This window comes from Staurois parvus, unplaced genomic scaffold, assembly GCF_062004578.1.
Source record: "Staurois parvus isolate SC_StPar_1 unplaced genomic scaffold, SC_StPar_1.0 ptg000673l, whole genome shotgun sequence".
NCBI classification, from domain to species: domain Eukaryota; kingdom Metazoa; phylum Chordata; class Amphibia; order Anura; family Ranidae; genus Staurois; species Staurois parvus.
In genome coordinates this window covers 911,429-973,394 of record NW_028318469.1, presented here as the reverse complement: position 1 = coordinate 973,394, position 61,966 = coordinate 911,429, and the positions used below count along the sequence as shown (strand labels likewise).

The following is a 61,966-nucleotide window of genomic DNA, read 5'->3' as shown; positions in this document are numbered from 1 at the left end:
TTATTTTGAACACAACTGTATATACACACACATACATATATACATACATATATAAATACACAAACAATGGTGCTCAAAAGTTGCATACCCTGGCAGAAATTGTGAAATGTTGACATTTATAGTGAAAATATGACTGATCGTGCCAGTGTAAGAGGTGTAGATAATAGGCAGCCCCATAAAATTTAAATCCAAAGCCTAATACCTAATATAACAGTAATCTATCTTTGTCAATAGAAGATACTAGTGATTGCATTTTTATTGTACCATCACAAGAGGGCAGAACTACTTCCTGTGATAATAGGAAGACACAGAAGTAGGAACTAAAAAGTCTAACACTTTGTTTCCTACAGGACAGTGATTACAGTGAACATATCCAGTCACATGTAATTAAGAGTTTTCTGTGTTTGTTACAGGTAAGCAGGAGGCTGTTTAACATGATAAATAGGACAAAATGACTTAACATGTGCCCTGGTGATCAGTGAATGCTGCTGTTACTATTATGCAATCAGATTACTTGTAGCATAAATGTGAATATAGATTGCAGCAATGTGATTTGGCGCTAAGATACAGGGAATGTGATTTCTCTATTGTAATACGCTATTGTTATGCAGAATAGGTCACTAGCATATCTGCAGAGGTCTAGATATTCAGTATTGCAATTAAAGATGTTTATTAATGTATATGAAAATACTTATTAATGTATATGGAAATATTTAGTAAGGTATACAGGACAGTGATTACAGTGAACATATCCAGTCACATATAATTAAGGGTTTTCTGTGTTTGTTACAGCCATTCCTAATAAAACACTTCTGGTTTCACCCGACCCATCCTTCGCACAGTTGAATTATTTACCGTATGTGCAACAAAATTGGCGCCCAACGTGGGGCCGGGTGAAAGGAACGCCAAAAGGTCCGGAAGTGAAAAGGAGTGACTACACTGTCCGTGGTGAAGTTAAAGAAAAACATTAGGAGTATGGATATCGAAAAGTTGCAAGATGAAATCAGTGAACACCTGATTCACATGACAGTCGATGATCTCATGGAGACTTGCCAGTTTATAAAGGCCTCTGAAGCAAGTATGGCAAAAGGAAAAACCCGGCGCCATTACATGCGGATAGTGAATGAGGTGTTAGATGAACTGGTAGAGACTGAAAGTGAAGAAGTGGTGACACAATTTCTGCAGGCAACTAAGAAATTCATTGGTGAGTTAGAGAAGAGAGATAACATGGAAGCACCAAGCGATAGTGTCAAAGACCCTCAAGCAGAACAACAGTTAAAGGATTTAAAACAGCAATACTACAGCATACAGGAAAAACTTCAAGAAACAGCCAAGATGATAGAGGGACAGATGAAAGAACTTAGCACTAAAGACAAAGACTCAAAAGAAAGTCCTGCAAATCAAGACCCTAATCTAGTTGCTCAGAGACTTTCCCATACTAACTTGCCAGAAGTTACAATCAGAATGGACTTTTGCTGGTCAGATAGGTGAAAAGGAACAGAAAGATAAGCTGTCCTATACTAACCTCATGCACCAGATTGACATGGAACTGCTGGGACCAGGGGTACTACAAGGGAAAGCAGCCAATGAGACAGAGATTCCGTTCTCAGGTTGGATTGAGGTAACCTTTCAGCTTACATCAAGCAGTAATACTACCAAACAGTTATTAGTACCACTAGTAGTCTCTGAGGATGAGAAAGTGGCTGAGAAGCCAATTATCGGCTATAATATAATTGAAGAAACATTCAAAGAGACAGTTGCTGATGGGAAGAAAGTTATCCCAGGTTTTGTGGACATATTAAGAACAGCTTTGGAACTGCCAACCCCCGAAGCAGAAGTCCTTGTAAGCTTACTACAAGCCAACTGTAGGGAAACCAGTGGTGCTATCGTAAAGACTGGTACTAAGAACCAAAGAATCCCTGCAAATACTGTAACATACATCCGGTGTAGTGCTCACACCAAACCGTCCTTGCAGGCTCAGACAGTTTTGTTTACACCGAGTGAGGCTAATCACCTGCCGGATGGACTGCATATTGGTGAGACACTAGTCTCATTTCAAAGAGGACAATTCTCCAAACTGACCATTCCAGTTTGGAATACAACTAAACGGGACATTGTGTTACCAGGTCAAACAAAGATTGGAGGTGTAGAGCCCATAAAAACAACATATCCGGCTCAAGTACAATTGAAACAATCAGCAAATGTGTTTACTAATTTGGTGACCTCTGAACCACAGACACTCAAGGTAGGACCAAAAGGGAAAATTGGAAATCCAAATGAGACTTATCCGCGGGTGGGGGATGACAATCAGGAGTGCTGGAACCCGCCAGTGCCTTTGAAACACCTCCCTCCTGAAGATCAACAAATCGTCAAAGAAATGCTAAGGGAAGAATGCAATGCTTTTGCCAAAGATGACTCTGATGTAGGATGTATTCCTTCTTTACAGTTACAGATTCGTCTCAAAGACAGTACACCAGTCACGAGAACTTACATGTCTGTGCCAAAACCACTGCACCAAGAAGTTAAGGAATATCTGCAGGATCTGATAAATCGAGGATGGATTGCAAAATCAAAATCATCATATTCCTCACCCATTGTGTGCATAAGAAAGAAAGATGGCAGTTTAAGACTGTGTTGCGATTATAGAGAGTTGAACCAGAAGTCCATTCCTGACCGTCATCCAATTCCTAGAATCCAAGACATGCTGGACAGTCTAGGAGGAAGTTCATGGTTTTCTGTGCTAGACCAGGGGAAAGCATACCATCAAGGATTTGTGGAAGACGCAAGTCGACCATTGACAGCATTCATTACACCTTGGGGTTTGTATGAATGGATCCGAATACCCTTTGGTCTGAGCTCTGCACCAGCCAAATTCCAACGCAGTATGGAGACTTGTTTAATAGGACTGAGAGATGAGGTTTGCCTGCCATATTTAGATGACAACCTTGTCCATAGTAAATCATTCCAGGAGCATGTGGAGCATGTCCGGTCAGTACTCCAACGTTACCAACAACACGGAATCAAGTTAACAGCCAGGAAGTGTGAACTTTTTCAAAATAAAGTCAGATTCCTGGGCAAGATTGTGTCAAAAGAAGGCCACTCTATGGACCCGGCCGACACGGCACCTGTTCTTGCCTTAAGAAACAACCAACCAAAGACTGTCGGAGAACTCAGGAAACTATTAGGATTTATTTTCTACTATCGCCCTTACGTTCAAAACTTCTCCAGAATTGCCAAACCTCTCTATGAACTATTGTCAGCAGGTTTGACACCTACCACAACCTCAACACCAGATAACCAGATAAAGAAGAGGAGGAAACCAATCCCAAAGTCAAAAGGTCAACTTCCATCCTATCAGTCTATAGCCTGGACTGACCATCATCAGATAGTACTGAACCAGCTCATTGAAGTGTTAACTCATCCACCAGTTATGGGTTACCCCGATTATTCCAAACCCTTTGTTCTTCTCTGTGATGCCTCACAAGAAGGACTAGGAGCCGTATTATACCAAGAGCAAGAGGAGAAACTAAAGGTGATTGCTTATGGGTCTAGAACTCTCACACCTGCTGAGAAAAACTACCACATGCATTCAGGGAAGCTCGAGTTTCTAGCAATGAAGTGGGCAATATGTGATAGATTCCGAGATTACCTATATTACTGTCCATCATTTGTTGTATATACTGACAACAATCCACTAACCTATGTCCTCACAACAGCAAAATTGAATGCTACAGGACATCGATGGGTTGCAGAACTAGCTGACTTCAACTTCACTATTAAATATCGTCCTGGGAGAAGGAATGCTGATGCAGATGTCTTTTCTCGTATGCCATTGAGTCCTGAACAATACATGCAACAATGTTCACAAGCAGTAGACCCCAAAGTCATCACTTCCATAACCCAAGCAATTCAAGCACATCAAAAAGAAAGGATACCTTGGCTATGTCCAATGACGATTGCCAATACAACCGATGCAGCACCAAAGAAGGTAACTCAAATACCAAAAGAGACAATAAGAACCGCACAGAAGGAAGACTCTGTGATTGGAAAAGTATGGAAGTATAAAAGCCAAAACAAGTTTCCATCCAAACAGGAACGACAAGGTGAACCTGTTGATCTTTTCATACTTATGAAACAGTGGACCAAACTCTATCTCGACGACAATAAAATTTTGAGATGGAAAACATTATCTGGTTCTCAACTAGTGTTGCCCAAGTTGTACCATCACTTAGTATGGAAGGAGTTACATGAAGAGATGGGACACTTAGGAGTAGAAAGGACTGTAAATTTAATCAGAGAAAGATTCTTTTGGCCACATATGCAAAGGGACACTGAGCATTATATCACACGTCAATGTACTTGTCTGAAAGACAAACGGCCAAATAAGCTTGTTCGGGCCCCGTTGAACAATATTGTGACAACTTATCCTTTTGAGATGGTCTCCATTGACTTTCTTCATCTCGAGAAATGTAAAGGTGGATTTGAGTATATCTTAGTGGTAATAGATCATTTTACAAGATTTGCTCAGGCATATGCAACCAAGAACAAGTCCGCAAAAACTGTTGCTGACAAAATATTCAATGATTTTGTCTTGAAATTCGGATTTCCTACCAGAATTCACCATGATATGGGTAGAGAGTTTGAAAATCACTTGTTTTTGACATTAGGGAAGCACTGCCACATCCAAAATTCTCATACAACGCCATATCACCCAGAAGGTAATGGGCAAGTTGAAAGATTTAATCGTACCCTGCTATCAATGCTTCATACCCTGTCACCAGATTCCAAAAAGGACTGGAAAAATTCACTAGCAAAGGTAGTCCATGCATATAATTGTACTCGAAGTGAAGCTACAGGGCAATCTCCATTCTTTCTACTGTTTGGAAGGTCTCCAAGACTACCCATTGATAGTATGTTTGACACTCCAGTAACTGAAAAATACAAGACCTACTCTGAATATGTGAACATATGGACAGATAGAATGTCTGGGGCCTATAAGGTTGCTTCAAAAATAGCTACTCAAGCTGCACAGAGAGGAAAAGAACACTATGACAAGAAAATTCATGGAGCTGAACTTCTACCAGGTAGCAAAGTTCTAGTCAGAAATCTTACCGAAAGAGGAGGTCCAGGAAAATTGAGATCATTTTGGGAAGATACCATACATGTTGTTCTTAAAAAGAAGTGTGCAGACAGTCCAGTGTATGAAATCAAACCAGAAACTGGAAAAGGCCGAACAAGGATTTTACATCGCAACTTACTATTGCCATGTGATTATCTACCTAGTGACCAAGGTCAACAGATACCCAAAAGAACCAATGCAAGAAAGCAAGTGAAGGATCGAAATACAACTCAACAACCTACACAGATATCTGAGGGAGAATCAGAAAATGAATCAGATCACGAACAAAGAAACTGGAGATCTTTCATCCCAGTCACCCAGCATTACCACTCAGAGGAAAGTACTGAGCTAAATCCAGAAGCTATTGAGTTCTACCCACGTCAGCTGGAAGTAAGTGAGTATGATTTACAAGGAGTCAGAGAGACTAAGCCTATAGATCAAATTGAACAAACTGAGTATGCATTCGGAGGTATAGAAGAAGAATGCTCAGCAACAGAGAACACAGAACAACTTGTTGAAAGTGATGTAGAGGAGAATGAGGACCTTTCATATTCACTTCCTCAATGTAGAATACAACCCTACAGGAACAGGAGACAACCAAAGATTTTGACATATGACACTTTAGGTCAACCCAGTAGTGTTACCAGAGTTTCATCTATACAGGTTATAGACAGTATTCCTACATTACCTGTTGACTCTAGCTGGTATTTTAGTTCAGAATGTTTTGCTGAAGACTATAGAAGTTGGTAGAAGTGATTATGTTTATTGATCCACTGTTTACTATTTGGGACACTATACCAAAGTTAATTAACAAAACCAGAATAATTATATGTTACTTTTCTGTTGGTTCAAGTAAGGAAAAATATAATTGCATTTGTACTGCAGATATTGTAGCTCAGGCAGAAACAGTTTTAGGTGAGGGAACTAGATGTTACAAAGAGACAGAGTCGGTCGATAAAAGTACAGAGCAGTTGATGGCAACGTTGTGCTGCATTGTTGATGTACAATGGGTATTCTGCCATTATGATAAAAAGGTATAAAAGTAATAAGATGTTCCCTAGTTTCTCATCACCTTTGTCTAAACTTAGTAACCTATACAAATATGTATAGAAAGGGGTTTTACTAAATAGTTGGTTACACGCAACTATATCTTGCCAGGTACTATAGCGCTGTGGGCCTGGTGGGAAGCTGTGATGTAATAGGGAGTAGATGTCACAGGGAGGATGTTTCCTCAAGTAACTTGGTTACTACTTACCATTGGCTTTCTATGGTTACTACTAGACAAGTAAAAGAATGTTTTCTTAAAAAAATTCTGCGTATGTCAGGGACGACATAACAAATTTGTGGGGGAGAGTGTAAGAGGTGTAGAAAATAGGCAGCCCCATAAAATTTAAATCCAAAGCCTAATACCTAATATAACAGTAATCTATCTTTGTCAATAGAAGATAATAGTGATTGCATTTTTATTGTACCATCACAAGAGGGCAGAACTACTTCCTGTGATAATAGGAAGACACAGAAGTAGGAACTAAAAAGTCTAACACTTTGTTTCCTACAGGACAGTGATTACAGTGAACATATCCAGTCACATGTAATTAAGAGTTTTCTGTGTTTGTTACAGGTAAGCAGGAGGCTGTTTAACATGATAAATAGGACAAAATGACTTAACATGTAACCTGGTGATCAGTGAATGCCGCTGTTACTATTATGCAATCAGATTACTTGTAGCATAAATGTGAATATAGATTGCAGCTGTGTGATTTGGCGCTAAGATACAGGGAATGTGATTTCTCTATTGTAATACGCTATTGTTATGCAGAATAGGTCACTAGCATATCTGCAGAGGTCTAGATATTCAGTATTGCAATTAAAGATGTTTATTAATGTATATGAAAATACTTATTAATGTATATGGAAATATTTAGTAAGGTATACAGGACAGTGATTACAGTGAACATATCCAGTCACATGTAATTAAGGGTTTTCTGTGTTTGTTACAGCCATTCCTAATAAAACACTTCTGGTTTCACCCGACCCATCCTTCGCACAGTTGAATTATTTACCGTATGTGCAACACCAAAAACTGTCTTTTATTTCAAGTTGAGAGAAATGCGCCAATGCCACAACAAAGCCCGGTTACAGTTTGCCCTACAACACCTTGACACGACTCACATGGCTTTTTTGTGGCATTGGCACAGTAAAGGCTTCTCTCTGGCAACTTGACCATGCAGCTCATTTTTGTTCAAGTATGGTTGTATTGTGCTCCTTCAACACAACAATGCCATCTTTTTCCAGAGCAGCCTGAACTTCTGACGGTACCTGTCAGTTTTTCTTTGTATCATGAACCATTATTCTGGCTGTTGTGGCTGTATCTTTCTTGGTCTACTTGTACTTGGCTTGGTATCAAGAGATCCCTGAATTTTCCACTTCCTAATAATCTTAATAAGTGATTTATCAGTACTGACTGGCATATCTTTTTCTATCCTTTCCTATCAATTATAAAGTTCCATTTTATCAGTTCTTTTCTGATCCTCATGGCTCTGAATCTAATCTGCGCAAGGCATCCATGTAAGAGCTAATAAACTCATTGACTATTTATACACAGACACTAATTGCAATGTGAAAAGCCACAGATATAGGAAATGAACATTTAATTGCCATTTTAACCTGTGTGTGTTTCCTTGTGTGTGTCTGTACCAAGGCCAAACATTCCAGGATATGTCAACTTTTGATCAGGGCAATGTGGGTGATTTCTGTTATTATGATTTAAAAATGAACCAAACAACTGTTTGATGACAATAGGCTTCATAAGATCACTATCCTTAAATAATAGACAGTTTTTTTACATGATCAGTCATTTTCCATATAAATGCCAAAATTTCACAATTTTTGCCAGGGTATGCAAACGTTTGAGCACAACTGTATATATATATACTGTATATATATATATATACTTTATTAATACACTCTTACTAAAAAAGAAGTATGGGTTCACAAATAAAAAGCAAACATGCATACTCACCTAGATTCCTGCAGCATAGATCAGATGATGCATCTGTCCCCCACTGGCTCTGTACGATGAACCAAGTGATCAAAGGCCACTGCTCGGCCAGATTTCAGTCTTCAGTCAGCAGAGAGCAGATGACTGTCAGTCACCAGCTCTTTGCTCAGCCCCTCCAGCGCTCACTGGAGCTCTTGGGCTGTGGAGGGAGCAGGAGCAGCTAACTCAGGCTCTCAACAGCCACTGACAAGCTGAGCCTGCTGCTGATCAGGTATCTGGGCAGATTCCAACATTATTTTTGAGAATCCGGCAGAGCCTTGTGGACAGGCTGTGTGATGTTAGCCCACTGTTGCCCGAAGCAGGGACACAGGAGTGCAGAACTAAGTGCAATCCTGTGATCCCCAGGAGAAGAATGGCCAAAAAAACTTGGGCAATTCTTCTTCTTTAATGGTTCCCTTTAAATCAGAAAAGATAAAGTTTGTCAAGAGCAAAGTATTTCTTGAGTGGCTTATGTTGAAGAGTTTCAAATAGAGTTTATATATTAAATTTGTCTGTAGTCCCACATACTGTATGTTTGTATGGATATATTGTGTTTTTATATCTTCCTGAAATTCAGCTTAAAAGTTTGCTATAGTTTTTAATTCTGTAATTCTAACTATTTTATGAGTTTGCTGGCTGCAAAAAAAAAAAAAAAAACAACAGGGGAGATAAGAAGGATAGAATATTTTAAATTGACTGCAGTTGTGTATTCTTCAGTTGTGTATTCTTCAAAAATGTATTTTACATACAAACGGTATAAGTATATACATTTGTATTACCCTGGCAGAGGCAGCAGTAGGAGCTCTGCTATATGTAAATCTGAGTTCTGTCTCCAGTGATTGAACGAGCTTAGAAAATATATGATTTACCATGTTACAGAACCCTCAGTTTTGTTATTCTGCTCCCCTCAAATCCATATGCATTGCTCACATCAATCACTTCACTTCCGCTCCCCGAGCCTGACCCAGAAAAATGGTGTCTCTTCCCAGACAGGGGTGACATCTGATGGCAGGGGAAGAATTCAGCTGGGTGTGTGAATACCAAAGCCAAAGCAACAGTTTCAGCAAAGAATGACTTGGCTTTGTAGGAGAGGGGAATGAGAGGTGGAGCAACAGCAACAGAGAGTTTCAGCTTCAGAACTAATCATGATGGAGGTGTTTTTTAGTGATGCTCCAAACTATTGACAAGTACAGGGAGGAGTAAAAACAGTTGCTTTTTTTTATTTCAAATGGTCTGTAAAAATACTGAAGGTTGGCAACACTGATCCTATTAACCTCTGAATGAACCGTTTATCATATGGCCCGTTTGTACATTGATATCTTTGACAGTCTGAATTTAGAATTCCTAATTCTACTGAAGTGGCTTTTCAGATTCAGTAACCAGTATTATGCTGAAGGTTAGGACAGTTTTTCTGAGCCTTTTTTCAGTCAAGCCACCTTTTTAAAATTATGGAAAATCTCGAGGCACCCCATTCTAAAACATAAAAGAAAACTAAACTAATAGTTTTACATAGCACAGCAACATCCACACACATAGTACACCCAATGTTAAAAGTGATTTATTCTTCCAAAGTAAATATACCTTTGCACACAATAGTACTGAGAAGTATTGCGGTATTTCTCCCTCAGTTTCTTGCCATCTCTCTTCTAATGTGACCCCAGTGCTGACAGAGAAGGGCAGGGAGAGGAAAACAAGAATGTTGTGCAGGCACCTGATGTCCTCCTTATAAACTGATGATATCGTTGGTTGTTAGGAAGTCGGCACCCAGAAGGTCATAAAATTGCACAATAAAAACCTGTGGCTTTGTGAACTGAAAGGCAGGCTTGTATAAAAATGTTTGCCAATTTTTTAGGCATTTTGCCAAGGCACCCTGGTTGAAAAAGGCTGGGTTAGGATATCAAAGATCTTTCATGGAATATAGAAAAATACATACCATGGTTTGACATCTTTCCCGACCTCACAATTTAATATGCCATGATTCTTTGTTCTTGACCAGACTGATCTTCACCAAGTTACTCCTTATGTTCCCCAAGGTTCAGTTATCACTTAGCTTTGCTGCTAGCCTCAATTCACTGTATTCCATGAAGATAATGTGGTTCTCAGTAGAGTATTCCTGTTTTTTTGCCCAAGGTAGTGGTTTTAGTCAAAAATTGTTCCTTTCAGTACTTCTGTCCCAAATGTAGTACATTAAGGAATCAGCAGCTGGATCTGATTTTTGTCAACTCCATATCTGAGATGAACTAAAGAAATCTCACTACTGCCTTTTTTTTTGTTTTTTAGGGGTCCCAAAAAAAATGACCTTTTGCATTCTGTCTAAAATTTCTAAGGCTTACACATTTAAGGAAAACCAGCCCCTTCTTTTCTTAGAGCTCAACCAACCTGTGCTGGCCAGCTGTGTCCTGTTGAGGACACTAGTGATCAAACAAGTTAGAGATCCTGCCCCAACTGCTAATGCTCTCCCTCTATGCCACTCTCCTAGCCATAGAAGCTACTTGTAAACTCACAAAAGCTTTGTGATGCTCTGGGGAGAGCTTGCCCAGTGAGTATTTGCATTCAGCCTGCAAAACCATACTCCTAAGTCTTTGGGCAGCTTGTGATAGAAAGACCTTTACATAGATTCCTATGATTATTAAAAATACATTTGGATGAGTTTTTACAAAACTCATAGTCTCTCAAGAAAATGGAACTACTAATAGCAAGGTTACTGCTACATTTTGCCAATTATAAAAGAAAACGCCACAAGTAAATAATTATTACTGTTTTTATTTAATATTCAGATGCTGTATTAGTAACAATTGCACTAATCCAGATAAATATCTTCCCACAGACAACACAGGTATCCACAATTATCTCAAAGTTCACAAATGTCAAAGTACAATGCAATCTTTGCCTAAAACGCTACCAAAAGCAACACATCACTCTTAATTTGGACATGATATCAAAGGTTTAGAATTACACTATTGGTACTGTTGCATTTATAGAAAGGTTCATTCTATAACCTTAAGTACACCATTTGCCATTATGGCCAGCAATGTAATTTATGGTTCAGAGATGCTCCTCTGTATGTACAGTGGGGCAAAAAAGTATTTAGTCAGTCACCAATTGTGCAAGTTCTCCCACTTACAAAGATGAGAGAGGCCTGTAATTGGCATCATATGTAGACCTCAACTATGAGAGACAAAATGAGAAAACAAATCCAGACAATCACATTGGCTGATTTGGAAATAATTTATTTGCAAATTATGGTGGAAAATAAGTAATTGGACAATATTAAAAGTTCATCTCAATACTATGTTATATATCGTTTGTTGGCAATGACAGAGGTCAAACGTTTCCTGTAAGTCTTCACAAGGTTGGCACACACTGTTGCTGGTATGTTGGCCCATTCTTCCATGCAGATCTCCTCTAGAGCAGTGATGTTTTGAGACTGTCGCTGGGCAACACGGACTTTCAACTCCCTCCAAAGGTTTTCCATGGGTTTGAGATCTGGAGACTGGCTAGGCCACTCCAGGACCTTTAAATGCTTCTTACGAAGCCACTCCTTCATTGCCCGGGCGGTATTTTTGGGATTACTGTCATGTTGGAAGACCTAGCCACGTTTCATCTTCAATGCCTTTGCTGATGGAAGGAGGTTTGCACTCAAAATCGCACGATACATGGCCCCATTCATTCTGTCCTGTACATGGATCAGTCATCCTGGTCCCTTTGCGGAGAAACAGCCCCAAAGCATGATGTTTCCACCCCCATGCTTCACAGTAGGTATGGTGTTCTTTGGATGCAACTCAGCATTCTCTCTCTTCCAAACACGACGAGTTGTGTTTCTACCAAACAGTTCTATTTTGGTTTCATCTGACCATATGACATTCTCCCAAATCTCTTCTGGATCATCCAAATGCTCTCTAGCAAACTTCAGACGGGCCCGGACATGTACTGGCTTAAGCAGGGGGATACGTCTGGCACTGCAGGATCTGAGTCCCTGGTGGCGTAGTGTGTTACTGATGGTAGCCTTTGTTACGTTGGTCCCAGCTCTCTGCAGGTCATTCACTAGGTCCCCCCGTGTTTTCCTGGGATTTTTGCTCACCGTTCTTGTGATCATTTTGACCCCACGGGGTGAGAACTTGCGTGGAGCCCCAGATCGAGGGAGATTATCAGTGGTCTTGTATGTCTTCCATTTTCTAATTATTGCTTCCACAGTTGATTTGTTCACACCAAGCTGCTTGCCTATTGCAGATTCAGTCTTCCCAGCCTGGTTCAGGTCTACAACTTTGTTTCTGGTGTCCTTCGACAGCTCTTTGGTCTTCACCATAGTGGAGTTTGGAGTGTGACTGTTTGAGGTTGTGGACAGGTGTCTTTTATACTGATAACAAGTTCAAACAGGTGCCATTGATACAGGTAATGAGTGCAGGACAGAGGAGCCTCTTAAAGAAGAAGGTACAGGTCTGTGAGAGCCAGAAATCTTGCTTGTTTGTAGGTGACCAAATACTTATTTTCCACCATAATTTGCAAATAAATTCTTTCCAAATCAACCAATGTGATTGTCTGGATTTGTTTTCTCATTTTGTCTCTAATAGTTGAGGTCTACCTATGATGCCAATTACAGGCCTCTCTCATCTTTTTAAGTGGGATAACTTGCACAATTGGTGGCTGACTAAATACTTTTTTGCCCCACTGTAACTACTACTGGGAAACCAAGGACACCGGTACCGATGTCCTAACATGTGCAGTGTACGCCGATTAAAAAAAAAAAAACATTCAGAAATGAAAAAATAATTTCTTTATAATCCCATTGTGCAATATTAAAGGCATGTAACTATATGACAGCTTTACTAAGCTGTAGTTGACCCTTGCATTCATAATAATAATAACTTCTCATGAGTCACACTGGGCTGATTTACAAACATGGGGAAAATAAAAACTAGAGCTAAAGTGAAGCAGTTGCACTCCGCAACCAATAACAATTCTTGTTTCATTTTCAAACAGAATGAAAGGTAAATCCTGATTGGTTGCTCTACTTGCCTTCCCTGTAGCTTAAGCAAATCAGCCCCATTGTGAGCAAATTACACAAGTGTCAAACTCTGCTTCTGTTCAGGTGTATAAGAAATCCAGCACTCCAGAAAAGCTTTTAGACTTAAATACAGATCTGCTTTTAAATGTTTTATTTATCTTGAAACAAATAATCCAGTGATGAAAATACAGCCTAAAGGATTGCCTTTTAAGAAAGGCCCTTAACCCCTCTCAATGGTAGGTCCATTTGAAGCGCTTTCACTGGCATGACCATTTATTCTCCCATTTAGAAGATTTCATATTTTCCATAGGCTGATCACTTCAGCATGTCTCTGTGTTATGATGTACCTAGTTCAGTCCAAAACTGTATTTTGAATAATTTTACTTTTGGTCAATGTTTACAATCCAAACGTCATGTTGAATCTAAAGAAACATAGCATGTATTCACAGTTTAACGACATCTATAATTTATAACTTTGCATGGAAGTTCATTATAGGCACTCTAAAACCACAAGGAATCCTATAATTGATTTAAAAACACATCTCGGCACTTACAAGCAAAAAGAAAGGAGGAAGGGGAGGGCAGTGAGCAAATAAGGAGGTAATGGAGGTAAATCTGAGACTACAAAGTCCGATCCTTATAATAATTATTGTGAAATCTTGTTATCTACTAAGAGATCATTACTCTTCACTTCCCTGCTCATGGATCCCCAGAGAGACATGGAGTCCAGTACTTAACAAAGAACAAAGTAGAAGCAGAGTACATAAACGGCTACTTGGTATAATATTATAAAAATTAGGGATTGAAGCCAGGGAACTGCAAATGACCAAGATTACAAAAGAACGTAAAAGGAAAAACACAGGTTACAATTAGAATGAGAACCCCAGGTAGTATGTAAGCAAATGTATCAAATGCAGATAAAAATAAATAAAAAAGGAGCAAATGTTAAAGTATTCTTTAAGCAAAAAAAAGATACATAGACACCGCAGAAGACATTTATTGGGGTGATGTTTGTGATGACAATACCATGTCATCACAAATCACTTAGATGCTTGCTTTAATTGTTTTATCCTGCACTAGAAAAATAACAATTAGAATGTCAAGCTGCTAAGGATGGGACAGACCTACATTTTAAAATCATCCCTTCTGTACAATAGGCTATTGGTGTGGAGTTAGAAGAGAATTGTTTGAAAAAGAGAAATACGAACGGTCATCTGCTCTCATTAATGCTGGTGGTCCATTTTTAAGTGCACTATTACTACTGTCTCTCAGTCCAGAGGTTTACAATATTCTTTCTCACTCATCTCAGTGCTCCTTCACTCCTATATCCAGCCCCCAATACTTGTAAAATAGTTCATTTTCTCACCTGTTGTATGCCTCCCTCTTCTATCTAAGATTTATGAAGCCTCTTCAGACTCTCCAGCCTTTTGATGGACTTTATATAGCTCTGGTCTTTTTTCCAAAAAGCTTGCATTTTCCTGAGTTTCATGTAAATGTTTTCCAGTAAAACATTTTGGCCAACAGTTCCAGAGGCAATAGAGGGACTTTGTGTGAAATATCAGCTCCCAGGTGCAGACTCTGTCCTCTCACTCCATGCCTGTTGTCGTCCACTTTCCTGAGTCTTGGTTTCAACTCTTGGGCTGCTGTCTTTGTATGGAGGGTCATGATTGGTACAGAGAGATTCAGAAGTGGCTGGAGAGTCTTGCGGGGAGCTGGCTGTAGTAACTGTTGCAGTATGGGTCTCCTCCAGTTTCCAGACCTGCAGTATAATGAAGATGTGAATGCTGGGTCTGTGTGAGCATTACATTGATAATTGTTGTTAACTGTAACCCAAAAAGTTGCCATTCAGCGCGAAGAATCCTTCAAAAGCAAGTATAGACATAAATATACAAGATAAATACATTACATTTACAAAACTGATAAATTCATTGTCTTACTTTACAGTTTTACACTTGACAATAGAAGACCTGGTTTGGAAATCCACAAATTCTGGCAACTGCCAAAAAGGTTGGAGAGCAGTACGCAAAGGCTCATGCAGATTGCATGGTTTGTCCACACTCCACAGTGAATAAAGCTGATATTTCCATAACAGTCTCTCCATGTTATAAACTAGCTTCAGTACTGTATTATGGTGCCATGGCATGAACATAATTATTGCCATAAATGTAACAGAGTTTGGCCATATTAACAGTAGATTATTGTGCTTTATATGCTATAGCTACTGTGCTAATACCTAAAATAGTAGAGGTATACATTAAGACTTATTTCCTTAATGTCTTGAAAGCACAGTCATGGTCAAATGTATTGGCAAGTTTCTCTTTCGTCCAGAAAGATTAGCTGCAGTGCTATGGGCTGTAAACTTCTTGACAATGCTGCGCACAGTGGACACGGGAACATTAGGATCTGTTAACTGATACAGATCAGTTTAATTACTAATTACAGAAGCATCACAAACTTGGAATGCAATTTCTTACAATTTTGAGAAGGTGCCAATAATTTTGATCAGTCCATTTTTAGAGTTTTGCATGGAATGTGTCAGATTTGGTTTTTTCTCCATCTTTTTTCTCCACCTTGTTTCATACCAATACAAACAAAAGAAATAAACATGAGAATACATAAACATTTTCAACAATTTTCTGGGCGAAGTGGTGCTTTATCTGAGAGAAATGCAGGGTTGCCAATATTTAGTCATGACTGTATATTTAAATCCAAACAATGAAACCCAAAATGTTGTTCCACAGTTTTCACAGTGCTCTGCAAAATGAAGCGTTTCATCTGGAAGTTTAGTTCTACTTTAAAGGCAAAAGGGGATGCCATCATTTTTAAGATTATAAGTTGACAAACTGATGTTTTATATCATTTTTGTACTGTTCATATTTAAAAAAAAAAACGTATTTATTTCTTGTCCATTCAGGGACACAGGAAGTTTTGTACTGTCAGGTTATACAGTGGTAATTGGAGTGAGCCCCCTGGGGTGTACACTGAAATTTACATAACATTGGCAAACAAAAAATGGTAGGCCAGCCTTGGATACCCTCTCCTAATCCCAGCATTCTTCAGTTTTTTGCTAGTGTCCTAGGAGGACAGATGTCTTTTGTTAGAAAAGTCAACCTAATTCTTGCAATATAGTTTCTTGAGCTGGTCTCTATATGCAGCTATTCAGATCGACCTTTCATCAGCCTGACTGGAGTACTGTACCACTTCTGTCAAGGCACATTCCACTAGATCTGTAAATGGCTCTTGGGCTCTTCAGCATCAGGTCGCTGTTTCTCAGATTTGCAAGGCTGTTACCTCTTAATGTTTTACCAGGTGAATTACCAGTACAAAAAATGGCCACTGCCCCAGTCTACAACTGGCCTTCACAGCAAGGAGCATATGAAAGGGCGACGCATGTCAAATAACAAAAGAGAAAAATTCCCAGCTCAACTTGCCAACCAGCCCGCAAACAAACCAAAATAACCTGTCTAACAGTATGCGATAAAAACAGGGGTTTAGTTAGCACACATTTGCAAATACATGCGTAAGCTACAGAGCCTCATTACGGCACCCCGATATTCTGTAGTTCCTAACTTTACAAATGTTTGAGAGCCCCCATAGTAGACCATAATGAATAGCCCAATGGCAGGTGGACCTGAGGGCGCCCACCTCTCCTTAAAGGTACAGGAGTGCACTGGACGCCCAGCATATAGCACAATGGCAGCTAAGGTGTCCAGTGCACCCCCCCTCCACACCAACAATTCAACAGTACAAAAAATGGTCACTGCCCCAGTCTATAACTGGCCTTCACAGCAAGAAGTGCATGAAAGGGCGACTCCTCTGTTACCAGCCTCAGGTGCAAGTTCCTTCAAGTATCTCTTTGATCTGCAGGGAGTCCCCAGTTATGTTGTTTTTAGTGGGTTTGCTAGCATTTTGCCAGGAGCAGACTGACAATTCTTGGGACCCCTGGACAATAGGAGATCATGGGTCCCCCTGTGTCCCTGCCCACACTCTAGACACACCCACACAAAGCTCCACCTACAGGAGGCATTTAAATATCAACTGCAGCATAGCCTACTGGAAGTTCCTGGCTTATTTCTGTAGAAGATCATGGGCACTTCCATGTTTAAATATGGCCGCTACGCGGCAGCCATCTTTATGATGCAACCAGGGGAGTTGTCAGTGTAAGGAAGCTTCGCGTCGGTGCACATCTCTGCACCAACACCAGGTATCTGTCAGCCATGCCGGTGCCCATGCGCACGTGAGTGCATGTGCCGGCATACACAGGTGGGCTATTTAAACCCCTGCTGCACTTAGAATGGTCCCTTCTGGTCTACTATGTTCTGTGCTTGTATCCTGATTCCTGTTATCTACCTGATTTGACCTGACTATGATTGAACTCCGCCTGCACCGATCTGGCTCATCCCTTGACTATCTTCTTGCCTGCTCCTCTGTACCTGATCTGCCCGACTGATCCTGACCCGGCTTGTCGAACACTTCTACCTCTCCTGCCTGTGACTATCTCTGGCTGCCAGCTGCCACGGTTTTCCGTACCTCTGCTATACCTTCCTGCTGCTGCACCTGCTCACCTGCATCCACAACCTACCTGCATCCTGGTCTTCTGGGTCATCACCTGCCAGTTGTCACTGCAGATCCGTCTGCCTGTCACTGCAGACTGGTGCCCTTCCCAGCTCGATACCTTCTGTCTACCCTATCAGGGGTCCCGAACGGGAGTGGTAAGAGGATGCCGTCTCTCCACGTCAGGTTCCCCAACCAGGTACGTTACAGGAGTTTTATGAAAGCAGTGGGTCTGTATGCAAGATCATAAGTTGAGCTCTAAAGCTAGAGAAAGAAGTGTGGCATGTGCAACGCACTGTAGAGTTTGGAGGCTGTAGGTAGCGCCTTCTGGTTACACAGTACAGTAAAGATGCCTGATGATTGAGGGGTTGCCTTGCATGGCCGTTCAGCCCCTTCCTTTTTTTTTAACACTGAGAAAACATGGAAAATCCACTGATCTACTAAAGACCTGAAATATGACAGAAACTCCTATTAGAAACTAAGAGGAGAGAGAGAGGTGGTGTCACCAGCTGCTGTTCACTGGAATATCTCCTAAACATTTACCTTCAGGTAGGCTTCATTATAAGCTTACTTGTAGGTAAAAATGGCACAAAAGAGTTGACTACCACTTTAATAGTAATACACAATATGCTGATGGTTTTAGGTTGCTTAATAATATTAATAATGATGCAGTCACTCCTTAAAGGATAAGTTTTTAGGGTGGAAAACGTAACATGCTCCCAATGCTACAGCCTTTGCCCGATCCCTCACCCTGTGACAGAAGTAGTTCTCCGTACTAGCTGTCACTTTTTAAAAACAGCACAGCCATGCAGGGCTCCGCCCATACGGCTGTGTCATTCATTCAGTGTTCTGTGCACAATTGAACTACAAGTCCCAACAGCCTTAGCGGCTGTCGTCTTCTAGTTCTCAACAAACTACCATGGTGCTGTGGAGTGCCGTGGTAGTTAAATTGATTCTTCCCATCAGTATATCTGCTTGCCCATACATCCACTGCTGAAAAAAGGTCAATCTGGACAGCTGCATATAGAGACCAGCTCAAGCAATGATATTGCAAGAATCTTGATACTGACAGATATGCAAGAGACCTGCATGGCATCAGCAATCTGTTTAACACTGGTGCAATGCTTTGCAGGCTCCTGTAACCAAAAATAATAAATGCACATTTTTTTTACCTGTAAAAAAATGTGCATTTAATATTTTTGGTCAAAAGGTGAACTTATCATTTAATCATTAATACCAACATTTCAACACTTTCATTGAACTAAAGATACATACGACTTTAGAACCTAAGCAATAAGGAGCCTACTGAACTTTATATTAATCTGGTGGCAAGCCATCGATTGTGGGGTTCCAACTTATACAATGCTATCTACTCACCTTATCATATTTTCGCAAGCTGTACATGTGATCTTTGTTCATGAAAGTCAGCAGTATCCAGTCACAGAAAACAGACCCCTAATGGAGATTGAGAAAGGAAAATCTACTAAATATTGATTCACATTGGGATGATAGACTAAAGGTAATATTGGCCATCAATGCTCACCACTAAAATTTATATCATGTCTCACAGGACATCCACAGTACAATAGATGGGGTCATAATAAAAATTAATACTTCAAGAATAGATCGTGTGTGGATATAAATAGCGCAGAGATTCTAATACATGGACAAGTTCTAACGTAAAAGCAGAATAGACTGAAGTGAACCAATAAATATAAAAAATTAAGAGTAGGCAGACTTAAAGACCTTTTAATGTAGTTACCTATTCAATAAACGACTTAAATTGATTTTTAAATATTGCCCTAGTTTACTGTAATCACCTGCACATCTTTATTTAGACTAGAAGAGGTATGGCCAGAACTGTAAGCCATTTAGGCTTGATTGCCTTTTGCAATGCTGTGAAACTAGTACATGAAGCTGTCTGGTCAGAGGAGAGATTACACCATTTACCTTATCAGTAAGCTGCTGTCCCTTCACTATACAGTCAAAATCTTAACCAAGCTTTACTGATTTTACTACAGTAAAACATACATTGTAAGAAATTTTGTAAAGTGTCTGGAAGTGTATGACTAACAGAGCAACAATTTGTTTGGCAGATATGATGGTTCACAAAAATCTATTTCAGCTGTATATTTAGCTTTGCACCTTAAAGTTTTAAAGCATTATTAACCACTTGTCTATCGGGCACTTTTACCCCCTTCCTGCCCAGGCCAATTTTCATCTTTCAGTGCTCTCTCACTTTGAATGACAATTGCGCGATCATGCAACATAGTACCCATATGACATTTTTATAATTTTTTCACACCAATAGAGCTTTCTTTTGGTGGTATTTAATCGCCATTGGGTGTTTTATTTTTTGCACTATATATAAAAAAAAGAGCAAAAAAAATTTGAAAAAAAAAGTTTTGTTTCTATTATAAAATTTTTAAAACTGGTAATTTTTTCTCTTTCACTGATGTGCGTTGATGAGGCTGCACTGCTAGGCAGCACTGATGGTCACTGATGAGGTGGCATGGATAAGCAGCACTGATGGGCACGGATGAGGTGGCACGGGTAGGCAGCACTCATGGGCACTGATGAGGTGGCACAGGTAGGTGGCACTGATGAGGTGGCACGGATAGGCAGCACTGATGGGCACTTCTCCCTATTTCTTTGGCAGCAGCTGTTCATCTGCATAGCTTGCTGATGATCCATGGCAATATGGCGGCGATCGGGCGGCGCATGCGCAGTTTGATACTGCACGGCCGCGATCCACGGCAAAATGGTGGCTATCCGCGCATTCGCAGTACCACTTTTCGGACTCCGGACGATAGAGCGGGATTTTCGCGCATGCGCGAACCGCATTCAAAAGGAAGTCTTGCTGTCACACTGCTAGTGGCGTCCATCCTCTGATGAAGTGCATTTAGCACGAAAGGCCTCAGGAGGAGCCATTAGCAAGTGTGACTTCCTGACCACTGAGACCACGAGGAGGTCCAGTGGTCTCTAATCTTTACCACTGCCGGGTTAGTACAATTTTTTCTCATACTTACCTGTCCGCTTATTGACTAATAGTGTATGTATGTATATGTGACCCTGGCTTTATGAGTGTTGCTACAATAAAGTTCTGAACCTACCACACTATTGGCGTTCCCCTTTTTTTCCTTGACTCTCCTGTTGGAGGGTTGCAGATCTACACCTTCCATTTTTGGGGTACCTGGAACCAGGAGGGGGATCCCTGTCTACCTATCATTTGGGGCGAGAGGGTCTCTGGATCTGGAGGTATTACTACACCCAAGGTTGATGTCAGTGCTTAAGAGGGAGGATCCATTTGTGTTCTGGAGCTGCATGCCTGGCTGGTCTTCTGGATAAGATTACACACAGGCGCATTTAAAATGTGTGGTCGGTGAGTGCGCATTTTTACTATTTGATTCCAGTCACCTAATGAGGAGAAGGCCTGCACATATTTGATTTTATTGTGACTAAAGACTTGATGAACCATTTTAAATTATGTTATTTAAACCACATCACAGCGCTGAACTATATATATACCACAGCACTGATGGGCACTGATGAGGTGGCACGGGTAGGCAGCACTGATAGGCTGTACTGATGAGGTGGCACTGATGATGCTGCACTGATATGCAGCAATGATGAGCACTGATAGGCGGCACTGATCATCAGAGGAAAGTGCAGCAGATAACCGGCAACTGTATTTATTCAGTGATCTGTTTTGTCATTGGACACAGCTGAGCACGTGGTAAAAGGCTGCTGTGATTGGCCTTTTACCTCATCACGTGATCAGCTATGTCCGTACGACACAGCTATCACAGAGATTGCCGGGTGTGCGTAGGCAGAACTAGACAACCACGCTGTAGCCGTCATTCAGCTATAGCGCGGTTGGCAAGTGGCTAAACCCCAAAAGCAAGCATTTAATATATTGCAATGCTTAGATGTGGTGGTTACATTAGTTTTCTTCTTTTGGCTTTCTGTATTTTATTTTCACCGGATTGGAAAGTCTGTTTTTCAACAGAACAAGCTGTTCTGCAGATGTAACAGTTAGAGGGATGACACAAATCATTAAACACTGTCAAGAGTGCTTACAATGTTCAGCTTTTATTCATGTATGTAAAACCTTTATTCCCAAATGGAAAAAAAACTAAAAAAAAACTGCTGCTATAAGTGCTTATAAAGTCTTAACTGGAGTTTGGCTTCAGTTTGTTAGTGTATCCAAATCTGCTAGTACATCTAACTTTCACCTCCCCCAGACTGACTAAGCTGCTGTCCAATTGTCTCTGTGCTCCTTCATCCATAGTGTAGGCACTCTAATACACAATGATACAAATGGTGTCACAGTCCAATAATCTCTAATAAGGAGCATGCTAGTACTGACTATGTGTTTCACGCTTATAAAATATGTACAAGAATAAAAATATAACTAGTGCAAGGCTCAAATCATATGCAGAAAAATAACTGAACATGTGACCCTTTAATCCTAAATGTGGATTATCTTCATACAATATTATCTAAATATCCAAAAACAGTGCCCAATGATGAAGAAAAGTAAAAATTAATCACACCATCCGCCGCAATCGCCAATGTGAAAAAAAGTCACTTTTCGGTGCAAACAAGGATTGTGAAGCAAAGTTCGTTCTCCCACTCTTTCTACCCCCACACTGCATTCTTATGATACAGTATGCTCACCAGAAAAATGGACCTGCCCAATACAATGACTTAATAACGGCCTTTGTCTGTTACCAAGACCTGCTAGCTCCCTCTCCATTACTGGTCTGATTGTACCACTCCATTACTGTTGAGTAACGTTGGGTCTCCAACACCTACTGGGGTTTATTTACTAAAGCTGGTTCACTCAGAATCTCGTGCACCTGTGTATGGTAGCCAGCTTCTAACCTCAGCTTGTTCACTTACACCCTGGTGACATCAAACCGACTTTGAAATCATGCGACTTACAGTGAAGGGTGACATGCTGATTTCAGGTGTGATTTGCAAGACATCTGGCACAGATGTCTATGCAAATCGCACCAAAAGCAGTGCATGTACTACTTTAGATACCAAACAAGTTGGATTTGCACCGATATGACCGTTCTAATAGCGGACAATAGGGTGCGACCTGGCATTCGATTTGTAAGTCACATGGCATGCAAATCACATGCCAATTCGCATCCAGTGTGACCAGGGACTTAAGCTTTAGCAATAAAACCTGGAAGTTGATTGATTTCTATGCAGAAGTGCACAAGACTGAGCAAACCAGCTTTAGTAAAAAAAAAAAAAATAAAACAAAAAAAACACTGTGTTTTCAAAATGTTCTTGGGAAACTCTCATTATACTGCCTGGTTAAAATTTTCCTGATCATAATAATTATCTAAAGAGCCAGCATCAGGCCCAGGCATTTTAGACTGAGCGACCCATTTTTTTTAAACCAATTTACAATAAGTGACAACTACCTGTTTACTGTGCACTTTATTAATATAACATGAGACTGAGAAGAAAAAGTGATTGTCATTGGTTGGCAGAGGTTACAGCATATCATTACCACTCGCTGACTGGTTGCCAGAGGTTACAGCTAGAGATGAGCGAATCGAACTTGGCGAAGTGGAATTCGTTTCGAAGATTAGGAAAAATTTGATTCGCGCCGAATCCGAAAATTAGCAGACTTCGGATGCGCAAATCGAATTTTTCCAAAAATGGCGGCGACATGTGTGGCGACGGAGCGGGGATCTCTGGGAAGGCGCGCAGACAAGGCGCGCTGACCCATAATGCATTCATTCATGACATGTGATCGCATTAGCCAATCAGCAGCCAGCCAGCACTGTGTAATGGTCGAGCTATAAATTGCGGCCATCTTAGAATTCTCCATTAGCCTCCGGTCATTCAAGAGAGACAGACCTCTCTGTATTAGGGACAGAGTTAGGGCCAAAGAGACTTTAGGGCCACAGAATCGTTACTTAGGGACACAGAATTGTTACTCAAGGACACAGAATTGTTACTCAGGGACAGACACAGAATTGTTACTCAGGGACACAGAATTGTTACTCAGGGACAGACACAGAATTGTTACTCAGGGACACAGAATTGTTACTCTGGGACACAGAATTGTTACTGAGGGACACAGAATTGTTACTCAGGGACAGACACAGAATTGTTACTCAGGGACACAGAATTGTTACTCAGGGACACAGAATTGTTACTCAGGGACACAGAATCGTTACTTAGGGACACAGAATTGTTACTCAGGGACACAGAATTGTTACTCAGGGACAGACACAGAATTGTTACTCAGGGACAGACACAGAATTGTTACTCAGGGACACAGAATTGTTACTCAGGGACACAGAATTGTTACTCAGGGACACAGAATTGTTACTGAGGGACACAGAATTGTTACTCAGGGACAGACACAGAATTGTTACTCAGGGACACAGAATTGTTACTCAGGGACACAGAATTGTTACTCAGGGACACAGAATTGTTACTGGGGGACACAGAATTGTTACTCAGGGACAGACACAGAATTGTTACTCAGGGACACAGAATTGTTACTCAGGGACAGACACAGAATTGTTACTCAGGGACACAGAATTGTTACTGAGGGACACAGAATTGTTACTCAGGGACAGACACAGAATTGTTACTCAGGGACACAGAATTGTTACTCAGGGACAGACACAGAATTGTTACTCAGGGACACAGAATTGTTACTCAGGGACACAGAATTGTTACTCAGGGACAGACACAGAATTGTTACTCAGGGACACAGAATTGTTACTCAGGGACACAGAATTGTTACTCAGGGACACAGAATTGTTACTCAGGGACACAGAATTGTTACTGAGGGACACAGAATTGTTACTCAGGGACAGACACAGAATTGTTACTCAGGGACACAGAATTGTTACTCAGGAACAGACACAGAATTGTTACTCAGGGACACAGAATTGTTACTCAGGGACACAGAATTGTTACTGAGGGACACAGAATTGTTACTCAGGGACAGACACAGAATTGTTACTCAGGGACACAGAATTGTTACTCAGGGACAGACACAGAATTGTTACTCAGGGACAGACACAGAATTGTTACTCAGGGACACAGAATTGTTACTCAGGGACAGACACAGAGTTGTTACTGAGGGACACAGAATTGTTACTCAGGGACAGACACAGAATTGTTACTCAGGGACACAGAATTGTTACTCAGGGACACAGAATTGTTACTCAGGGACAGACACAGAATTGTTACTCAGGGACACAGAATTGTTACTCAGGGACACAGAATTGTTACTGAGGGACACAGAATTGTTACTCAGGGACAGACACAGAATTGTTACTCAGGGACACAGAATTGTTACTCAGGGACACAGAATTGTTACTCAGGGACACAGAATTGTTACTGAGGGACACAGAATCGTTACGTTATTTTTGGGGTGCTTATAGAATTAAAGAGTATGTCAGACAACACGCAGAGGAGTGGCAGAGGAGGCAATGTTTCAGGAGCGAGCAGACGTGGCAGCAGAGGAAGGGGTCGAGGCAGCACTAGTCGCAGCCAGAGGCCAGTGCTCCCGGTGTCATCCAGCGGTCGTGTCTCCACCGACAACCCTGCAGTCATCGATTGGTTGGCTCGGTCGTCTTCCTCTTCCCAGGTCACCTCTGACACCTACAGCCAACGGTCGGTGGGTACGTCAGACACAACCGTTAGTTGGCATGGCCCGGGAGCAAGCCCACTGAAATCACGTGTTCTCTACCTGCCCCTGTCCTTTGGTGTTCCCTCACCAAGCAAAGTATCGCATGCTGTGGGCTCAGCCCCACTGTACAGTGAGGAAGAGCTAACAGAGGACGGTCAGGAACGGGGGGAGACATCCGCCTCTTCAGCAGCCAGGCGAAGAAGTACTGGCGAGGAGAGTGGCTCGGTAGCCGGTCTAGAGACAGGTCTGTCTCCTGACCCACATGCAGCCGAGGGGGCTAGTAGTGAGGCGGAGACCCTAATTGATGATGATGAGGCTGATCGCACTTGGCAGCCTCGTCGTCATCAGGCTATTGCTTCCGCATCATCAGGAGAAGAGGGTGCCAGCTTGGCAGCGAGCAAAACAGTCGGTGGGTTGCCCAGGAGGCAGCAGGGTCGCAGCAGTGTCAGTGGAGGCAAACGGCCACGGAGTAGAGCACCAGCTCCACTGCAGCCTACCACCACGGCCAGTAGTGGTGCCGGTGTGCATGGAGGAAGTAGCAGTCAGCCAGTGAGGAGTAGTGGGGGCAAAGTTTCCTACTCGGCGGTGTGGCAATTTTTCGTCAAGCCACCCGAGGAAGTAAACGTAGCCGTATGTCGACTATGTGGCCAGAAAGTCAAGCGTGGCCAGGGGGCCCATGTTGGGACTACAGCGTTGCGTCAGCATATGCAGCGTCGCCATTCGGTGGCCTGGGAAAACCGTGATAAAGATACGGCGGTTCTGCCTGCCCCAGCCCCCGCTCCATCACCCGCTCCGTTACTTGCTCCGTCACCCGACGTCAATCGCCCTCTATCAGCCAGTCAAGGCTCCAACACCTCTGCTGAGGGGAGTTGTCGCTCGTTGGCATCTTCCGCTCGTTCAGATGCTCCTTCTCCTGCTACTCCTCTTCACGGATTCCGTCAGCAGTCTTTCTTGGAATCCGTTTCCAAGAGACAACAGTTTGCGAGCACGCACCCGACGGTGCAGAAGCTGAACATCCTCCTATCCAACTTGCTGGTGCTGCAGTCCCTCCCTTTCCAAGTGGTGGACTCAGCACCTTTCCGAGAAATGATGGCTTGTGCCGCGCCGCGGTGGAGAGTGCCAAGCCGGCATTTCTTCGCCAAAAAGGCAGTGCCAGCCCTTCATTCACATGTAGAAGAGATGGTGGGCCAGTCTTTGAGCATGTCGGTCTCTGCCAAAGTGCACGGCAGCGCCGACGTGTGGAGTTGTAACTACGGTCAGGGACAGTACATGTCATTTACGGCCCACTGGGTGAATGTGGTGCCGGCACAGACGCACCAGCAACTTGGACAGGTCACGCCGCTTTTGCCTCCACGTTTGCACGTCCTTGGTCCAGCAAAGATGTCCGCCTCTACCACCTCTTCTTCCGCCGTGTCCTCAGCCGCCACCCCCGTGCCAAGTCCCATTACCCGACCGGCATATCACATGTGCAGGGCGCAACGGTGTCACGCTGTGCTGCACCTGGTATGCCTTGGCGAACGTAGTCACACAGGGGAGGAACTTCTGAGTGTAATGAACAGAGAAATCGACAGATGGCTGTCTCCGCGCAAACTGAAAATCGGAACCATGTTGACCGACAACGGAAAGAACATGGTGTCTGCTCTGCGTCAAGGAAGGTTGTGCCATGCGCCATGCATGGCTCACGTGTTCAATCTGGTTGTCAAGCGGTTCCTAAAATCCACCATCCCACTGCAAGACATCCTTAAAATGTCACGTAAACTTTGCATGCATTTCAGCCATTCCTACACCGCAAAGCACACCCTCCTTGAGCTGCAGCGGCAGAACGGAATTCCACAGCATCGCCTGATCTGCGACGTTGCAACAAGGTGGAATTCAACCCTACATATGTTAGACCGCCTTTACGAACAGCGAAAGGCCATCACCGATTTCCTGATGTTACAAGCGGATAAAGGTACTCCCCTGTGTAACTTAGATGTCAGCCATTGGCAGCTCATGCGTGACACCTGCCGCTTGCTCAGGCCCTTTGAGGAGGCCACGCTATTCGTGAGTCGGCAGGACTATGGGATGAACGACGTCATTCCTCTGTTGCACGTCCTGGAACAAATGCTGTTAACAATGGCTGGTCAGGGTGCGGTAGACGTGGCGCACAGATCTCAACGCCACATGACCCCTGTGGGGGCAGGACAGGAAGAAGAGGAGGAGGTAGAGGAGGACATTGGTGCTCAGGAATTATTGAGTGAAATGGGTGGTTTTTCCACTCAGCGGACAGGAGTGGAGGAGCAGGAGCATCTGGTAGAGGAGGAGGAGGAGACAGAGGACCCAGACGCACCGTGGCAGTATGCTGTGGAGATGGAGGCAGGGAGTCCCTCGCATTCCTTGGCACAAATGGCCCATAGCATACTCGGTTGCTTGCGTAGCTACAGCCGAATAATAACCATCAGACAGAGGGATGACTTTTGGCTGTCCACCTTGTTGGACCCTCGCTACCGTTCAAAAATGGTGGCCTTTTTCACACCTGCTGAGAGGGAGGCCAAAATAACGTACTATAAAAACCACCTATGTAGTCAGTTGGTCTCTGCCTTTCTGCGGCAACGTCCATCCTCAGACACTGTGGGCCCTGTGCGCTCGCGTTCCGCTGCCATGGCAGCAGGGGAGGGGTGGGGTGGTAGGAGCAGTGGCAGCTCCACCAGTAGCGGCTGCCTCAGTCTGCAGTCGATGATGAGTAGCTTTCTTCACCAGCGCAGTGAGGAAACTACTAACCAGCCGCAGCAGCAGCAGCATCAGGTGGACCTGGAGCAGGACCTCAAACAACAGGCTTGGGCCTACTTGGACAGCACCCTGCCAACCGAGGTAGACAATCCCCTTGACTACTGGGCAACGAAACTTGACCTTTGGCCCCAACTAGCTGAATTTGCCCTTGAAAGGCTGTCATGCCCGGCCAGTAGCGTGGCATCGGAGCGCGTGTTTAGTGCGGCAGGAGGTATTGTAACTCCGCGGAGGACACGACTGTCCACCCAAAGTGTGGAGAGACTCACGTTTGTGAAAATGAATCAGGCGTGGATTAGTCTGGATTTCAAACCACCAGTTCCTGACACAACAGACTAAATCCGCCATGAATCATGCCCCAAACATGTTATTATTTTTAACATAGGCCTCTGTATGGCCTTCAATTTAAGCTGCTTACGCTTCGCCACTCTGCCATGGGCCCCTGTACCGCCTCCTTTTGCTGCTGCCAGGTCCAGAGTGTGTCATGGGTCCCTGTACGGCCTCCCATTGCTGCTGTCTCCATCGCCACACTCTGCCATGTGCCACTTTCAGGTCTCCTCACACTGCTGGTGGGTTCCATTTTGTCATAGGGTGCTGGCAGATTACGGGCCTCCCATTGCTGCTGCCAGGCCCGTAATCTGCCATGGGCCCCCGTACCGACTCCTCATGCTGCTGCCAGGTCCAGAGTGTGTCATGGGTCCCTGTACGGCCTCCCATTGCTGCTGTCTCAATCGCCACACTCTGCCATGTGCCACTTTCAGGTCTCCTCACACTGCTGGTGGGTTCCATTTTGTCATAGGGTGCTGGCAGATTACGGGCCTCCCATTGCTGCTGCCAGGCCCGTAATCTGCCATGGGCCCCTGTACCGCCTCCTCATGCTGCTGCCAGGTCCAGAGTGTGTCATGGGTCCCTGTACGGCCTCCCATTGCTGCTGTCTCCATCGCCACACTCTGCCATGTGCCACTTTCAGGTCTCCTCACACTGCTGGTGGGTTCCATTTTGTCATAGGGTGCTGGCAGATTACGGGCCTCCCATTGCTGCTGCCAGGCCCGTAATCTGCCATGGGCCCCTGTACCGCCTCCTCATGCTGCTGCCAGGTCCAGAGTGTGTCATGGGTCCCTGTACGGCCTCCCATTGCTGCTGTCTCCATCGCCACACTCTGCCATGTGCCACTTTCAGGTCTCCTCACACTGCTGGTGGGTTCCATTTTGTCATAGGGTGCTGGCAGATTACGGGCCTCCCATTGCTGCTGCCAGGCCCGTAATCTGCCATGGGTCCCCGTACCGACTCCTCATGCTGCTGCCAGGCACGTAATCTGTCATGGGCCCCTGTACCGCCTCCTCATGCTGCTGCCAGGTCCAGAGTGTGTCATGGGTCCCTGTACGGCCTCCCATTGCTGCTGTCTCCATCGCCACACTCTGCCATGTGCCACTTTCAGGTCTCCTCACACTGCTGGTGGGTTCCATTTTGTCATAGGGTGCTGTATGGCCTCCCATTGCTGCTGCCTCCACCGCCACACTGTGGCTCCACACTCTGGTTTTGGCCCCGTGACTGCCCAAATGAGTGAAGTGTGCGGTGATTCTAAGATCGACGGCACTCATCTGCATGTCATACTGACTGACAGTATTATTTCTCTTCCCCAGCAGACTCCAAGGGCATTTAAATTAAAGGTACAGTGTTCTGCACTAATATAAAGGCTCTCTGAAGCCTAGAAACACCCTTTTTATAAGTTAAATTCGCAGCGAATATATTCGCCTCGAATCGAATTTATTCCTCGAATTCGCCGAATCAGCCGAATCGAATTTTTGAATACTTCGCTCATCTCTAGTTACAGCACACATTACATCTTACTGATTAGTTGCTAGAGGTTACAGCACGTTGTTTCTGCTTGCTGATTGGTTGCTAGAGGTTACTGTACATAATTACTGCTCACTGATTAGTTGCTAGAGGTTACTATACATCCTTACTGCTCACTGACTGGTTGCTAGATATTACTGTACATCCTTACTGCTCACTAATTGGTTGGTAGAGGTTACTGTGCATCATTAAGTTACTGCACATCATTACCGCTCACCCATTACTTGGGTACATAACCCCAACCAGCTTTCCATAGCGGTCCCCATTACCACTCTGTAGTCTTCATAGTCCCACCCACATCCCCGTACTATTTATAGCCCCGCCAAAAGTGCCCTTCTCTACACTCAATGGCCCTGCTCACAAAGCTCCCTCTCCATAGCCCCTCTCCAAAATGCCACTTAGCTCTCCGTAGGGATACCATCCAAAGCCCTCTAATTCCAATAGCCCTGCCTACAGCCCCCCTCTGATAACCAGGATCCCTCTGGCCTCTCTCTGTGCCCAGTGGATTCTCATAGATGAGGCCTGTCACTGATTACCCCAGCCGCTGACAGGGTTTAGGAACAGTCATAGACAATCAATATGGGGAGTTGGACCTACCTAGTCCTGGCCAGCCCGGCTCTCAGTCAGTGCTGCTGGCTTCTACTCCAACCTCATCTCCTACCCTGTGGTCTTCCAAATGCTGAGCATACAGGCTGCATGGCATGGGGTGGGGTCAGAGAGTCAGTGGAGCTCTCGACCCCACCCACTCCTTGCTCGCTGAGAATAGTACAGAACTGCCTGTCTTCCATGTACCCCATCGCTCCGCAGAGCCAATTGGGCCCTGCTTGTTTGGACATGCAGTCTGGTGGCCTTGGCCCACCAGACAAATGCCCGGTGTGCCATATGGCCAGTCTGGGCCTGGCCAGCATGCATTCTTTATGTATTCTAGTTACTGGGGATATCTGTTTTTGGATATACTGTAACTCCTACAGTAACAATTTAGGGTTGTTTTTCCAGCTTCAGCAAGTAAATTAAATTTCCATGGAGTCAAGTGTCTGTTGGGTGAAAAAACAATGCTTGAACAGATTTTTAAAAATATGGTTTATACTTACAACACCAATAGATGTCAAGGCAGTGGCCAGGTTAATGATGGTTGGAATGAGACTAAACTTTCCAGCCTGCAGGATAAAATATGTTAACATTTGTTATGTTACGTTCAATTTTTTATTCTCTCCAGAGTTTAGGACATACTTTCAGGGGTCTACTATTCCTCCTCAGTTTTTAAAGCACAAACTACAGGGATATCCTGTATGGCATAACTTCTCATTAAAGATAGGCTAAAATGCATATTTTCATCATGTCATTTTAATACTTGATTTTCATGTGTAATTTATTTATTATTGCTTAAATGTAAAAATTAATTAGGAACACAAAATAAAGTTCTCTTTTATCCAAGAGCACTATTCACTAGTCAAAGACTGAATGGCAACTTTAAGTCGGCTTAATACAGATCCCGGTGTAGGTGAAGATGCTGATACTTGACCATTGTGCATTCTACCAGGTGTGTTCAGACCCTTAGGCAATTTTTCTATTTACTGTCCAGTGCATGCTGGATGAACTTTTATAAAGGAATATACTGTCTGCAATCCCAGGTTGGAAAATGTTCATGCACACTATCAAAATGAAAACGTCTAGTGCCAGATATTGAAATATAATATAAACTGTAGGCATAGTTACCTGCCCATGAACAATGACATCAATGCGAATCCCATATACTTTAATTAGCGTTCGGGTTTCTGTACCATTCTTGATGTAATACTTGGCAAACCTGAGTTTTGCAACAAGGTGGCAGAAACAAAGGTTGTAAACAGGATGTATCAAAGGCAAGAGAAAAGCAGAATTTAGAACAAAAAAAAGTATATTATTTTATGGTTTGTGGAGATACACATATATTATGTTATGGTGCAAACTTCTAGATGTTAAATGCTGGAAAATAAGATTGCATTCAAATATATGTATTTTAATTATTTATTTTTACAATTTATGCAAAGTGAGCAAACAGAAGAAAAATCTATACCAAATCAATATTTGGTGTGACTACCCTTTTGCTTCAAACCAGCATCAGTTCATACACTTGTATACATTGTACACCTGCACAAAGTCAGAGAATGTGCAGAATTAGTGTCAGTTGTATGATTTCCCATTTGTAACAAACAGGTGCTAATGATCATCAATTTCACAGTAAGGATGAAACACAGTCATTAACTGAAACAGCTGTGTAGGATGCTTAAAACTGGGTGAAGAACAGCCAAACTCTGCTACGAAGGTGAGGTTGTGGAAGACACTTTCATGTCACAGGTCATACATCATGGCAACACTGAGCACAGCAACAAGACACAAGCTCAGGGCCACTGATAAGGGGGTTCCACCGTCGTCCTGTACAGGAATTAATGTTGGGGGGGGGGGCGCAATTACAAAATGATGTCCTGTGTGTCTCTCCCTGCAGCAGCTAAAAGCCAATTTCTCCCCCTCTCCCTTCCGCCGGCTTTCAGCTGCTGCAGGGAGAGACACACAGGGCATCATTTTGTAATTGAGCCCTCCCCCCACAAACACACACGCACACACTGCACTGATCCCCCTTTGTCCTGCCCATATCTGATTTTTCCTGCTGTGCCCATCCTCTTGTGCCTGGGCCCCCACCCGCAGCACTCCTGGCTTCGCTCTCCTGCCAGCTACTGTGGGTATGTACAGGGATGTTCAGTATGGAGAGCAGGGGAAGGGAACGATAAATATGTCATTTACTGACCCCTTCCTTTAGTGAATGAGCACAGTGAGGTCTCACTGTGTTTATTCCAAAATGAACCATAGTAAACTGTTTACTATGCTTCAGTTTTTGAATGAACAGACACCTCTGTCTCCTGTTCATTTATTTACAGTTCACTGAGGTTGCAGAGAAGGGAATTGAACAATCTATTTCTTCAATTCTTTTCTCTGTTCTTTCTTTGATGAGATGTCAGGGATATGTTTAGATTCCTGGTATTTCAACCAAGCCCCCAAAAGCGTTGTAAAAAAAAAAAAAAAAAAATTTTGTAAAAATTTAAAACAAACAAAAAAAAAACAAAACCAAATTGTAAAAATTTTAAAAAGTAATGTCTCCTGCACATGAGTTCTCTGGTCCATACAGTGTGAATGAGCAGTTTGTGTGGCTGGAGCCACCTGTTACCTTATGAGGATGCAGCAGCTATATGAACACAGCTGTAGGTCCTAATTTGATCGATGTGCAGGTAAGTGGCTCCAAATGCACACTGTCAGTGTTCAGGGGAGACACACCTGCATCCACACACCTGTCAAATTAGGACCTGTGGCTTTGTTCATACAGCTGCTATATCCCTATAGCATAACATAGACTGCCTGCACACAGCTTCAACCACAAAAGAAAAATCTGGTTCACACTGTTCAAACCACAGCACCCATGTGAATTAGCCCCAAGACCTCATTTAGACACATAAATATTATTTATTACCTCAGTACAGTTTTATCTTTTAAATTCAGCAGGAATTGTGTTAGTTATGTTAGATTTGTGTCCACTAATAATGATTTTAGTGTATTTTTAGTAAAAATATTGTTTTATTATTTTCATGGGGGGGGGGGGCTTGTCAGGTAGGCTGTACGAGGCCCTGTGATTTCTAACAGCAACCCTGCAAAAATTTCAAAGCAGACTGGGCTTTCAAGATGGCTGTTATAGCGAAACGGGCAACATTGAGGACCGTAGTCACAGTGGTTGGCCAAGGAAACTCAGTGCAGCAGATGAGACACGTGCTTACTTCCCTTTCTAGCAAGTGTATGGCTGCATTTCTGCAAATGGAGTTGAATATTTGTTCAGGATCAATGTTGTCCTCAGTGCTGAGAAATACAGGAAGATACTTATCCATAATGCCTTAGGGAGGTATGTGATTGGCCTCAAACCTATTCTGCAGTAGGACTATGACTGCAAACATACAGCCAAAGGCATTAAGAATTATCTTCAGTTTAAAGAAGAACATGGGGTACTGGAATTGATGGTTTGGTCCCCACAGAGCCCTAATCCGAACATAGAGTCTGTCTGGGTTTACATGAAGACACATAAGGATCTGAGGCAAACTACATCCACAGAAGATCTGTGGTTAGTTATCCAAGATGTTTGGAACAACCTACCTGCCGAGTTCCTTCAAAAACTGTGTGCTAGTGTACCTAGAAGAATTGATGCTGTTTTGAAGGCAAAGGGTGGTCACACCAAATATTTGTTTGGTTTTCTCTTGTGTTCATTTGCTTTCTATTTTGTTAATTGATAAAATTAAACTATTAAACACTTTTATTTCTGAAAACATTCATAATTTTCAGCATTTTTTAAAACCTGCCTAAAACTTTTGCACAGTAGTGCATATATACTTTATATTATACTTTATATCTTGAAAATCCTTTGGAAATATCAGCTTTTGCATTTGAATTGGACTAGACACTCCATTTCACAGAACAGTACTCAGGTACTAATGATAGGTTGTTCAGGCAATGCATTATGGCCAACTGGGGTGGCAGGAGAGCACAATCAAAGAGCATGCTTCTTATGGTGGCTCTGTAAAATGTTAAGGTAGTTTGGAATCTTTGGATGTTTCATAGAGAATAAAGTAAATAATTTGTTCCAATGTAAAGAAATAACATGAATTAATAAAAAACAGTTTCTGCTGTATTTACTGTAGATTGACATTGAAATGAATGCCTACACACAGAAAATGCATGAAGCTGACTATAGAATTAAAGTGATATTAAAAGAAGATGTATTTTGTTTAAAAATAACAAACATGTCATACTTACCTGCTCTGTGCAGTGGTTTTGCACAGAACAGCCCTGATCATCCTCTTCTCGGGTTCCCCGCTGGCACTCCTGGACTCTCCCTCCTCCCTAGTGCCCTCATTGCAAGCAGCTTGCTATGGGGGCACCTGAGGAGGCTCACTCCCGAGCCGCTGTTCCCCATGTCCATTTACAAACGGAGTGCAGCTCGGCCCCACTCTCTCCTCATTGGTTCACTTGCTGTGATTGACAGTAGCGGGCTACTCTCCACTTACTCATTCTGTAGGGGACCCCCAACACTCTGTTCTTGGACCCTGTCTCTTCTCTATCTACACTTATCCTCTTGGTCACCTGATAACCTCCCACAGCCTCCAATAGCATCTCTACGCTGATGAAACCCAAGTCTATCTTTCTACTCCTCACCTCTTCTTGCACTACTAACTTACTAACTGACATAAGCATGGCTGTCATACCACATCCTCAAACTAAATGTTTCTAAACATGAGCTTGCAATCAGGGGTGGACTGACAACTCATGGGGCCCCCGGGCAATAGAGAATCATGGGGCCCCTGTGTCCTCGCCCACACTCAAACCACACCCAAAAAAACCTATAAAAGGTACCAGGAGCATCTCATGGGGCCCCCTACTGACCCCGGGCCCTCGGGCAGTGGCCAAGTTCCCAAATGGTCAGTCCGCCCCTGCTTGCAATATTCCCTTTGTCCATGCCCTCCTCCCTGACTTTTGTATCAAGATCAATAATACAACTATCAGTTGTTCCCCTTATGTCAGGGTACTAGGTTAATTCTAGACCTTTTAGCCCCAAATCCAATCACTGTCAAAAGCTTGTCAAAAGCTTGTAGACTTCACCCCCAACACATCTCTAATATTCAATGCTTTTAAGCTACTAAAACCACCAAGCTACTCATTCACTCCCTTATCTCTCACCTTGACTATTCCAACTCCCTTCTCATAAGCCTATCCTTGCACAGGTTATTACCCCTTCAGTCTATCATGAATGTTGCTGCCAGACTCATCTACTTTATCAACCACCTTATCAGTTTCTGCCAATCCCTCCACTGGCTTCCGATTGCTCAGCTAATTAAATTCAAAATACTGACAACATAGAAAGCCATTCAAAACTCTGCACCAAGCTATATCACAATTCTGGTCTCAAAATATCACCCAAACCATCCTCTCCCTCCACCCAAGACCTCCTGCTCTCTCCTTTTGTCTCCTCCTCCTATGCTCATCTCCAAAACTTATCCAAAGCTTCTGCTATCCTCTGGAACTCTCTACCTCAATCTGTCCAGCTATCTCCTACTCTGGTCACCTTTAGGTGATCCCTGAAAACTTACCTCTTCAGGGAAGCCTATCCTGCCTCCATCTAAAAACTGAACTTTTAATTCTTCCACCAGCTGATCCTTCACACTTATTACCCTTTTCTACTACTTGCCCCACCCAATTAGATTGTAAGCTCTTAGGAGCAGGGCCCTCTTAACCAGGGGTGGACTGACCATTTGAGCACTCGGGCACTGCCCGAGGGCCCAGGGTCATTAGGTGGCCCCATGAAATGCCTCTGGTACCTTTTATAGGCTTTTTTGGGTTTGCTTTCAGTGTGGGCAAGGACACAGGGGCCCCATGATCCTTATTGCCCGGGGGCCCCATGAGTTGTCAGTCCGCCCCTGCTCTAAACCCTCTTGTATTGTAACTGTTCTGTCTCACTTTGTATTGTAAAGAGCTGCACAAACTGTTGGCTAAACATGTGTTGTTTATTTTGTTCCAAATCGAAATTCAGATGAATTTTTCATTATTCAGAGATTTGGATGTATCCGAAGTTCCAAATTACAATAGTAACAAACTTAAAAAAATCTGAAATAATGAAACGAAATTATGTCTGAAATTTTGCAGCATTGCATGACCACGCAATTGTCAGTTAAAGTAAAGCAGCGCCGTATTGCAAAAAAATGGCCTGATCAGGAAGGGGGTTAAATCCTCCAGAGGGCAATGGGTTAATCTCTCACCAAAAAAACAGGCACACTGTCCCTATAAGATCCATCTGCTTTCATCCACTTACTTCAGAAGCAGTAAGAGGTGAGCCCAGGCAGCCCTTCCAAAGGCAGACAGGAGACACAGACAGACTTAAAATAAAGCCAGGAGAGCAGTGCAGCATGCTGCCTATACAAGACAGGATAACCCCAAGGAAGAGGCAAATGGTGACATCGCAGGACTACTAATACCAATCTGTACAACAGTGCTGTTTAACCGCTTCCCGTCCGCCCTATAGCAGAAGTACTGCTACAGGGCGGTACAGGGTGTGCAAAATCACATATATATATATGTGATTTTGTATCTCCAGATAGGGGGCGTGCACGTGGCACACCCACGCAGCAATTCGCCTCTGCTGCAGTCAATCACCGGGTCCCAGCCGGTGATTACACGCTGGCATCCGGGGATTGCCGAGCATCTCCGACAGGGTGGAGAACTGTTTGTAAACAAAACAGTTCTCTTCCCTGTCAGCTCCTGCACACTGCTTTGCATGACTCTGCATAGCACAGCCATACAAAGCTTACAGTGAAGCACAAACCCAGCACACAGTTATAAATGGCACACAGTTAACCCTTTGATCTCAAAATTCCATTTTCTTTTTGCTGCTGTCATTCAACTTTCAGTTGTAGGTAAATATTTCATGAAAAATAGATTACAGGGCCATGAGGTAGCGGATATGTATGGGCTATTTTTGGTATCTTTTAGTGTTACTTTTACTCTGATTCTAAACTGTCTTAGAGCTCACCCTTACTCTCCCATTTTTGAGTATATGTTTATCACTTGTCATCATTAACCCTGTATATCTAACACAGTCTTCCCGAGGCTAAAAAATCCCAGAAGGTCATTTCCAATTAAATATATTTTTTGAGGTTTGTAATTCTGAAAAAATCCTCCAGTTAAAGACGTTTGTATTAAGCTTATAGAGCAATTATGCATATGAGCACAGACAATTCTGTAATAATATATTAATATAAAATAAAAATAATAATATACAATTTAAATTTTTTTCTTGACTACTAAACCAAAATGTTCAGCCCTTGGTGGCTGGGAGGGTAGAACGGCATAGAATTTGAAGATCTTGTACTGGAAATGCTGGAGAGCTACTAAATAAATATAAAGTGAATTCCCTGCCATTCTTCTTTTACAATTTAGGCATATGTTACAGTACACTACTATGTAAATACACCAATGTCTCACTTGACACTGCCAGGCATCCCAGAAAGAGGCCACTATGGGGCCCCGTGAATTGTAGCTATGCCCTGCTCCTATCCCAGTGTGCTGAATAGGAGGTTGCCCTCTCTTATGCTGTGACTTCATAAAAGGGACTCTGTGATTTCTCACTCAGTATCAGCCTCGCCCACCAACCTGTAGTTGTAGCCAGTGGACACATTATTCTGCAGATCAAGGCGTCGGAAAGAATACTGTGGACGGCACTTTGATTGATGTAAATCTAAGTTGCAGTTCCAGTTAATGATCACTCCAATAATGCCTCCCTGCAATAGTAGACATGTCTTAACATTTAAGGATAATAAAAGCAGTAATAAAAGCAACAACAGTAATCTCTGCAGGGGAAGACAGTTGCTGGAAGCATGGAGAAAGTTATATACCTCATTAACCTCCCATTCTAAGCATCGACTAAATGTTCAAGGTTTGAACAACTCTGTTTTATGCTGGACATATACATATGGCAATTTTGGGGCAATTTAAACTGTATTTCGCCCTTTCTGAATTATCAGTCTTCAGCTAAGAAGTGAAGGGCATTCCAGTAGCACAGTGGTTTTAGAGGAGCAGGAAACTGGGTAGAAGTTCTCCTGTGGACAGGTGTCTTTTATACAGGTAACAAAATTTGATTAGCAGCACTCACTTTAAGAGACTGCTTCTAATCTCAGCTTGTTACCTGTATGAAAGACACCTGGTAACCAGAAATCCTGCTGAATGATAGGGGATAAAATACTTATTTCCCTCATGAACATGCAAATCAGGGCATAATTTGTTAGACATGCATTTCTTTTGAATTTTTTGTTGCTATTCTGTGTTACAATACACCTACCATTCGATTTTTAGACTGATCATTTCTTTGTGAGTGGGCAAACATTCAAAATCAGCAGGGGATCAAATACTTATTTCTTTCACTGTAGAGCAGGCCTAAATGTCTGTGAAAGTTCTCATTTATCCAGGTCATGGTATGGTTAGTAGAAGTTATTCACATTCAGCTGGGATTGTTCTGTAATGTTGAAGTTGTTTCGTAGCTGTAGCATTTTGTAGTCCCTGCATTTATATAGCTGTAGTCCCTGCATTTATATCCACAAAGGTAGCACAGACACCTTAATCCATCTACCACGAAAAAGGCAGATACCTAAGAACAGAATGGGAGGTGTGAAGATTGTGGGAATTGCTCTAGTTACTGTACATAATCCCATCCTGGGCATCAGGAATATGTTTTCATCCTTCATAGGCAGGGGCGGACTGACAACTCATGGGGCCCCCGGGTAATAGGGGATCATGGGGACCCTGTGTCCTTGCCCAAACTCAAAAAAGCCTATGAAAAAGGTACCAGGGGCATCTCATGTGGCCCCCTACTGACCCGGGGCCCTCGGGCAATGCCGAGTTTCCAAATGGTCAGTCCGCCCCTGTTCATAGGTATTGATATATATGGCCAAAGGTATGAGTTGTTGAACACTGGAGTATAAATATTAAACAGGAGTTTATGTGAAAGACAATTGTTGTAGAAGGCCCCCACCCTGCTTAAGGATGGTTGCTCCAATTTGATGTAGATGGCCTTTTCAACTCCTCCTGTGAACCAGTTGTCCTCTTTGTGTTAAATGCACACCTTAATGTCCTCAAAAGTATTTCCCTTTTCCTTAAGGTGCAGGCAAACTCCTGAGTCTTCTCCTCCTACTGTATGTTAGGACATTTGTTTATTAAGAGGTTGTTTCATCTCCCCAATGTACAGTTCTTTGCATTCCTCACTTCCCTGCACTGTTATCCTGTCTATGATTGAATGTTGGGTCTTTCAGATGTACGAGCTTTTGTCTCAGTGTATTGCTAGGCTTGATAGACAAAGGGATGTGATGTTTGTTAAAGATCCTTCTGAACTTTTCTGACGCTTCAGCTACATACACGATTACTATATTACTCTGTGTGTTCCGATTCTCCCCTCTGTTCAATGGTCCTGGGTTTTGCTTAACCTTGTGGATGTTGAACTGAAGTCCAGTCTGGGTAGCCACAAACTTTCAAAGCGCTCTTGAGAGGTCTGTGTTCCTTGTCTTAGATTTTGTTTATTGTTACCATCTCATGTTGCAGAGTTCCAATAATCCCCAGGTTGGGTGGTGGGAGTCAAAAAGCAGATACTGTTATGTATTAGTAGATGTCCTATAGACTTCAATGTTTATGTCACCCCCCCCCTTGACAGGTAACACACAGTCTTAAATTTCTAATTTGTTATTCTTTCGTATTCTGTGCCTCTTCCAGATTGTTTTTGTTCACCGAGTTTATGTGTTCACTGAAAGCGTGTATTTCTGATGTTCTTATCTGCTGTACATACTTAAATCAATAACTTGCTGTTATTCCCATGAAAGAGTTCAAAGCTTTCTTCTCTACCTCCCCCATGTACAAGTTAGCAGCATTGGGAGATACAGGTGATTCCATAGCACAGCCAATACTAAAGCTGGCAATACACTAGTTGAATTTCATTAAAAAATCTTCTTATTAACTGCTTCCCTTCCACCCTATAGCAGAAATACTGCTACAGGGTGGCACGTAAAACTACGTATATATACGTGATTTTGCATTTCCGGGTAGGGGGTGCACGTCCTACCCGTGCTGCCATTCGCGGCGGCGATGGCCAATCACTGGGTCCTGGCCGGTGATTGCCAAGCTTCTCCAACAGGGAGAACTGTTTGTAAACAAAACAGTTCTCCCTGTCAGCTCGTGCACACTGCCTTGGATGGCTGTGCAGAGCACAGCCATACAAAGCAGTGTGCATACAGTGAAGCACACAGTTAACCCCTTGATCACCCCTTAAGTTAACCCTTTCCTGCCCAGTGCTAATAGTACAGTGTCAGTGCTTTTTATTAGCACTGATCACTCTATTGGTGTCACTGGGGATGTCAGTGACACCAAGTCAGTTCCCCCCAGTGTCAGAATGCCCGCCGCAGTCCCACAGTCCCTCTATAAGTTGCTGATTGCTGCCATTACTAGTAAAAATTTAAAATAAATCCCAGTATATATACCACCATTTGTAGACGGTATAACTTTCACGTAAACCAAATAATTTACACGTATTGGGATTTTTTTTAGCAAAGACATGTAGCAGAATACGTTTTGGCCTAAATTTTTTTTACTGGACATGTTTAATAGAAAAAAAGTCCAAAATATTCTTTTTTTCTCAAAATTGTCGGATTTGTTTTTTATAGTGCAAAAAATTAAAAGCACACAGGCGATCAAATACCACCGAAATAAAGCTCAATTCGTGGGAAAAGAAAGGAGACAAATTTCATATGGGTATAGCATTGCATGTCTGCGCAATTGTCAGTTAAAGTAACGCAGCGCTGTAACACACAAAATGGCCAGGTCAGGAAGGGGGGTAAATCCTCAGGAGGACAATTTGATTTTCTAATTGTTAGTGTAGTCAAACTGATGTTTGTTTTTGACCATGGTGACAAGAAAATTTGATAGAACAGTATGGAATTTTTTTCTTAATCAATTTCCTAACAGTAAATGTTGCTTTTGTTTGAGAAAGTTCATTCACTCCAAAATAATATGTTAAAAGCAAAATTACTTTCAAACTACATTTGTCAATTCATTGAATGTACTGCTATGAATTTTCATACAAAATTCTACTACTGTATGACCAAGTTTGGTTTCATGGATAAGAAAATTTACCACAGATGACCAGCCAGTCTTCATCTAAACAACATGATATTTGGAAATTATTATACATTAAGGTGAAAAACAATAATTTTAATATATATGCAAAAAAAAATCTTTGCCACTATATTTGGGTTTAGAATATATTATAAATACAGGAAGTGGTCATCAATTACACTTTTATTAATTATGATGTGGTACAGAAGTGTTCTGTAAAATGTTATCTGACCTTATATGCTATTTCTGTGAAATTGACACCGGCTTCCCCCACAATAAAACCCATGGTGAATATTGGGCAAGAAGGAGATTGTGTAGGGTGGTAAGTGCAGTTCTTTAGAGCATTGTCACCTTCAATGTTTCCCCTGTAGGGAAGAAGAGAACACAGCATGAGTGACAGACTGAATAGCCTGACTAATAACACAACAAAATTGGACCAGATATCAAAGTGCTTATTAGTATCCATGCTGTATGCCTCAGTTCATGTCTCCATTGTCCATCAAATTCCTACATTATCAAGAGCGTTTCAGTTTGTGTTTCCAGTTCATAAACTACTACATTTAAGGAAAACCCCAATGAGCACTGCAATCTAAAATGGGCATATGACATAGTAAGCCAATTAACATGAATTAAGTAGAATTGTTGTTCATATTCTGGCATTGAAAAACAAAAGAACAGAGTACCAGCTACTGCAAGACCATGAATTTCATCTCTATTGACATAGTAAGCCAATTAACATATTAGAAAGTCTTTTACTGAATACAGATTCGCTTTTTCTGGTTTCCCTATACTGCTGATAGATGCATATACAAGGATTAAAACCCGTAAAGCCTAACTCTGAACATACATAAACTACCAATGTCTCCCCTCTCTGAATAATATAATGCTCATTGTATTACATTAATCCGGGGTCCCACAGTCTTCCTTCCCACTTGTTATACATGTGACAACCAGTACCATGTAGCTGATTTTCTTCTCTGACCCATCTTGTTACTGCCCTTCTAGCTGATGTCATAATGCACATTGTAGGACCAATGGCAACTGCTTGTCCTACACTGTATTTGATGAAGTAGGATTGTTGTTCATATTCTGGCATTGAGAAGAAAAAGAACAGAGTACCAGCTACTGCAAGACCATGAATTTCATATGTATTGACATAGTAAGCCAATTAACATATTAGAAATTCTTTTACTGAATACAGATTTGCTTCTTATGGTTTCCTTATACCGCTGATAGATGCATATACAAGGATTAAAACAGTAAAGCCTACCTCTGAACATATATAAACTACCAATGTCTCCCCTCTCTGAATAACACAATGCTCATTGTATTACGTTAGTCTGGGGTCCCACAGTCTTCCTTCCCACTTCTTATTCATGTGACAACCAGTACCATGTAGCTGTTCTTCTTCTCCAACCCATCTTGTTACTGCCCTTCTAGCTGACGTCATAATGCACATTGTAGGACCAATGGCAACTGCTTGTCCTACACTGTATGTGATGAAGTAGGATTGTTGTTCATATTCTGGCATTGAGAAGCAAAAGAACAGAGTACCAGCTACTGCAAGACCATGAATTTCAACTGTATTAGAGCACTGTTATATTGTTTATCAGCTAGGGGGCATTTTTCTTTACATTATTTACGCCTACTTTCCAGTGTGATTCCAGTCAAAACTTTTTTTGGTACCTTAAATGTAGTGTAATCATCCTATTAATGTCCCTACTAGGAGAATTACAATGCACCTCCTGTCCTTTAAGACACAAAGAATGTAAGTGACTCTTTAAAATAAGGGGAAATCCCATCTGTGACAGTTGTCACCAAAACAAGGTTTCCCCTCTACCCCGACAAAGGTTTTAATCCTTTCCCCTTTACCCAAAGCTAGAAAAAAAACATTTTTGGCTGAAGTTATACTGCTTTTATGTTGTAATGGTAACTATTATTGTCATGGTAACCTTATTGTGCTGCGTAAGATTTGCTGCCACTGTAATTTACTGGTGAGTATGGACAACAATGCAAAATGAATTTAATTGATAGGTAAGAAGTTAAGATGTTAACAAGCATGTTTGCAACTTTTTTTTTAAGTAACACAGGCAGGCCACTTGTACTACTTTTAACTTGAAGACTTTGGTGGCCATGGCATGCACTTCCAGATAAATCTAGCACCCTGTCTTCTCTGTTCTAAGCTTTTGCCTTGGGAGCATGATGAAGCATCCATCTAATATAAATGGATTGCTAATCATTTGACTTGTACTTTTGAAATTTGGCAGCTATCATTTATAGCACTGCTTCACCATTAAGAGCCACTAAGCAAATTGTAAACTTATTGTCTGGAGCTCAGCAACAATCGGATTCTATAGTTTTCATTAAGTGCATTGGAATCGCCTCATATAGCACTCTAAATAACACACACACTATGTACAAGTGTTTTTGGACAAGAATTGGTACAGGCAGGAGGTGAGCTTAAGAATCATCGATTAAATAACCTTACTTGGAGAATCTGAACTGAGGGAAATGGATGTTGTTCTTGATTAAAATGGTGAAGTTTGGGACAAACTCCTGCAGAGATTCACTAGAAATAAAGACACCAAAAATAGACAGATGAAATACAAATGCATAAAATGTTTTCTATGACAAGTACATATAGTTGTATTTACAGTTAAAAAAAATATGTCAGTAACAAGATACAATAGTAGAGAGATTTATACATATATAATATTACAATCTATTCTATAGCATCACAATAGTACAAACAGTTGCAAAGTATAAAAATCAAGAGGGGGAAATTAGTCATCAGTGGGGGAGCATTTCTTTGAGGACTCCAAAGCTCTTGTAAGGATCTTGTGGTGGTTTATTGATGATCCCAAGTACACCCTGAAATAGCCCAACTGGACTGCGGGAAATTCAGCCTCATTGCTGTTATTGTGTGATAATCGATAAGCATGTCTTCAAGTGTATCTAGAAGGGTTTCTGAGCTGGACCCCAAGATTATTAAAGTTTGGCGAGAAACCCATGATGAGGAAAGAGAGGAGGGAGCTGAAAAAGGAACTAGACATGGAGGAGGGAGAAAGAAAGACAAAAATAAACACATTGGGAGGATATAAAAAAACTAAGAGTGGAACTGAGGGGCTCCAGAGAAAGACCATATAAAGTGGCTATCTATCATCATGGGGAGTACAATCACCAGTTTTTTTTCTCCCTGATAACCCTGACAAGCTGGCCCTGAACGCCACCCCTCTCCACAATATAGCTCCCTTCTAGATAGGTGATAAGTTAGGAATATTTAGTTTGGCCTCACTGTAGTCAGTTGAGCTGTGTTGGATTATTTTGGTCTGTTTTGTGTTTCATGGCTGCACAGTTGACTGCTTTCCCCTGTCTGTCTGGAAAGGTTTTGGAAGATAGAAGACTAGGAGAGTCTAATCAGCAGCTGCATATTTATGCAGTCCTTGCCAATTCCTAGGGAGGAGTGTGTCCAGATGGTGACTGAGAGACCTAGAACAGGGTTTTTTTTGTCCTAGAGGAGAAGACCAAGGTCTGGAGGGCTGCTGCCCTTTTATGCAGACTAGCCATGTATCTGCTGTTCAGTGAGGTCCCTGCTAGGCTAGCTGGGGGTTCTATTCTACTGAAAGTTGCTGGAGCTGACTGAAGGACTTTTTTGTCTGGGGATCTGGTCTGCTATCACTAGAGAGATGTCTGAAAGTCATTGAAAGGAAGCCACCAACTATCCAAAGACATTAGTGATTACAGACTGATGTGAGAGATCCCAGAGACTGTGCTGTGATCATCCCTCTTATGCTAGAGTCAGCATTGCTCAAAGGGGAAACTGTGTCTGTTGTCCTGAAAAACTCAAGTTACTTGTGCAAGGACTCTGCTCAGATATTTAGGTAAAAGTTTAGCATCCTCAACGTACTTTTAAAGGAGCTCAGTCCACTAAATGTACAAGGACTCAAATCTTTAAGAGGAAAATTAGGGTCCTGAAGTTGCTGCTAAATTACTGAAGTATCCCACGGTTAGGCCGAACCTATCCAAGTTCAAGTTCTGCAAGAAAAAGCATCAGAAAAGTGTACCCTAGGCCTAGACTGTTCATTGAGCCAAAGTAGTGACTTTAACTGTGTGCATGTCTGCAAGGCAATTACAGGAAAAGACCCAAGGAACCTTAAAATTGCCAGCTCTCACACGAGTGAATGCTACAACATTAATGCTCAGACAAATATAAGTAATAGAACTGTGCTGATTTTTTGTTGTCTCTTGCCTATGAAGACAGTCAGGACTGGCCATAGGGCACACCGGGCTTTAGAAGAGTGGCCTGTTGATGACCAGGCTGCACAGCAAGAGGTAAGCGGCGACCGCGGTCCGGACTGAGTTAACACAATCCGCGTCCGCGGCTCACCTTCCACTGTGCGGTTATGCCCAAAGCAGGGCTGACAGGATGGTGTGACAGCTCCAGCGACAAGCAGGAAGCACCACTGACACACAGACACCTCCTCAGCCGGCCTCTGCACACACAGCCGCACTGAAGGGCCTCTCTCCTTCACCCGCCAGCACACTGTTACAGCTCAGCGGTGAATTGGGCTGTCTCTTTGCTGAATGGGCTGTCTCTTTGCTGGGAAGAATGTCTCTTTGCTGAATGGGCCATCTCTTTGCTGAACGGGCTGTCTCTTTGCTAGATGAGCTTTCTCTTTGCTGGATGAGGTGTCTCTTTGCTGGATGGGCTGTCTCCTTACTGGACGGGCTTTCTCTTTGCTGGATGGGCTGTCTCTTTGCTGGATGGGCTGTCTCTTTGCTAGATGGGCTGTCTCTGTGCTGGATGGGCTGTCTTTTTGCTGTACGAGCTGTGTGTTTGCTGTATGAGCTGTGTCTTTGCTGTACAAGCTGTCTTTGCTGGGCAGGATGTCTCTTTGCTGGATGAGTTGTCTATTTGCTGGATGGGCTGTCTCTTTGCTGGACGAGCCATCTCTTTGCTTGATGAGCTCTCTCTTTGCTGGATGGGCTATCTCTTTGCTGGCCAGGCTGTCTCTTTGCTGGTTGGGATGTCTGTTTGCTATATGGGGATGTCTGTTTGCTGGACTGGGCTGGCTCTTCGTGATATGGGGATGTCTGTTTGCTGGAATGGGCTGTCTCTTTGCCATATGGGGATGTCTCTTTGTTGGATTGGGATGTCTCCTTGCTGGGCATACTTTGAACATATAGGGGGCACTGTGATTAGATATCTTTGGGCACTGTAATGTAAAGGGGCACTGTAATGTAAAGGGGCACTGTAATAAATACCCCCTTTATATCACAGTGCTCCTTTACATTACAGTGCGGAGGACCGACTCCATGAATATTCCCTCACCAACTGCCCTGCAAACACCCTTGTACCCCCCGCCCCAGAAAAATTGGCTGGCCGGACTGGCCTATTTTTTGTCCCAGTCCGGGCCTGAAGTTATTAGTGTTGCACATGGCCTAGAGAAAGTTTATACCCACTAAGGAACCCCAGGTTTTATCAGGACATTTTTGTCAAGGTTCAGCCCACACTAACCTGCCAGGAGAACTGTTTATTGTATAAGTATTACCATGGGTATCATCACTGGTATATAGGATGCAGAATTATTTATTTAGAACATATATGTGTGTGAATGTGTGAAATCCATGAGTAGCTGGACAACATGTTAACAAATATCCAGAATAGTAGTGTTAACAAGCTTTCTGGGAAAGAAGGATTCCGTTTCCTGGATGTGTTAATGTGGAAGTTTGGGGAAATGTTAGTTAAATGACAGTTTAAGAGAGCAAGTCTCGGTCATCATTGTGGTGGTTTATTGCTTCCTCCCTAATGAATAATGATAGGTAAACTATTGAAGTTGCAAGTCTTACAAAAGCAATGTGAGTCTGCTATAAACATAGCAAACTGGAAAATGTATTAATATCTAGGATATGTGCTTACATTCTCTTTTTCAGCTGTTACATAGAGTATGCTCTTCTATAATAACAATAAAAGAGGGGGTGCAAAGAGCTAAGCTCCAAGTGCAACTCCCATGGCAACTAATTAGAGTCATTAAAGGAAACTCTGGTTGCTATAGATTATTGCACTTTTACACTTATTGAACAGATGTAACAAAACACTTTCAATGTTATATTTAGAAGACTAAAATAGAGCTAATGAGATAAGTTCTTTTTTTGGATGGTGCATACACTTTAAAGCAGTGTTAATACCTTTTCTATGATCTATTCTCTTTGTTCAATGTTCAAATGTTATTTGCTAGTTAAAGAAGAATTATGACCAAAGCTCTTTTGGCCATACATATCCTGTGGTTCACAGGAGTGCACTTAGTTTTGCAATCATAATGTAAAGTGCTGAGCAAACTGTCGGCGCTATATAAATCCTGTATAATAATAATAATAATCCTGTGACCCAGATTCAGCCAACAGCGAGCTAAAGTCCCTTGCCAGTTGTCATCAGTCGGTCCAGGGATCCCAACAAAAAGCGGCGTCACTGAGAGTCCGAGCCAGCTGCTCCCCCCCACTTCACAGTCCAGCGCTCTAGTGAGGGCTGGAGGGGCAGAACAGGGAGCGGTGACTGACAGTCACCATTCTGTGCTCAGTGGGAACCCAAGAACTGAGTGATCAGCAGTCTTTGATTGCTCAGTTCTTGGTGTAGAGCTGCAGTATTAGATTGATAATACATGCATCTAGGTGAGTATGTATGGTTTTTTTTTAACATTCCCAACTACTCTTTTAATATTTTTCATCTTAATTAAGCACCTGGTGTCCAAAATGCAGGACATATTTTACTCCGCACTGCTAAGCAAAAATCTGCAAAATCTAGCCTAAGACCAGACTTTCTGCAAAGTTAACTTGATTATCCTATGTTAATTTGTTGGCTAAGCCATATTTCTATGATTTGTAGTTTTTAACATTTTAACTTTATAATAGATAACTTGAACGAATAGAATATTTTATTACATGAAGTTAAACAGCTAGCAGTCTTCACGTGTCACATATTTCTTGAATGATAACTAGGCTCAGTCTATATTAAGCATGGGCTGGTCTTAGATAGCCCAGATTAGTCCAAATCAATTTGACAACCTGATAGGGTTTGGGCTGTATGAGGTCATACTGAGTTTTGCGACCAGTGAAAGCACTTTTTTTTAATCATACACAGAGTTTTCACAAGCTTTTCAAAAATGTGTTTGCAAAAGGGATGATATTTTTCATTAAGAGGAAAGTAAGTGTTTCGTCATGCAAGTGGTATCTTCCAGTTTGCAAAATTGAGTGAAGTGCATTTATGGCAAAGTCAAGTCAAATATCTGTACCCAACAATCTTCAAAAAATTTGAGAAGAGAGTACAACTAGGACAGGAAATGTATTCTTTTCAGGATTACCAGGTGAAAATATAGCAGAAGAAGCCACCACATCAAGGACCAAGCTGCAATATATTACATTTGTGGTTTTGGTTCCACTTTACTTTAACTCTACCTATATTCATAACTAAAATAATCATTATCCCTATTTGTTTTCTTTTTATCAATGTATCATTGCATACATTTAAAGATAAAGTTCCTTCATTCAGTTTCTAGGTAATCATAAGTGGTATAGTAATTTTTTGTGACATCTCATGATGTCATGAGCATGCATGGTATGCACTGCTCTTCATGGTACATTTTGGTTGTAGTTTCTCCACTGAAAAAGTTTCACTTTAACAATGTGTTAGGGAATTACCACTAACCTGGTCACAGTTTCATCTTCTAATGGACACCATGCAAAGATTTCACAGGTCTTCAATGATCCACGTATCGAATTCACACAGCGACCTGTCTGTATACCTAAGGCCAAAGTGGGATCAGTTTTACACAGGAAACCATACAGGCCTTGAATAATAATTTACCCCCACAACATCTATAGCTAAGCATCACTCTCTATGCATTTTTATTGACTATGGCTGATTCTTTTTACTATTGTTTTTTCATGAATATTGTATGACTTGAATTTTTTCATCTAAAATGATTTTCCATTTTGTTTTTTTCTTTCCTGCCTCTGATTCTCACTCACATACTTCCCAACTTCTATATCCTCTTCTTTACAATTTACTTAACAGTTTCATATTTCCGTATCTCTGAATCTTCAAAGTTAGGGGCTTAAGACTAAGGGTATGTGGTTCAAAGTTAGTAGTGGCTTAAGACTAGGGGGATGTGGTTCTCATGCCATGATTTTGGTATAAGAGAAAAATTGGGTGCACCTGGGCCCAGAATTAAAGTGTTCAAATGTTCTTAACCATAAGAAACACTGTGCTAAACAAGCCTTTAGTGACTGCACCCTTGTAGCAGGAGGCACTGTGGAACACTTCATTCTTAAATTATTTAATAGATCCTATTGAGTACTGACGTGATACGTTTTTTATTTGCACTAACATACAATTTTGAGGACAAGCTTTCGGGGAGTGTCCCCTTCTTCAAGGTCCTTAAATTTTAAATCTCCCCTTGCTTCCTCTATCAAACAAACAGCAGGTTCTGTAAGTATGGGCTCATGCACACAGATGTATGGCCCTGGACACAGACAGTCTGCACCCTGCGGCGTAGATCACCACCTGTATGCTTGTATATGCTTTGGTCAATGTTTACTGGTGTATGCTGCATACTGTCATTGATTTGCACAAGCAGCTGTATGCAACATCCACAACTGTAACTCTGGGACACTGAAATATGGCTGTTTTTTATGGTGTATTTCATGAACCCTTAAAATAAACTAACTAAAACTTGATTTCAGAGTTTCTGTTGTGATGTTTGAGGATTAACTACTCCACAGTTCATGCACCTATTATACTGTTAAAACTGTGTAAATGTTTTAATGTGCATTGACTGAGCACATAAGTGCTTTCATAGCTTTTGGACATTTACTGCATGCCGTTCAAAAGATCAACAGAATAAAAAAAAATAAAAATCAATACATAATTTATTTTACTGGTATCCTAGAATGGCAAAAAACTGTGAATTACTGACCAATCTTAGCTACATTAGACAGTAAAATGAAAAACTATCTGACTTGTATTTTAGACTTATTTGTTATACCAAGTATTTCTAATAACAGATTTGAGGAGAAGAGCTTTTCTCAATGATAGAATATAGGTAAACCCTCTTTCTAACGTTATCGTGACTTTTTGGGTAACATATTTTAGCCAGAAATACATTGCTGCTAGGCACAATGATTAATTCCCATTCTAATATCCACAAACTCCCTGCATGCAATTCCCATTTATTGAGGTCATTATACTTCAGGTTGTAAAGATAAATAAAAAAGGACCAACGTGTTTCTGGCTACTTACCATGGCCCAGTACATGCATGTCTCCACTTCTGCAGTCATCAGCAGTGACACACCTGGCATCAACTACAGACTTACTCTGAAAAATACATTAGACAGATAGGGAAAGCATTTCATTTAGAGAAAAGATAAAAAAAAATAATGTATTAATTGCCAGAGTGCCCATTTACCCCCTAGACATTTATTTTATGCATGTAGTAGAGTTTTCAAGATATACCATATTTTAGACCCAGTGACATCATCATTCTAAAAATGTGAAGTGCAGCGCTAAACAATTGAAAAAATATTTTTAACATAATTGATAATATACAGTGTCAAAAATAAATGTCCATGTAAATAAACAATGCAAGCCAAACAAAAAAAAAATGATTGAAAGTGTTAAATTAATGTCCATTCACCATCATATAGGAGTGCTCTTGCTTGTAGAAAAAACTATTCCACTTTAAATATGCCGTCACCGTCTCCTAGTGAAAACTGTTGGCTGCCACTACAACAGCATAAACGCCCATATAATCAAGCAGGAACCCATGTGTCTTGATATGAAAGTCGGTAAAATAAAGCATTTAGCATTATAGTCTAAGTGAATTTTCATGACCTCATCTTGCTTGCATAAAACTAACAATCCGCGCACAGTCCCCAAGACCTGACACTGAGTCTAGTCATGTGTACGGAAGCTTAGTCCAGCCTCACTAAAGTGGAATTGTTTTTTCTACAAGCAAGAACACTCCTATATGATGGTGGATGGACATTAATTTAACACTTTCTATAATTTTTTTTAGTTTGGTTTGCATTGTTTATTTACATGGACATTTATTTTTGACACTGTATACTGTATTATCAATTATGTTAAAAATATGTTTTTCAATTGTTTAGCGCTGCACTTCACATTTTTAGTTATCATTAGGTCTTTATACTACCTATTTGTGCCAGCTGCTCTGCATTATTAGTCAGCTAGATATATATCCTTTTTTTTTAAATTTAATAGAACTCTAGCAGTCAGTGGTCCATGGGAGGGACCGACAGGGCATAGTACAAATATGAAAGAGTGGGCATTCCTAAACAGACCACATTTGGATACAAACTGCCAAAATCCACGTCCGACAAAGGGATCCAGTGACCCACATCATTGCAGTACAGTCCACTAAAATCCATTGGCCTGACAGACAGGCTGGGTATGAGGGGCTAGATGATGCTGGGCCAGGAGCTAATGGGGATAGAAGAACAGTTTTTAATAGACACTGTGAAAAGGTAACAGTGTGCAAAAGCATAAAAGTTGCCAATTTCTTATGAAGAGAGGAAGCTGCACAAATGAGGAAGACTAAAAGAAGGGCTGGAATTCAACTTTAATCCATAGTATTCTGGAAATCCTTTGTCATGTACTTTTCGTAAGAACAAACATAGATTTAGAAATTTAAAAACTATATAAAAAACAAAATTGACCCAAAATAATTACAGTTTCCCTTTAAAAGCTGCAAATGTTTACTCCTGATAAGTCCTGTTCTTGACTACAAATACCTTGGCATATTCATATCTAGTAAAGAAGCCCTAAACAGGAAAATACAGTAAAAGAACAGTAATGTAGACAAATGTTGGATTTTACACAGTGAATGAATATACTTATAAAGAGTCAAAAGCTAAGCAACCCTTGAATTTTGAACCTAATAGCACTGTCACATTTTCCTGTACAGCTTTAGGGGCCAAACTTTTTACCTCTTCTAATAATAAACCTCTACTCTACCCATGTACTTTATATGACACCTTTATTTGCAAAAAAAATCATTATTGTGGCCTTTGATGACAGCCTTTTGCTAATGTCAGACTGGCAAAACCTGCAGGTCAAAAGGTCAACTGCAGGTCAAATGCACCTGTCAGTGAATTCGGAATAATGTCAGAAGTGTCTTAAACTGATGTCAAACTTAAATGTAGGTATCACTATACTATCTTAGAAAAGTGCAATGCACTATCCTAGAAACAAACCACACATACACCAGGGCTTGGATGTCTCCTTTAAACTCCAGCAGGCAGACTCCTCTGTAGAGTTCCCAAATAAGATCATCAGTGGCACTGCTCTTTTTAGCTCCCCAGGAACTTGTTAGGCCCCCTAGCTGAGCATTGCTGGGACCTCGATGAACATGTTGGATTCTCAACAGGATGGTCAGGAAGGGCAGGCAGCCCTCCTGGCTGGGATCCTCTCCTTCAGGGAAAAGCACACTGCTCTCTGGAGTTTCAGACTATTTATGCACTCCTCAATCATAATCTGGGCACACAACCCCAGGGATTGGATGGAGCTGCATAAATATTCAGGCTGCTCATTTGACTCTCCCACCCACTATGTTCTGGAAATTGCCAGAAATCAGGGGGAGGTAGTCAAACTTGCAGCCTGCCGAATCCAGAGCAGCCTAAGCCAACCATACACACTGCTCTGCTGATTACAGGAGAGCCAATAACTAAATTTGACTAACCAAAACCAGCCTAGCTAGAAGGCTGCTACATCATAAATATTGAATAGAACATTATTAGTGACTTTAACTTTATTATGGAGTTGATCGGTAAATTATATTAGAAATACAAGGTTAGAAAACCTGGTCTTAGCATAACAATTTTAATACTATGCTGAAGTTAATGTTGTCTACAGCACATCTCCCCATCTCTATCCATATAGATGCATGATGCAACCATTCATATATAGGGAAGTGCCAAAAGCTTCTCATGCCTAAGGACAGCTGAATCAAGGCCTAAAATCCAACAGCTCACTGATGCTTTTGGCCTAATTAAGAGACTGTAATTGACTGCTGAGCCCACATGTAGAACCTCTCTAATGCCTGTAGAATTCCTAAAGTTTGATGTATAGGAAAAGCACACATACTCATAGATGTCTCATTGGCAAGAAGTGAAGTTGGAAGAAGAGGTGGGACTCATAAAAAAGAAAGACAGACATATTCAGGACTACAGACCAATTACACATTTGTCTTCAGAAACAGGGGGTGTGGGTAGATGTAAGAGTGACAGTAAGTCACAGAACTATGGAGCATGGCAACCAATGCATGATGCAAACTATTGACTGTGCACCTGTGAATGCTATCGGACATCAGAGTTAACATTTAATTAAAGCAAAACTTAACAACATGATATATTTTTAATCCTTATGCTGTTGCATTAGTAAATAGATAACAAGGTATATTATACTGTATGTCAGGGCTTGAAATTTCTGCTTGCCTGCTCACCAAATGTGAGAGGAAATCCCTTTGTGGTGAGCACAGATGGATCAGGTGGCTTGCAATGGAGTGGGTGGCTTGCAATGCGATCCCCAGGCCCAGGGATTGATTTGCGTTCCACTTGCTCTCCAAGCCTTGTTGCGAAAGCAACTTCCATTTTCCAACTTCCGGTTTCTTCTTTGCCGCCATGGGGGACACGAGGAGAGGCCCGCTCTCCACCACCTTGGGGGACATGAGGAGAGGCCTGCTTTCCACCACCTTGGGGGACACGAGGAGAGGCCCGCTCTCCACCGCCTTGTGGGACACGAGGCCCGCTCTCCACCACCTTGGGGGACACGAGGCCCACTTTCCACTACCTTGGGGGACATGAGGCCCGCTCTCCACCACCTTGGGGGACACGAGGCCTGCTCCCCACCACCTTGGTGGACACGAGACCCGCTCTACACCGCCTGGGGGACACGAGGCCCACTCTCCTCCGCCTTGGGGGACACGAAGCCCACTCTGCACCACCTTGGGAGATACGAGGCCTGCTCTGCACCTCCTTGGGGGACAAGAGGCCTGCTCTGCACCTCCTTGGGGGACACAAGGCCCACTCTACACCGCCTTGGGGGTGTATGTACTTGTTTTTAAACTTTTTATTTTTTTACATATCTTGCTTACTTCCTGGTTTTTGGCCTAGGCCAAAGTGATGTCATAAATCCCAAGAGACTTCATTGGTTTTTTTTTCCTTCATCTGGAAGAGGGAAGGAGGGGCTATCTCAACTAAGCATGCCCTCCCACCTGGATGCCTGCGCTACAGGCAGATAGATTCCAGGAAGTAAATGCTACATGAATTATCTTCCCTTACTCAAGACGGCCACAGCTAGAAATGCTGGGGATTGTTTTTCAAAATCATTTCTCAACAAAATAAATCTCGGAGACATGGGTGGATGCTTTGAATTAAATAGCATTTTCAGTTTGTGGTGTGCAGATGCAGTTACGTTCTGCTTTAAGTGTGAAGCAAGGCAAGTACAGCCAGGCAACACAGGGAAGGGGGCACCTAGTAAAAGGCTGCCTGGCCTATCACAGCCCTCAGCAAAGCTCAGAAATGAGAATAGAGCAGAAGCCTTCCCATTCTATGTAAGTGCAGTTAAGTACACTGGTGCCATGTAGTTCTTTCTAATTGACACACCAACACGCCATCCGACAGACAGTGCAGCACAACATGTGGCAACACAATAATGTGTGTTGCGATGCAGGGCACTGTCATATTTTTTAGTGCATGCACCATTTCTAGGCGGCACACTGCAACACATATTATTGCAGCAACACATATCTGTTATAGGATGAGTTTGAGTCCCATCAGAATGACTAACAATGCATTGTCGGGCACGTGTGAATAGACCCTAGATGTGGGATTTGCTGTTTTGCCCATGTGGGAACTCTCAACGGGAATTTTATTAAATCAGACAACTTCACATTTCTACCAAAATTGTGTTTTTCTAGATGGGATGGGAGTAACACCTCAATTGTAATACTTCCTCCTTCATTATGTAGAATAGCACTGGTTTATGTAATGTGAGGGGGATAGGTTTGGCATGTTTATTCTGCATGGGTGGATGGGTGGAGGGGGCTCTATCTTCTTGCCACACCTCTTCTTAACCACTTGCTGTTTCAAAATGGCACAAAGGAAGTGGCTATTTGTCTCAACACCATTTTAAAACTGATGAAAATGATTAGCTTCTGAATTTTTAATCCTTCTACATATTGTTAGGAGCATGCTGTGGAAAAGAACATAAGTACCTCTGCCTTATTGGGACAGTAATGTATCACAACATTTCCATTATTAAAGAGGATCAGAGGATAGAGGCAGGTAGAGCTGCTTCTGCATCGGCTCTTCCTGCAGCAGTAGATCCCTGCTAGAGAGAGCTATTGCTGGCTGATTGCTATTAGAGAACCCTGACTACCACTGATCAGATCCAGACTTCCCATGAAGAAGCAAAAAAGTATAAAAATATAAGAACAAGTAAAAAGTGTGTGTAAATACACTGTACATCTTAAAATGATAAAAAGCAATAAAAAAAATTGCTCCACAGATTAAAATCTGGGTTGCAACAATAAAGTCAGATAATTTGGATAACATTTGCATATACTGTACAAGCATCAAATGCTCATGTAAGTAAATGCAATGTCATTCCCATTTTTAACCGACAACAATGCAATGTGAAAAAGTTGTCATTGGTCTACTCAGTTTCATATTAATGTGTCCCTCCTGTTTACATGAAATATTGTTCAATGTCTCTGACACCTGCTGGTGCACTGTTAATGATAAGGATACATACATACAGGACCTTTTGATCTGAACAAAAAATGGTGTATGAATAGTATACATCTGGTTCTCTAGAACCTGAAATTTTATTTATGCTCTCAGATTAGTTCACTTTAGCCAGAAAAGTGATCTCTCTTAGACCATACCTAAAGCTGGCCATACATGGATCGAAATATGGCCAGTTAAGCAGGGACCGGCCAAATTTCAATCCATGTATGGGCTAGCTGGTTGTACACAAGTCAACCTATCACTGCAAGAGTGATTCCCCCATCCATCTCTAATGTGTGGATAGGGAAATTGGCACATTTTTTTTCATTTAACCAGCTGGCTGAACGAAAAAAAAATGTGTATGGCCTGCCAAAGAGCATCCAGTTCTGTCATCTCTAGCCTCTGAAAATAAACCATTACTCACTCATGGACCAAATGAACAACTGCTCTGAACCACTTAACGATGATGGAGGAACTGATTGCATCAAATAACATTTGTTCATAATTAATACTGCTGTTTCAAATTTAGAAAATCAAATACATGTAAAATTATGGTATAGTCTTGCATAACCTTCTGTGGCTTTTATCCACAAAGTCTGAATATTTTATCACTATAAAATATTTGCTTGTTTGTAACATATATAACTCAATTGATAGTCACCAACCTTTGGATGCCCATTTCTTGTCTGTCTTCTATTGTTCTCTTCACTTTGACATAACTATCGTTATTTTGACATTACATTTCTCCAATGTTTAGTTCCTTTCTTCTAGAACCAACTTGAGGCTCCATGCACACTAGCGTTTTTTTTAAGCTGCTAGAGGCTGTTATTAGCATTTTTTCTGCTCCTAGAAGTTAAATAGTATTATCTTATGTGTCCATGCACACTATTTTCTGCTAGTAGCGTTTTTTAAACTTCAGTGTTTAGGAGCAGAAAAAAGTGTTTTTAAAAAACAAAACACTGCTAAAAACGCTATTGCCAGCGTTTTTTATCCAGCGTTTTTTTAACTTAAAAAAAAAAAACGCTAGTGTGCATGGAGCCTGAAGCTCAAAAAGTGCTAATAGCCTAAAGTAATGTGCAAGGACACTATATAGCTTCTAGGAGCAGAAAAAATACCTCCAGTGTGCATGGAGCCTTACTCTTGTTATTCTGCATACTCTCGTTATTTTGCATCTTGCTATGTGTAATAAAGACAGTCTGAACCTATAAGCAGTGTCCTCATAGCACGCAGTAACTCTCTCACCTCAGGGCAGGTCCCCAGAGTCTGAAGTTTGGTGCTTTCTGTCCTAGTTATGATGGTAAAGATGCTACCACCCTGGATCAAAATGAAAAAAAAAATGAATTGCGACGAAACATATAAGCAGTTTCTCCCAGCAATATTTATTTTGCACATAATTAATCAACACAAAATGAATTGTCCTACCTTTGTACATACTAGCTAGCTGTATCACCCATTTGCTTCTTGTACTATCATAATCTATAACATCTTCTTATGTAGAATGCTAGGGAACTAGAACAAGCTTTTCATTTTATGGTTTGGAGGTCAAGAATATGTTCAGTTTTCTCACTCTGCTCCAGCTACTATATGAAGTACTATGTTACGTCTTTAAAGTATTGTACAATGTGCACATTTATAGCTAGAGCAAAGCAGAGAAAACAAAAAAATAGTTTGGTATGTCAGTTTAACCACTTGCCCTCCGGAGGATTTACCCCCCTTCCTGACCAGGCCATTTTTTGCGATACAGAACTGCATTACTTTAACTGACAATTGTGAGGTCATGCAACACTGCACCCAAATGAAATTTATGTCCTGTTTTTCACACAAATAGAGCTTTCTTTCAGTGGTATTTGATCATCTCTGCATTTTTTATTCTTTGCGCTGTAAGCAAAAAGTCTGACAATTTTGCATTTTTAGACTGTTTGCTGATAAACATGTCCAGTAAAAAAATGTAAAAGATCAAATTTCATCATAAATTTAGGCTAAAATCTATTCTGCTACATGTCTTTCCTAAAAAAAAATCCCAATACATGTAAATTAATTGGTTTATGTGAAAGTTATAACGTCTACAAATGGCAGTATATATACTGGATTTTTTTTTTTTTACTAGTAATGGCAGCAATCAGTGACTTATAGCGGGACTGCGGCGGACATTCTGACACTGGGGGGGGGACTGAGTTGGTTTCACTGACATCCCCAGTGACACCAATACAGTGATCAATGCTAATAAAAAGCACTGACACTGTACTAATGACACTGGGCAGGAAGGGGTTAACAGTAGCTGAACTGTGCTTAGATTTGATGGCTTTCAATGAGCACAGGGCTATAATGTCACACCATACCATTTCAGATTGTATCATAAAGTCATAATGTGTAACATGCAGATACGCCAATAATGAGTGAAGAATAAGAAATATATTCTTCCCTGGCAAGTTACTGATAGACAGCCAAGTTTTATGTTCTTAAGGGCATACCTGTGCAATGCAGTCTATAGAAGCAAATACAAATGCCAATACAAAACATTCTTGAACATCTAACAAGGTTCTTGATAAGTCGAATTTCTAGGTATACTGAATTATATGCTAACATTTACTGTGTATTTAGCTGTGTATTTCTTTTTCCAACATTTCAACATTTATTAAAGCAATACAGCATGTTTATTTTGTAAAGTGAAATATCACCTAGCTTACTGAAAGAGGAGATGTGAAAATTCACATGCTCTGCTCCTTTATTAAATCAACTCTAATGTCTTTAGCAGCACAATTCTGTTTCACCATCTCGCAACATTCCTGGTCACTGTTCATTCTACAACGCTATGGAACCTTTACAATCACTCGGGGAATAAACTAGTCAATGTTTACTAACCAACATACTGCATATATAAATTAATCTGTGCCGTCAAACACAAAAAAATACCAGATAAATTGTGAACTATCGTGTGAAAAAATATATATTGCCTTATAGAAAGGATGCTCTGCTAAACACTAAGGCTAGGTTCACACCTATGCAGATTGTGTTTGATGTGTTTCTGCATTGAGTTTTGTGTTGTGTTTTGCACGCGTTTTACATTTTTTTCTCTTGTTGCTAGGTAGATTTTAAATGCAAAACGAATAAAAAACACAATACATGCTTTTCTGCAGCATTCCCATTGAAATCTATAGAACCAAAAACTCAACGTTTTGCGTTAAAAAAAGTCCCTGACCCTCTCCAAAAAACACACCGGGTGAAAATGTGGAGATGTGAACCTGTCCCATAGGAAATCATGTTAAATGGACTGCTGTGCGTTTCTGCAAAATGCTGTGGAAAACGCATAGGTGTAAACCTAGAATAAAGGTCTAACCCTCTACAGACATAAACAAATAAAACAGTGTACCGCAACCAAATAAATAAACAAATAAAGTGTCCATAAAATCTGCCACATGAATTATTACATGTTATTACTTCATGTGGAAGATTTTATGGACACTGTTTATTTATTTATTTGTTTATTTGGTTAAGCTACACTGTTTTATTTGTTTATGTTTGCTAATGAATGCTCATATGCTTTTATTTGCAAGAGAATAGAAAGTTTTGGTCAAAATAATTTACTAAAATTGTTAGTTCATCATAATAAGGGCTCATGCACACAGACTTACATGGGCTGTACAGTTTGCAAAGCCTCCATAATGACTTTCTCCGTAGCTGCTGCATACAGCTGGCCATTGCGATGCATTAGAAGATGCCGCTGTAATTATGTGTGCTCCAGGGGTTGCGTAAAGCACTCGCATGTACACGAATGTATGCTTTAAACGTACACTATCAGCATTCGGCGCATACCTACGCATGCGTGCAAGTACAACCCTCAGCACGCAACCATGTACAGCCACATCTTCTAATGTATCTCAATGGGCATCTGCGGGTCCCACAAGAGTAATTATGCCAAATCTGCATACCAGGGGCGGATTGACTATTTGGAAACTCGGGCACTGCCCGAGGGCCCGGAGTCAGTAGGGGGCCCCATGAGATGCCCCTGGTACCTTTTTCATAGGCTTTTTTGAGTTTGGGCAAGGTCACAGGGGCCCCATGATCCCCTATTGCCCGGGGGCCCCATGAGTTGTCAGTCCGCCCCTGCTGCATACTGTAATAGAGAGAATTATATCTTACATTTTGTGGGATTTTTAAGGCAACCTTAGAATGTATACAAAACAATCAATTATTTAAAAGATTGACATTTTATTTGACACATTAATCTGCATACTGCATACTGTATGTCCGTGTGCATGAAGATTGAGCCATTTCCTCCCTCGGGTTTGGAAGTGCCTTCTGGAATTAGAAAACAAATGCTTGATTTGGCTGTTTAGTGTCAGATCATGGAGTGGCTCATATGTCTGTAAGCACCTTCATGACCATGGTATATGCTACCTGGCCAAGCCTGCTTGGGAGAAAAGTTCCTTTCATCGCAAACTAAAATATGGAAGTTTGCTCAAAGCAGGTTTTTAGGAAGATATTAGTTCTGTGGATAAATATCTGTATGTGTGGCTAGGTGGTAAACGCCTTATCTACACCTTACCTCTGGGGGTTTCACATACTCCGCTACATCCCAGATCCTCTTGGCTCCCCTAGGGACTTTGGACATGGAAACCCCTTTGACCTTGGTGATGACAGCACTTTCTGGGCCAGTCTCCCGTGCCTGATACCCTTTCTGGATCACAAACACATACCTGTCAATAAATGAGCACAGCTCAATGCCAAATAATACTGCGCTACTATGTTTACGTTCTGTTTGATCTTATTTTCTAAAAAATCATTTTCTAAGATTTAATATGAATTAATGTATTCTCCAGCCATACATTTTATTCGAGCTAAATGCATCCTTTGCATTATTTGGTAAATTCTTAAGTTCTAATGCAGTCTCATGCACTGCCACTTACCATGCAAAGTACACAATGATTAGAAGCTGTAGCAATCTGTAGATGGTGCCAAGATGACGGTTCTTCACCACAATCACTTTGGGGGTCTCGTACTCCCACAGTTGCCCCATCCATGTCAGAGAACGGCTCCGGCAGCCTGTCATGGGCCAGTGTCCTGTCCACGGGCACAGAGTGGCACGTGGTCCCAAGTTTCTAGACGAAACCAGAATTTAAACTGCTTTATCCTGGAAGATAGCAAAGGACAGTGTAAAGTGTTCTGCAGTGATGCTTGAGCATTGTTGGGTTCCTCCTCCTGAGAATGTTTGTAAAGTAATTAGTGGTGATTTCCACTTGAACACAGAAAGCAGAGGGGGCAGAGCAGCAATCAATAGTTTTGCAGCCAGAACATTGGTACACTCTAGTGGTAAAGTTGAAGAATACAATAGGATCTGATTACAAAACCTTAAAGGCTCATTCACACCATGGTGCAGAGATGTTCGTTTTTCTGCACGTGTTCTGCAACGGCACAACAAAATCAAT

The 61,966-nt window shown here is 41.8% G+C and overlaps 1 protein-coding gene across 1 annotated transcript; it reads right to left on the bottom strand.

Moving 5' to 3' along the window:
• Window positions 1–12,828: 12,828 nt before the first annotated feature.
• Window positions 12,829–61,736, bottom strand: P2RX2 (purinergic receptor P2X 2). The gene is made up of 12 exons (XM_089652190.1): window positions 61,448–61,736; window positions 61,087–61,237; window positions 57,783–57,854; window positions 51,033–51,108; window positions 49,440–49,536; window positions 44,226–44,306; window positions 41,970–42,102; window positions 38,237–38,364; window positions 31,736–31,826; window positions 31,111–31,176; window positions 19,096–19,173; window positions 12,829–14,923 (listed from the first exon to the last, which is right to left on the bottom strand). Exons 1-12 carry the CDS (start codon window positions 61,588–61,590, stop codon window positions 14,723–14,725), a joined length of 1,317 nt encoding a protein of 438 aa, XP_089508316.1. The 5' UTR covers window positions 61,591–61,736; the 3' UTR covers window positions 12,829–14,722.
• Window positions 61,737–61,966: the final 230 nt, after the last annotated feature.

Coding starts and splice junctions, on each gene's coding strand:
- P2RX2 (XM_089652190.1), bottom strand. CDS start 61,590: ATGACAGGCTGCCGGAGCCGTTCTCTGACATGGATGGGGCAACTGTGG. Junction 57,855..61,086: donor AGTATGTGAAACCCCCAGAG/GTAAGGTGTAGA, acceptor ATTTTGATCCAG/GGTGGTAGCATCTTTACCAT. Junction 31,827..38,236: donor TCCACTGGCTACAACTACAG/GTTGGTGGGCGA, acceptor TGCAAAACTCAG/GTTTGCCAAGTATTACATCA.